This window comes from Salmo trutta, chromosome 22 (assembly GCF_901001165.1).
Source record: "Salmo trutta chromosome 22, fSalTru1.1, whole genome shotgun sequence".
Classification (NCBI taxonomy): Eukaryota; Metazoa; Chordata; class Actinopteri; order Salmoniformes; family Salmonidae; genus Salmo; species Salmo trutta.
In genome coordinates this window covers 37,277,865-37,344,759 of record NC_042978.1, presented here as the reverse complement: position 1 = coordinate 37,344,759, position 66,895 = coordinate 37,277,865, and the positions used below count along the sequence as shown (strand labels likewise).

The window sequence follows — 66,895 nt, the reverse complement described above, 5'->3', positions numbered from 1 at the left end:
AAGCACAGCCCCCACACCACTGGAGGGATATCTCCAACCACCAACCTACCATCCCGAGACAAGGCCGAGTCTAGCCCACAAAGATCTCCGCCATGGCACAACCCAAGGGGGGGCGCCAACCCAGACAGGAAGACCACGTCAGTGACTCAACCCACTCAAGTGACGCACCCCTCCCAGGGACGGTATCATTTTTGAGGCTGTCACATAGCTGAAAAGAGAGAACAGTAACTTATTCGTTCAGGTTCATGTTTTGTCTACTGTTACTACATTCTCATCTACTGCTCATATACATATAAAATACTGGATTAAATAATGATGTAGTAATAACTGCTTACTGTACTTTTCTTCACGGATCTCCACAGTGACCTGCTCAAAGGGTTCCAGGACTCTGCACACCTCCTCCACCACCTCCCATTCCTCTTGGGTCAGAGCATCAACAGGTACATTGACAATGGCCAGGGTAGAGATGATGGCATCCTTTGACTCAAGAAACCACTTCAACATGTAAAATGTTGAATTCCACATTGTAGTGCAGTCTTGTTTAGGCCTCAGCTCAGGCATCCCCATCTGGCGTTGTGTAGACTTACACCTACTGTGCTCCTGTGGAAGTATTCCACAGCTGCTTTCACTTTGTCCACAGTGGGCTTCATCACCTTCAGAGCATCTCTTACAATCAGGTTGATTGTGTGGTCAAGACATGGATGATGGGTCCATTTTAACATTTTCATGGCTTTGGTTATGTTAGCTGCATTGTCGCTAACACAACAGACCACTGTTCCATCTAATTGCCATTCTCTGGCCACTCTCAACAGTTCCTCTGCCAAGTTCTCTGAGGTGTGTCTGTCGCTGAACTCAAAGCAGTCCAGAAGACAGCTAGCCTCTTACATCTAGGGGGCAGTAATTTCACGGCTGGATAAAAAACGTACCCGATTTAATCTGATTATTAGTCCTGCCCAGAAACTGGAATATGCATATAATTATTAGCTTTGGAGAGAAAACACTCCAAAGTTTCTGAAACTGTTTGAATGGTGTCTGTGAGTATAACAGAACTCCTATGGCAGGCAAAAACCTGAGATGCTTCTGTTCAGGAAGTACCCTGTCTGAACATTTCTTGCCCTTCTTGATTCTCTCTATCGTTTACAAAGGATCTCTGCTCTTACGTGACACTTCTCACGTCAACAATGGAGTCTCACAGCCCGGGAAAAACAGGAATGATGTCATTCAAAGCCCTGGCTGAAGCACACGAGAGCAAATGCTGAGTGGTCAGTCAATGGACTAAGCCTTAGGCGCGTGACACGCCCCGCCCCCGGCTTTCGGTTTTTTCCTCAGTTTACAGACAGGCAGATTCCCGGTCGGAATATTATCGCTTCTCTACGAGATAAATTGCATAAATATTGGTTTTAAACAGCGGTTGACATGCTTCGAAGTACGGTAATGGAATATTTCGAAATTTTTTGTCATATTTTGCGTCATGCTCGTGGCCGAGATTTAGCGTTGGGATAGTGTCTAGAACGCACGAACAAAACGTCGCTGTTTGGATATAACGATGGATTATTTGGGACCAAACCTACATTTGTTATTGAAGTAGAAGTCCTGGCAGTGTATTCTGATGAAGAACAAGCAAGGTAAGAACATTTTTCTTATAGGAAATGTGATTTTGGTGAAGGCTACACTGGGTGGGTGTCTAAATAGCTAGCCCTGTAACGCCGGGCTATGTACTTACATTATTGCAAAATGTGCTTCATCCGAAAAGCTATTTTAAAATCGGACATATCGAGTGCATAGAGGAGTTCTGTATCTATAATTCTTAAAATAATTGTTATGCTTTTTGTGAACGTTTATCGTGAGTAATTTAGTAAAATCACCGGAAGTGTTCGGTGGGAATGCTAGTTCTGAACGTCACATGCTAATGTAAAAAGCTGGTTTTTGATATAAATATGAACTTGATTGAACAGACATGCATGTATTGTATAACACAATGTCCTAGGTGTGTCATCTGATGAAGATCATCAAAGGTTAGTGCTGCATTTAGATATGGTTTGGGTTTATGTGACATGATATGCTAGCTTGAAAAATGGCTGTGTGATTATTCCTGGCTGGGTACTCTGCTGACATAATCTAATGTTTTGCTTTCGCTGTAAAGCCTTTTTGAAATCGGACAGTTTGGTTAGATAAAGGAGAGTCTTGTCTTTAAATAGCTGTAACATAGTCATATGTTTGAAAAGTGTAAGTTTTCGGATTTAGAGGAGTTTGAATTTCGCGCCCCGCCCATCATTGGATATTGGAGCAGACGTTCCGCTAGCGGAACGTGTAGATGTAAGAGGCTAGACATTGAAAAATCTTCAACAAAGTGACGTAACAGACATGTAAAAAGTGGTTACCCTTTATGTCCAGCAGTGGGTTTTCCTGCTTGGAATTGTGTACATTGGATTTAGACTATTGCTATAATTTATAAAAACCTCTGTCCTCCACGATCGAAAATGGCTGGAAATCGGTGGCAATCATTTTAGCCAATGCAATTTCAATTTGGCCTTGTTTTGCTACAGACATAGACTTTGGCATAAACTGGTTCATAGAAGACTGCGTTGCTGTGGGTACAGAGTAGGCGAGGCGCTGGAAGATGGCGGCGAGTGTAGACGAGATTTCAGCTTGCTCCGAGTAACCTTAACTTTTATCCCTCTTAAACTTACTTAAATGTAACGGAACTTGGCTTATAGTAAACATAATAGAGAACAACACTTAGTTGACCGATAATTTGATTCATAACTTTGAGAAATGGAAGGAAAAAATGTGCGAAAGAGCAAAGGGAGGAGAAGGCAGTTGCTAGCTGAGCACTCATACGTTGGAGAAAAACCGCCACCTGACTCCTCAGGAGAAGAAATGGAGGATTCTGGACATTCGGTTGATTCTGAAAATGCAGTCAATAGTCCTGCACCCAAAAAGACACAGAAAGAATTGTCTTTGCGCGAACTACAGATCAACATAATCGATGCTGTAAACGAAAGAGCCGACGGTCTGGAGAAAATGATACGTGAAAACACATCAAAAATAGTTGACCTCGAGACCTCTCTGAATCATGCATACAAGAGTATCGAAGAGCTTAAACTTGCAAACACTGCTACGTCTGAGAAATGCACTGCTCAGGAGAAGACCATCGCAGAAATGCAAGAGCGCTTATCGGAAGCAGAGCGATACCGGAGAAGGTGGGGGCTACGGCTTTACGGTGTCCCCGAGGACCAGGATGAGAATGTGAAGCGCTTAGTAAGAGACATCTGTAACCGTGTGGCACCGGACTTTCCCGATGGATATATGGATATGGCTGTGGATGTCGCTCATCGTATTGGGAAGAAACAAGATGCCATCTTCAGCCGATCGATCATCATCCAGTTTGCTTTTCGCACAGCGAGAGATGCAGTTTGGAAGAAAGCAAAGGAAAGCGCCTTTCTGATAGAAAGAAAACTTAGATTCGGTGAGGACTTGACTGCAGCAGACAAGGCAGCAAAGGCAAAATTGTGGCCTCTCGTACAACAGGCCCGAAATCAAGGAAACGGTGGATACTACAGGGGAATCAGAGCTTTTTTCGCCAACGGTAAAGAAATACGACCGGGGTGATTTGATTTGTTCTGTCGGTAGGTTTACAAGGTAGTTCCTTCCCCACTGCAAACTGAACGTTCTACTTTTGAAACATGGTGTTACTATTTTACAAGTTAAGAATTCTGTTAATACATATATGAAGCAACTTTTTATAGAGAGGGTAAAGTTGAGATTGCATAGGATTTTTCTTTCTATTCTATAGATATGGACTTGAAGTTTATGTCAATCAATGCCAGGGGGATACGTAACCTGTTGAAGAGAAAAGCTTTTTTTTGGTTTTGTAAGGACTGCAACGCAGATCTTGTATTCGTTCAAGAAACACATTCATGCAAAGAGGACTATAATTATTGGAAAAATCAGTGGGGCAGTGACATTTTTTTGGCCCACGGGACAAATTATTCAGCTGGGGTTGCAATTTTAGCACACAATTTCAAAGGGAAATGTTTGTTTACTCAAATGGACTCCAATGGACATTGGCTAGTAGCGGTCATCAACCACATGGACAGATTATTTGTGTTGTGTAATTTATATGGATACTGTTCTAGTCCTCCAAATAACTTACTTCTAGAGGAAATTGAAGAAATTCTTAAAAATCTTCTGAGAAAATATCCATCCAGTCAGATAATAGTTGGTGGAGATTTTAATATGTTTTATTCTAATGAGACTGATAGATTGCCTCATAGGCCTAACATTGGTGTGAACAAGTTGGTGAATTTCTGCCAAAGCCTGGACTTAATTGACATATGGAGAGTAAAAAACCCTGGAGAGATACAATACACATGGAGTAATAGAGATCGTTCCTTACAATCAAGAATTGATTTGTGGGTGATAACCTCTAGTCTTGTGCCCAACACTGTAGAGGTAAAAATACTGCCTGCAGTCCTGACGGATCATAAAGTCATATGGTTGACTGTAAGAATATGCAGTAATGATGGTAAGAAATACTCTGGTGGTTACTGGAAACTAAATAACTCATTGTTATTGCATGATGATTTAAAAAATGTGATTAAGAATCTAATTTCTGTTTACTGGAGTTTAGCTACATCTAATGCAGAATATGGGAAATATTGGGAACTGCTGAAATTTAAAATCCGCTCAGCCTGTATTACTTATGGAAAACGGCTTGCTTTAAGAAGGAGATGTGAGGTAGCTGAACTCTCTAAGACAATTGCCGATATCACAGAGATTGAGCATCTTGATCTTAATGAGAAAGCTAAATTGAATGATTTACAGAATCAACTAGATACATTGTATGAGGAAAAGGCTAGAGGAGCTTTCATAAGATCTAGAAAACAATGGCTTGAAAAAGGTGAAAAGAACAGTAGATACTTTTTTAATTTGGAGAAGAGGAGAGGGGAACTCAACACACTTCGGAAACTTAAAATTAATGGGGTTACCACTGAGGATAGAGAGTTGTTATCAGAATTTACCACTAAATTTTATGAGAATCTTTACTCCTTAGATAACAATTTGAGTGACTCCAAGGATCTCCTTGATTCTATAGAGAATGTTAATTCGATTAGTGAAGAACTCAATCAGTCTTGTTGCCAAGATTTATCCATTATAGACATCCAGTACGGGGTGGCTCAGTTAAAAAAGAACAAATCTCCAGGTTGTGATGGATTAACCTCTGAATTTTACAAAACCTTCTTTGAAGAAATAGCACCTTTTTTACTTGAAACCTTTAAGGAGGCTATAAAGAAGGGAGAACTACCTGCCTCTCTGAAGCAAGGGGTTATTACTCTTATACCTAAACCACACAAGGATCTCCTAAGTATTGACAATTGGCATCCAATCACACTCCTAAATAACGACTACAAAATTATAGCCTTAATCTTTGCAAAAAGGTTAAAGTCTTGCTTAAATGATCTGATTGATGAATGTCAATCAGGGTTTATGAAAGGGTGTCATATATCTAATAATCTGAGGCTGATATTAGACTTGGTTGAGTATCGTGATCTATTAGATGACTTCCCTGTTATCCTATTTCTGGATTTTCAGAAAGCATTTGATACAGTAAGTCACAATTTTATCTTTGATTGTCTTAAGCATTTGAAATTTGGTCGTTTCTTTGTTGATGCTATTAGAACTCTGTATAATGGTGGCAATAGCTGTATCAAACTCTGTCATGGAACATCCTCAAGATTTAAAATTTACAAAGGAATACGACAAGGTTGTCCAATTTCACCTTTTTTATTTTTGTTAGTTTCTCAAATGTTATGCTCATTAGTTCATAAAAGTCCATTTGAAGGCATTACATTCCAGTCCAGAGAGATCAAGATATCCCAACTGGCGGATGACACCTCACTTTTTTTGAAAAATGTATCTCAAGCTAGATTAGCATTGGATATCGTGAAGCAGTTCTCCAAAATCTCAGGCTTGACTTTAAATCTTTCCAAATGTGAGTTGTTTGTTGTGAAAGGAGCTGTCAACCCAGCAGATTGTAACATCTCTGAAAAAGATACTGTAACCTACCTCGGTGTAAAGATCACCAAAAATCTTAGCTATGAATGATCTTAATTTGAACCCTGTAACTGAATCTGTCAAAAAAAAATTCTCCTCATGGTTAGGGAGGGATTTAAGTCTTCAAGGAAGGGTGCTTTTATCCAAAGCTGAGGGGCTATCTCGTGCATCCTATCTTTTTTCATCTATTGACATTCCCAAATCCACTTGCTGTACCTTAGATAGACTTTTGTACAACTTCATATGGAAAAACAAGCCACATAAGATAAAAAGAGATGTTATCACCAACAGGATTTGTGATGGCGGTCTAAATGTCTTAGATTTCACTCTCTTCAATCAGATATCAAAGGTCAACTGGATTAAAAGGTACATAAAAAATCCTCATAGCTTCTGGAATATTATACCTCATGTTGTTTTTCAGAAGTTCGGCGGGCTTAATTTTTTACTACAATGTCCATATATTGTGGGTAAAATTCCTGTGAAACTGGCGGTTTTTCACAAGCAGGCTTTAATGTGCTGGGCTTTGTTGTATAAACACAACTTTTCACCTCATAAATGTTTTATTTGGAACAATGGGTCAATATTACATAGAAATAAGATGTTATTTAACCATAAATGGTTCTCGAAAAACATTGTTCTTGTCAGCCAATTGGTTAATAACAGTGGGAATCTATTTACACGGAGAGAATTTATGGAAATATACAACTTTGAGGTTTCAAGCAAGGAATATGACACTGTTATTAAAGCTATACCTAGTGGGATAAAAACTTTACTTCAGAATAATGCATATTTTGGAATATCTCCGATTGTAAGCGATATTCAGTTGAATGGCATTGGTCTACTAGATACGAAATTCAACAATCGTTTAATAAGGGATATTCTCTACAGGAAGTCTATTCCCTCTGCGATATTTTGTTGGGCTTCATCGTTTGATGTAAACTGGCGCCGTGCTTGGCTCACTCCACACAGATTTATGGTGACCAATAAAGTAAAGGAGATCTCCTTTAAGATAATCCATAGATGCTATCCGTGTAATAGCTTAATTTCTAAATATATATTTGACGTTACCAGTGAATGCAGTTTTTGTGAACTAGAAACTGAATCTATTGAACACTTATTCTGTAAATGTTTATATAGTGAAGTGTTTTGGACTGATGTAAAACTATATCTTAGCCGCAAATTGCATACAACCATTGATATTACTAAGTTTGACATGTTATTTTACTACACTGATTCCACAATTGAACGTGAATATGTCATAAATCTCTTTATTTTATTAGGAAAATCTTTCATCCACAAATCAAAATTTATGAAGAAAAAGCCCCTTTTCTTAATTTTTTTATCTGATTTGGAACAGTACGTAGAATCTTTAAAACGTATACAAAACAATATGTCAAAAAAATGTATTCGATATATGTCTGTGTTTGATTTGATATAATAGTTTTTTTTTCTTTTTTTCTCTAATTTCTTTGGATTCCCTCTGGCTGTTATGTTATGTTATGTTATGTTTATGTTTTGCATGTTACTGTTATTTACAACAAGTTAAATAAAGATTTGTGCAAACTTAAAAAAAAAAAAAAAAAAGGGTACAGAGTAGGCCTACTTGACTGAGTGGATACATCTCCACGTGTGGAGGTGCTGGCTCCACCACTATCACTAGCAGGCCCGCTAGTTTCTCGAAGCTCCGCTACAGCTAGCTTCCCAGTTGGGTGCACAGTTCGCATATGCCGGTGCAGGTTGTGCGTAGAACCGGCTTTATATGAGATTTTGTTTTGGCAAATTCTACACTGTGCTCTAACATTGTCTACATTATTAAAATGCATCCAAATGCTACTGTGCTTCCGACTAATTTTCCAGCTGTTGTTTTCACAGCTGTCCTTCCTCTCTCCTCGGCTGCTAAGTGTGTGATTATGAGTGAGTTGGCTCGGCCCTCCCTCACGCATCTTTGGTTCATTGGTTGACACTGCGTGTCTGATTGACAGGAACAACAGGTGATGCTGTTAGTCTGAGCAGACAGTCCGAATGAATGTGTGTGCTTGAGCATTTAGGCCTATATTATTTTATTTCTTTTTTCGTTCTTTGAATTAGTTAATTCTATTCATTTAAATCTTTGATTATTCATATCTTGATTTTTGTATATTTTTATAAATAGATTTGGCTTTTCTGATATACGAGCCGGCTCCCAACGTTCATTTACAAGAGCCGGCTCTTACAGCCGACTCGTAGCGGACGAACCATCACTTCCGGGTATTGAAACAAAAAAAATATTCCATTGAGGGAGGGGACGACGATCGGACGTCATATAAATTAAAAATACAAATATCGCACTGCTTCAGTCCCAGTTCTAATCACATCCCTAAACAGGCTCAGGTACCTGGGGGAACGGAGCATTCATCGACAGTATTCCTTGTAATGCTGTAAAATATCTCAGTCCCAAAAACCGCTTTTTTTCTGCAAACCCTCCAATTTTCTCAGATTTTCTCTTTGTTTAAGCTGTGCAGTTGCTACCCAATGCAATACACGCAACAACAAAAAATCCACCTTCCTAACATACAACATATCAGGATCCCTCTGTTGACAAGGAATATTATCTGGTGTCTCTACTCCTACTACCAATATTTCGTCAACTTCACTCCTTTCTTCCACTCTTCTCACCGCCTCCGGGGAGGCATGCTGCGTTCACTGAACTTTTTTTCCCGACTCATTGATTTGCCCTGTCAGCGATAAATCAGCGATAAATCAGGTATTATGTTTATTATTAATGTGCTCAACAAAACGTTTTATGTGCAAAATTAACACAGACCTATATTTGTATTAATTGTTCCACAAAGACACAATTCTCTCTGATTGACATTTAAAGTAACAGTTACATTTAAATGGACAACAGGCCAGTGCTTCACTCAATGACTGTATGCCTATATATGAAGGCTGCACTTAAAGGAGCTGGATGGTCAATCTGATGTCTGCATTGGCCGTGCAGCATTTACAGTGAAGGAAGTTGTCAAGGAAATTAGTTTGTGTTTATGCAGGACCTCCCACCCCCCACAGGACCATACTATCTGGGCCTCTGCTCTCCCTAAATTGTGGCATTGAATGGTTCAGCAGACTTTTAGCCCTCCATAACTGGCTAGGAGATTATTGCAGTTCTGTGGGTGTAACATTTATTGACCATTTTGATACCGTCTGGAAACAAAGGTTGTATTATAAGGAGGATGGGTTCCTGGATCATTTCACAGCATTATAAGGCTGTATTGAGACAAGGATTTATCAATGACCCAAGTCCAGCTCATTGAATCCCTACCATTGTGTCAGTGAGTTCTCATAATGCTTCAGCAAATGTACATTATCCTAGGGGCGTTGGACGACACAATGTAAGTAACCTAATTTATGTCCCTCTTACAGCCCTGAATGCCTCTGCTGATCCTACAGCTATTGTATGCAGTAATCATATGCCTATGAACCAGAGTAATACTGTTAGCACTGAGGTGGTGTGCCCGAGTAAGTAGTCCACTGTGTGCAGCTCACCCGCACTAATAAAAATAACCTGAGCATGTCTACCTCTGCTAAGCTTCCCAGTAAAGCAAGAAAAACAATCAAGCATCCCAGAAAAGTGTTAAAAATAGCCCACGTCAGCATATGTGGCTTAAGAAACAAGGTCCATGAAATCAATTATTTGCTAGTAACAGATGATATTCATATTCTGACAATCTCTGAAACTCACTTAGATAATACCTTTGATGATACAGTGGTAGCAATACATGGTTATAAGATCTAAAGAAAATACAGAAATGCCAAAGGTGGAGGTGTGGCTGTTTATATTCAGAACCACATTCCTGTAAAGCTTAGAGAGGATCTCATGTTAAATACTGTTGAAGTAATATGGCTACAGGTTAATCTGCCTCACCTACAGCCCATTCTTGTGGGAAGCTGTTATCCTCTCTAGGGTATGTGGGACGAAATCGTCCCACCTACGTAAAAGCCAGTGGAATCCTGTGGCGCGTTATTCAAATACCTTAGAAATGCTATTACTTCAATTTCTCAAACATTTGACTATTTTACAGCATTTTAAAGACAAGACTCTCGTTAATCTAACCACACTGTCCGATTTCAAAAAGGCTTTACAACGAAAGCAAAACATTAGATTATGTCAGCAGAGTACCCAGCCAGAAATAATCAGACACCCATTTTTCAAGCTAGCATATAATGTCACAAAAAACAAAACCCCAGCTAAATGCAGCACTAACCTTTGATGATCTTCATCAGATGACACCCCTAGGACATTATATTATACAATACATGCATGTTTTGTTCAATCAAGTTCATATTTATATCAAAAACCAGCTTTTTACATTAGCATGTGACGTTCAGAACTAGCATACCCCCCGCAAACTTCCGGTGAATTTACTAAATTACTCACGATAAACGTTCACAAAAAACATAACAATTATTTTAAGAATTATAGATACAGAACTCCTCTATGCACTCGCTATGTCCGATTTTTAAAATAGCTTTTCGGTGAAAGCACATTTTGCAATATTCTAAGTAGATAGCCCGGCATTACAGGGCTAGCTATTTAGACACCCACCAAGTTTAGCCCTCACCAAAGTCAGATTTACTATAAGAAAAATGTTATTACCTTTGCTGTTCTTCGTCAGAATGCACTCCCAGGACTTCTACTTCAATAACACATGTTGGTTTGGTTCAAAATAATCCATAGTTATGTTCAAATATCCTCTGTTTTGTTCGTGCGTTCAAGATACTATCCGAAGGGTAAATAAGGGTTACGCGCCCGACGCGTTTCGTGACAAAAAAATTCTAAATATTCCATTACCGTACTTCGAAGCATGTCAACCGCTGTTTAAAATCACATTTTATGCCATTTTTCTCGTAAAAAAGCGATAATATTCCGACCGGGAATCTGTGTTTTAGTACAAAGAGAGAGAAAATAAAAACATGGTGTCGCCTCGTGCACGCGCCTCAGTCTGATTGTCCTCTGATAGACCACTTACCAAAGGCGCTAATGTTTTTCAGCCAGGGGCTGGAATTACATCATTCAGCTTTTTCCGGGTTCTGAGAGCCTATGGGAGCCGTAGGAAGTGTCACGTTACAGCAAAGATCCTACGTTTTCAATAAACAGAGCCAAGAAGCCCAAGGAATGGTCAGAGAGGGCACTTCCTGTACAGAATCTTCTCAGGTTTTTGCCTGCCATATGAGTTCTGTTATACTCACAGACACCATTCAAACAGTTTTAGAAACTTTAGGGTGTTTTCTATCCAAAGCCAATAATTATATAATTATATGCATATTCTAGTTTCTGGGCAGTAGTAATAACCAGATTAAATCGGGTACGTTTTTTATCCGGCCGTGTAAATACTGCCCTCATATGGCAGGCCAAAACCTGAGAAGATTCCATGCAGGAAGTGCCCTGTCTGACAATTTGTTGTCCTTCTGTTGCATCTCTATCGAAATTACAGCATCTGTGCTGTACGTGACACTTTCTAAGGCTTCCATTGGCTTTCTAAAGCCGCCAGAAAGTGGAATGGGGTGTCTGCTGTCTCTGGGCAAAGTATAGGAGCAGAGTTTGTAAGTGGTCAGCCTGGGGACAGTGAGACTGGAGATGCGCAGTCACGAGAACTCACCATTTTTTTCTTTCTCTCTTTGAATGAATACAACGTTGCCCGGTTGGAATATTATTTTACGAGAAAAATAGCATAGAAATTGATTTTAAACAGCGTTTGACATGCTTCTAAGTACGGTAATGGAATATTTAGACATTTTTTGTCACGAAATGCGCTCGCGCGTTACCCTTCGGATAGTGACCTGAACGCACGAACAAAACAGAGGTATTTGGATATAACTATGGATTATTTGGAACCAAAACAACACGGTGGGAACCACAAATGCAGAGATCATCCGTTCAGCTACTCTGCGTCTCACAACGACACAGCGGTTGGAACCAAAAATCTCAAATTTGGACTCATCAGACCAAAGGACAGACTTTCACCGGTCTAACGTCCATTGCTCATGTTTCTTGGCCCAAGCAAGTCTCTTCTTCTTATTGGTGTCCTTTAGTAGTGGTCTTTACAGCAATTCAACCATGAAGGCCTGATTCACGCAGTCTCCTTTGAACAGTTGATGTTGAGATGTGTCTGTTACTGCATTTATTTGTGCTGCAATTTCTGAGGCTGGTAACTCCAATAAACGTATCCTCTGTAGCAGAGGTAACTCTGGGTCTTCCTTTCCTGTGGCGGTCTTCATGAGAGCCAGTTTCATCATAGCGCTTGATGGATTTTGCGACTGCACTTGAAGAAACTTTAAAAGTTCTTGACATTTTCCGGATTGACTGACCTTCATGACTTAAAGTAATGATGGACTGTCGTTTCTCTTTGCTTATTTGAACTGTTCTTGCCATAATATGGACTTGGTCTTTTACCAAATATGGCTATCTTCTGTATACCACCCCTACCTTGTCACAACACAACTAATTGGCTCAAACGCATTTAAGAAGGAAAGAAATTCCAAAGAGTTGCAGTTAGTTTCAGAATGGGTGGCAAGGAACAAGTTAGTCTTAAATATTTTTTAAAAAGCATTGTATTTGGAACAAATCTTTCACTAAACCCTAAACCTCAACTAAATATTGTAATGAATTATGTGGAAATTTAGCAAGTTGAGGTGACTAAACTGCTTGGAGTAAACCTCGATTGTAAATTGTCATGGTCAAGACATATTGATTGAACAGTAGGTAGAATGGGGAGAAGTCTGTCTATAATAAAGCGCTGCTCTGCATTCTTAACAACACTATCAACAAGGCAGGTCCTACAGGCCCTAGTTTTGTCACACCTGGACTACTTTTCAGTCGTGTGGTCAGGTGCCACAAAGAGTGACTTATGAAAATTGCAATTGGCTCAGAACAGGGCAGCACGGCTTGCCTTTCGATGGAAAGATAGAACTAACAATAATAATATGCATGTCAATCTCTCCTGAATCAAAGTGGAGGAGAGATTGACTTCATCACTAATTGTATTTGTGAGAGGTATTGAATGTTGAATGCATCGAGTTGTCTGTTTGAACTACTGGCACACAGATCAGACACCCCAGCTTCCAATTGGTTGGAGCAAGATGGAACTGGGCCAACATTCTGCTGATTTTCTGATCGAAGAAAAGCCTCATCTCAATACAGTTCCCAAAACTAAAATCTGTTACGAACAGAGTGCACAACATTTTGTAGATATGGCCTTTTGCCAAAGTGTTATTTACAAGTTCTAGAGCGAATTGAGTTATTGCACACGTGCACTTCACAGAGAAGTCATCCCCTAACAGAAATATGCAACATGCTAGAACACAACAACAGGATCTGCCCACCTCCTTGCTTGTTCTGCCCACTATGCTTCATTTGCTCCCATTGAAAATGACACAGATGCGCTATCTTGGGTTAGTTATAAATAAAACGGTCATAAATAATGCACTGTGCCATATTGTGATGTAAATGGTCATACAATCTACTGGTGCTTGAAAATAAATAAAAACAAGTTGCTGATATTATGTTTAAGTTTTGTAATTCAGTCATTTTTGTTGTTGTCCCACTTTACCAACCATAGCCAGCTAAAGATAGCATGGAGTACCTAAAGTGGGACAGATCCCGTTTATAGGGACCCCTTGTACTGTAGGGACCCCCCATACTGTAATAATTTTGACACTATGGCCTATTTATTGCCTCACCCCCCTTATCCTACCTCATTTGCACACACTGTATATAGACTTTCTCTATTGTATTATTAACTGTATGTTGGTTTGTTTATTCAATGTGTAACTCTGTGTTGTTGTTTGTGTCGCACTGCTTTGCTTTATCTTGGCCAGGTCGCAGTTGTAAATGAGAACTTGTTCTCAACTAGCTTACCTGGTTAAATAAAGGTGAAATAAAAATAAAATTAAAATAAACTATTAGGACTATGATAATTGTGTCCCAGTTGATCTAACCTGCTGTCCCAGTTTACCAAATGTGAACAGAAAATATGAGTTTGGTTGTGAACACAAATGTGTGTGTCATGCATCCTGCGAATATCATATCAACATGTGTTCATTTTTTGTGTGATTAGGAAACATCTTGAGCATTTCAGAAATGTATCAGGTGTTGCACTAATATAATATATAATGGAATTCACCCTGCTTTTGTATTTTTGGGCTTTGGCTATTTTCTATCAATAAGACTTTCATGAATACAACCCACTTTAAATGGACCCCATCCCTCCAAATCCCTCAAAATATTTTTTGTATTTTTTGGCAATTTTCTATGAATTTTAATTTACTTTACATTAAAAATACTTCCTTAAAATTCAAATGGCTTTCATCCCATAATACTTTCATGAATACAACCAGAGAGTAAGGGGCAGATAGATATGGATATTCATGGCATGTGGCTGGCAGCATACCATCTATCTCCGTGGATTACTGGCGGTTGACGACAACCCTCATCGAATATTCAAAATACATTAAAATAATTAGATGTATGCACCAATCCAAAGAAAGATAGGCGGGAGGAAGACAGCCCGCGGTGCCGACTCCCATTGTTAGGGCGGAGGGACAAGTTTCTTGTCAGTATATACATATTCTTTGATACACCTACATTCAATAAAGGTACCCACAATGCCCTATGCAAGAATTAACATGGCGTCCATGGTGCTGTTTTGATCATACCGCAATGGTTTTGATCCGTGAATGAAAACAACAAAATACTGAGCAGGAAGATTAACAGAAATTAGACGTATTTTAGAGCTAAAATCTGCATATTACAGTAAGGCATTGTATATTATTTTTCATGTTCTGGCGCTTTTGTCGTGTGTCAGTTTTATAGGGTCGGGTGGCTAGTCAAACACTTGTCTATAGAAAGGCTTACCAGCCGCTGGCCAGCTAGCGGATAGATGGTTAACTTGCTAGCTAGCAAGCTAGCCATTTATCAGGTACTTCGATTTACGAGGTGGCTAGTTAGCTACCGTTAGCAAATACAAACATTTGTCAGGTAGCTAGCAAGTCTGCTCGAGCTGCACGGTATTTATTTGTCTAGGTGTTATTTTAAATGTCACTTTCCCCGTTTGTTTGCATCTGCAGGGTGTCTCGCTATGCGAGAAGGCCCTTGCAGGATATTGTGGGTTGGTTTCGTTTCATAACAAACACAAGTGCTTCAGCCTAGGTTTTTCTCAGCTAGCCAACTAGCCACTCTCTTCGTTATATCGTAATAATGTATATTTGCAGTAAAATTAGCAAGTTATATTACTACCCTTTATGCATTGGTCTAACTACTGTAACCCATATATGTTCCTAACTAGGATGTAGTTGTTTTGATCAGGCCTTTGGGGCTTCATTGCAAGCTAAATGTTTTGCCACTGGCTACTTTCTCAGTTCTTCCTAGCAGATGCAGAATTAGTTCAATATGCTATGTTTTGATAGTATTAAGTGTCTATGAATAGTTTAGGCTATTGTTCTTTTAAGATCAATGTAGGTAATGCCAAAAATGTATGACTTTCATCTCTTCCGATTTTCATTGGACTAGCTGCCTCCCCATCCTCAATACAGAGTAGTAGTTAGTTTTCTTCAGCCCGGGTGAGGGAGAGGACTGGATCGAGGCATGGAGGAATCAAAAAGCCCCCTAAAATCAATCAAGCACTCTCGCAATGAGGCCAGGGGAGCCACAGCTCCATCCTCCACCAGCTCCAGGTCCCTGAAAGAGGCTCCAGCGACACAGAGGGAGGGGCCTGGCCCCAAGCCTGCCACTGCCTGCCGGAGCAAGGAGAACATCACCACAGCCAGGGAGGACCATAAGGACCAAGGCAGTAACCGTGGGACAGGCAGAGCCTCCACGGCCAGCCCTCAGGACCCAGGGAAGCCTCGCAGGCTGACTGGGAGGACCAGCTCTGGGGAGAGGAGGAAGGGGATGGTGGGACTGGGAGGCCAGCAGCAGGGGGGTGACGCTAGGGCCATGGTGGCTACAGGCGGGAGCCCGGCTGGTGGAGTGAGAGACACAGGGGCAGGTACGGTGGCCACCTCATCTGACGATGTCCTTACTGCACAGACCAAGACCCCCAAGATGGGGCCGTTGAAGGAGAAGTCACCTGGTGCGTTATTCTATACTTTAGCTACATAGCTGTTTAATGTTTGAGCCATTTGCCGCTACAATATGTCTGTGTTAGACCTGTTGCTGTTTTATTTTTATTTTTTTGTCATATAAACACTTCCTGGTCATAACATTTATCTACATGCTGACTATAAGTGAAGAGTTGGTTTGTCTGTGTTTGCAGGCGTGAAGGCCGGTGCTGTGTTGGAGACAGGGCAATCTGCTGTGGAGGGGTCAGGGGTCAATGAGGAGGGTCATGGAAGGAACATGACCTCTGAGCAGAAGCTGGGTCTCAGACAGGCTGAGGATCGCCTCTACAGAGACTACATACACAGACTGGTCAAGGTGAGGCGAGAAAATAAGTTACTTCAGTTTGTTTATCAGTTGTCTGTATTTACAGTGCCTTCAGAAAGTATTCACACCCCTTAACTTTTTCCACATTTTGTTACAAATTGGGATTAAAATTGATTTAATTTTCTTTTTTTGTCAATGATGTACACAAAATACTCATGTCAAAGTGGAAGAAAAAATCTGAAAATTTCTTAAAGATAAATAAATGCTAATAATCTGTGATTAGGTAAGTATTGAACCCCCTGAGTCAATACATGTTGGAATCACCTTTGACAGCGATTACAGCTGTGTGTCTTTCTGGGTAAGTCTCTAAGAGCTTCACACACCTGGATTGTTTAAACACTTCAAGCTCTGTCGAGTTGGTTGTTGATCATTGCTAGAAAGCCATTTTAGCCTTGCCATAGATTTTCAAGCAGATGTAATTCAAAACTGTAACTAGGCCACTCAGGAACATTCACTGTCATCTTTTTGTAAGCTTAGCAACTCCAATATATTTGGCCTTGAGTTTTCTGTTATTATCCTGCTGAAAGGTGAATTTGTCTGCTAGTGTCTGTTGGAAAGCTGACTGACCCATGTTTTCCTCTAGGATTTTGCCTGTGCTTAGCTCTTCTATTTATTTGTATCCTAAAAGAAACACCCTAGTCCTTGCAGGTGGCAAGCATATCCATAATGTGATGTAGCCACCACCATGCTTGAAAATATGAAGAGTGGTACTCGGTGATATGTTGGATTTTCCCCAAACATAATGCTTTGTATTCAGGACAAGAAGTTTGCAGTGTAACTTTAGTGCCATATTGCAAACAGGATGCATGTTTTGGAATATTTTTCTCATTCTTTTCATACTTATTGAGTCAAGACATTTCAGCTTTGAGTTTTTTATTAATTTGTAAACAATTCTTTGAAAAAATCCACTTTGATTATTGTGGGATATTGTGTGTAGATCAGTGGCACAAAATCTCAATTTAATCCATTTTAAATTCTGATTATAATGCAACAAAATGTGGAAAAAGTCAAGGTGGCAATACTTCCTGAAGCCACTGTATTGTCTGTAACAGTTGACTGGAATTTGTGGACACAATTTTACATTTTAAGGCAACTTCTTAGGTCAGATGTCTTATCAACTTGTTGTTCTTTGCTGAGAACCCTCCACCAGGAAAAACAATAACAATGTTAATAGTCAACAGTTCAACACATCGCTGAGGGGTTTAAAAAATGTGCATGTGTGTACAGTGAGGGGCACTATCAGTAGCTGGTCTCTCACATATATAATTGGTTTCACTGCTTCCTGTCTCTACAGCCGTCTCCAGAGTACCCTAACTTCCAGTACCTATGCAAGCTATGTTCAATACACATAGAGAACGTACAGGGGGCACACAAACACATCAAGGAAAAGAGACACAAGAAGAACATCATGGTGAGAGAAAAAGTTAGCAACTTTTATTTATTTTGTCATAATTGTCCTGTTCTCCAACAACTGATGGATACTGTGACTTGAAAGAAAATCCTAGGCTGTTATTTCCATCTTTGTTATTTCAGAAGTGGAAATGGTTAATTGAGGTGGAGCTTATTGGTGTATCTGTATGCATTCTTACTATTTTGCTGCTTCCTTAGCCTACGTCGGCCATTTTGTATCTCCCCCAAACTCCAAATTCTGTCCACATTCTCTCCAATCGATTAGACAGTGCCATTAGAGGGGATTTGGATTCATCCTTCCTTTGTCCCTCTCCCCTGTGTTGTGTTTAGGAGAAGCAGGAGGAGAATGAGCTGCGTGCTCTGCCTGCCCCCTCCCCAGCCCAGCTCAGAGCCGTGGACGCTGCCGTCCTTCAGGTCACCCAACAACATGGCATCTCTGACCAGGACTTCCTGATGCGAAAGGAAGTGGTCACCAGGATGGAGATCATCATCCAGCAGCACCTCTCAGGTAACCCAAGTATTTCTATCCTCCTGTCTCCTTCCTGTCATCTAGACTGTTCATCTGCCATGTCTAGATGGTTGAAAGTAGCTTATTGTAAGTATAGGCTTACAGGAGTGGCAAAGGTTCCCAGGGTGGCAATAAACAAATATAATGCAATAGTAGGGAAATGGTATGAATGAAATCCTGTTGAATGTATGGCATGAATAGAATACTGTTTGATGTATGGTATGAATAGATCCCTGGTTAATGTATGGTATCAATAGATCCCTGGATAATTAATGGCTTTTGTTGGTGTTTTTTTTCTTCAGTTTGCGCCCTCCGCCTCTACGGCTCCTGTCTCACCCGATTTGCCTTCAAGACAAGTGACATCAACATTGACGTCACCTACCCCTCCACTGTAAGTCTTGTCTGTTTCTTAACAACTCACTAATGCAAATTATAATTACGCAGTTGCCAGTTTATTTGCTACACCACCCTGTTCACGAAAATGGTTCGCTCCTACAGACAGTGAGTCACGTGGCCTTGGCTTGCTATATAAAGCAGGCAGACAGGCATCCAGTTACTGTTCGATTGAACATTAGTGGGCAAAACAAGTGACCTTTGAGTGTGGTATGATCATCTGTGCCAGGCGTGCCGGTTCCAGTGTCTCAAATGTCTTCCTGTGCTTTTCACGCATGACAGTGTCTAGAGTTTACCGAGAATGGTGCGGCAAACAAAAAACATCCCGTCAGTAGCAGTCTTGTGGGTGAAAACAGCTTGTTGATGAGAGGTCAAAGGAGAATCATGCAAGGTAACAGTCGGGCCACAAATGGCGCAGAACGGCATCTCGGAATGCACAACTCGTCGGTCCTGGTCAGGGATGGGCTATTGCAGCAGACGACCACACCGGGTTCCACTCCTATCAGCTAAAAACAAGAAGAAGCGGCTCCAGAGGGCACGCAATCACCAACACTGGACAATTGAGGACTGTAGAAACAGTCCCTTGTCTGACGAATCCTGGTTCCTGAGTCAGGATTTGGCAAAATCAACATGAGACCATGACCCCATCCTGCCTGGTGTTAATGGTACAGGCTGGTGGTGGTGCTGTAATGGTGTGGGGAATGTTATTTTTTTCCCCTGACACACGTTAGGTCCCTTGATACCAATTGAGCAACGATTCAATGGCCTGAAGAATTCAGGCTGTTCTGGAAGCAAAAGTGTGTCTGACCTAGACCTAGATGGATGTACCTAATAAATTGGCCGCTGAGTGTAAATGCGAAGTGTGCAGGTGTTAAATGCAATGTGGGTGCAAGTCAAATGATTGTAAGATCAGTGGTAATCAACGTAGGAAACAGGAAGGAGGTTATTCAAGACTATTGGGACACAGCCTTGATTTGCATTATCGCCTTATTGTCAGTCTGTATCAGATGATCTTTGATCGCTTTCACCTTGATTGTCTTGGATAGGATTTTTATCAGTTGGAGGGATCCAAGAACCTGTGAATGATTGGACTCCTAGACAGGACACTAAAACAGGACTCAAATTAACAACTCCTGTTAGGTCTTTGGGTTCTAGGTTGTGGGTCACAGTAAAAGCACTTTGACTACTGCTGATGTATAAACTGCTTTATGAAGACATTTGATTGAATTTAATATGACATGTTGATGCCTTGACTCTTAATAATAAATGTAATGTTTTTGTCTCTCCAGATGACTCAACCAGATGTGCTGATACAAGTACTGGAAATCGTGAAGAACAGTGGTGTGTTAAACAGCCCTACACACACACACACACACACACACACAGTGTTGAGACTGTAAATTCAGCATAAGAAGTTATTTGTTAGCTTGGAGAGCTCATATTAACCACCTCGAATGAAGGTTATGAGAAAATAAAATGAATAGAACTCTGAACTAATGCACAGTAGTTTTAATACAACCCCCTTTCGTAAATTAGATTTGTTTAATCTCTTTCAGGCGGTAAACTATGTAAATTGGTTAGCCAGCCAGGAGATAGTTGTGTTGGGTTTGGGAGCAGTCAAAGAATGTTGGCCTTTCTTTTTCCAGCTCAATATTCTGAGGTTGAGTCTGACTTTCACGCCAAAGTTCCGGTAGTGTTTTGCAGAGATGTCAACAGGTCAGTGGAAGGTCAATTCTGTTTTCTATGAGCTCTACTGTTATCCATTTACAACCTACTTTTTTGAAATATCCTCTGAGTTAGTGGTTCCTGGGTGTGTTTTTAATTCCTGGGCACAGCGTAGCAAAACATTTTGCAACAAAATAAAAATGAGAGTTCGTTATTGGACAAGTTCAGGTAACCCATCTCTGCTTCAGTCCGTTTTCTTCCGTTTGGTGCCTAATGAATACAACCCTGATCAGTGTGTTGTATCTCCACAGTGGGTTGATGTGCAAGGTGAGTGCAGGTAATGATGTGGCCTGCCTCACCACCAACCACCTGGCTGCCCTAGCTAGACTGGAACCCAGACTGGTGCCTTTGGTCTTGGCCTTCCGCCTCTGGGCTAAGGTAAGGCTGGTCTGGGGAAAATAGTATTTTATGGATACCAGCATATGCTGTAAATAGCATCTGTCTAGTTGACGCTAGTGCTTTTAGTGGAAATAGCAAATGTAACAATGTTTTGGCCTTTGATGACTAAACCATACCAATGTTTTCTTCAGCATTTATGAGTAGAGTGTATTTCATTGTAAATTATATGGTTGCTTTACCTAGCTTAGCATATTGTCGCTTTAGTGGTTTTGATGACGACAGCCCCTGACCAGAAAGAATGTGTTCTTAATGACTTACCTCATTTAAATAAAGACTATATTGTTTGTGCTTGTTTGTCCCTGTAGTTGTGCCATATTGACTGCCAGGCAGAAGGGGGAATCCCGTCCTACTCCTTCTCCCTCATGGTCATCTTCTTCCTCCAACAACGCAGAGAGCCCATCCTTCCTGTCTACTTCGGCTACTGGGTAGGTGACACCACACAAAGGTTGATATTTTATTAAAATAGTCACCACTATTGCTGCACATATTTGAACTGATTCATTTTCTTTCAGGTCATAATATTTTTTTTTGCTTTTGTTTAAGATGTTTTTACTGTGCTTGTTGCTGTTTTTGTTAATGCTGTTTATAACTTATGTGGTTGAATTCAGATCGAAGGCTTTGATGTGAAGGCTGTGGATGAGTACCATCTGACGGGGATAGAGATGGATATATTTGTGGGATGGGAGCACCGGCCCCCCAGTACAGAGGGACGGGGGGATGGCAGGGGGGAAGGAGGGAAGGCCAAGCCTGAGCAGAAGAAACCTGCTGTGAAGAACCAGCATACAGAGGGAATGGTGAGTACTCTAGACAAGGCTTTCATTTTCTTTTTCAAAATGTTTTTTAATTCAAGAAATGATATGACTGCACATTGTAATATGTTTATATTCTGCAGTGGTAAAAGCAGAGTTCTTCAAAGGATTGAGTGTATCCCCTTTTCTCAGAAGTGCTACAAAGCATTGTATTGGTGTGTTAGCTAGACTGATTACTCACCATATTTCTTACCAGTCCATTTCCTTTTTTATCCATGCCACCTATGGCATTCAGAGTGCCTCTGTTCTTCTTTGTGGCTACTGTCCATGTATTCTTAGGCTTAGTTCATATGTCCCATCTCACTCTGTGTTCTCGCTCTGCTCCCTCTCAGACGCGCCTGGCCCTGGACCTGGACCTGGGTAAAGGGGTGTCCCTGGGCCAGCTGTGGCTGGAGCTGCTTCGGTTCTACACTCTGGAGTTCGCCCTGGAGGAACGCATCATCAGCATCCGCCTCAAAGAGCTCCTCTCCAGAGAGATGAAGAACTGGCCCCGACGACGGCTGGCCATCGAGGGTAAGACTGCGGGAGAGAGAACACTAAACAGACAGGTTGGCCATCGAGGGTAAGACTGAGGGAGAGAGACCACTAAACAGACAGGTTGGCCATCGAGGGTAAGACTGAGGGGAGAGAGACCGCTAAACAGACAGGTTGGCCATCGAGGGTAAGACTGCGGGAGAGAGACCACTAAACAGACAGGTTGGCCATCGAGGGTAAGACTGAGGGAGAGAGACCGCTAAACAGACAGGTTGGCCATCGAGGGTAAGACTGAGGGTAGAGAGACCACTAAACAGACAGGTTGGCCATCGAGGGTAAGACTGAGGGGAGAGAGACCGCTAAACAGACAGGTTGGCCATCGAGGGTAAGACTGAGGGGAGAGAGACCACTAAACAGACAGGTTGGCCATCGAGGGTAAGACTGAGGGGAGAGAGACCACTAAAACAGACAGGTTTGCCATCGAGGGAGAGACTACTGAACAGACAGGCTGGGGAGGGAGACGGACCACTGAACAGGGTATTCAGAGTTGAAACGTTCAGAATGTTGCAGATAAAAATGTAATGAATAGAGCTGACATGATCCCCCATAGAAATAAGAATTAATAGAAGGGTCGTCCCCATTCAAGTCAATTATGGCATAATGGGTGGACCGGCGACCATTGTGAGTGTACCCATAGGAGCAAAGCAGGAAAGTGTACCTATCAATTTGTACTGGGATTTGTTGATTCAACTCAAATGTCATTACAAAAAATACATACCATTGCATGAACCACATCAGTTAACATCATTTGAATGAACATTCTACTTTACAATGGAAATGATTACCTCACAATACCAGACAGCCATTGTGAGTGTACCCATGAGTTGACCAGTTAAATTGCCAGGGATAGAGGTTCCAAGCCCTTTCTGTTCATTCTTATTTCTATGTGACCCCCCCACACACAATTCTAAATAGCAGTCAGTTTTGTTTTCTATGTGACTAGCTCCCTTCGATTGTTACCGCTTTCTGTCCTTTCTACTTGTTTCCCTCAATGAGAGTGCTGACTTACTAGGTGTGAATACCTTAAAGTAATGTGGTGGAAAGGTCAGAAGGGACTTTTTTTCTGTCAGTTTCTACACACCACTGCTCTATCACCTTTAAAGTTATCCTCCTCCATTTCTTCTCAGATCCGTTTGCCCTGAAGAGGAATGTTGCCCGCAGCCTGAACAGCCAGATGGTCTTTGAGTATGTCCAGGAGCGCTTTCGTACTGCCTACAAATACTTTGCCTGCCCGCAGAGCAAGGACAGGGACACAGGAGGGCGCCAGAGAGGCAAGAAGACATGCAAACATGGCGACATGAAACCAGAGGAAGGAGATGGAAAGGGAGGAGAAGAGGTGGCTGAGAAGAGTGGAGGTGGAGAGCGCAATGGGAAGGAAGGGAACAGTCTGAGCTCTGAGACAGGACAGAAGGAGGAGGGTGAAAGTGATGAAGAGGATGGAGCAGAGCGGGCATTAAACGCTGGCCTTATGGACTTGGTCCTCAGTGAGGGGGACAGTTCTACAGATGGGACTGGAGCTGAGCCTGGCACTACCCTGGAGCATTCCTCCGCCTCCCCCTCGCCCCAGAACGGCCTGCTGGACAGTGAGGAAGAGGAAGCTAAGCATGTGTCTGAGAAGCAGGGACATATTGCACCAGAGGACCTGCATTATATATTTGACAGGATGATCTTCACAGGAGGAAAGGTACCTGTACAAAATGCTTTTTTGATTGTTTTGAATTGGATAATGAAAATTCTAAACTTGCTTTGACAGACGTTTAGTGTAAGTTCCAGAATTAAGTTCACAGGATTTGCTTAATTATCTTTATTTTTCTCCCCTGCAGCCTCCTACAGTCGTGTGCAGCATCTGTAAGAGAGATGGGCATCTGAAGGACGATTGTCCTGAGGACTTCAAGAAGATCGAGCTCAAACCGCTGCCTCCCATGACCGACCGCTTCAGAGACATCCTGGATGGCCTTTGTAGACTCTGCTACCGTAAGTCATTTGCTGCTTAACATCATTCTGCTGTCTTGAGTGATTATGTCCAGATTTTGTCCAAGCAGATCTTCTATATTATGGAGCTAAGACATGTGTTGAACACTACACTGGTAAAACCTGTATATATAGACTTCACATGCACAAATAGGAATACTCAAACATGCTAAATATACTTTTTCTGATTGTTTGTAGATGAGCTGTCCCCCTCTCCTGGAGAGCAGCAGAAGAGAGAGCAGGTCATGGGTAGTCTGGAGAGGTTTATACGAAAGGAATACAATGGTACGTACAGAACTGAATTGCATATGTAACAGCAGTTCACAAGAATATGGAACTTACTATTCTGTGTAGTACAACCTCGGTATTATAAAACATCTATGATATCATCCCACAGACAAGGCCCAGCTGTGTTTGTTTGGCTCCTCCAAGAATGGCTTTGGTTTCCGTGACAGTGACCTGGACATCTGCATGACCTTGGAGGGCCACGACACCGGAGAGGTACGTGGGGTGTCCATTTTGAATGCGAAACTCTTTCCCGCAGGTCTTTGTCTCCCCAGTCATTCTGAGATGTATATCTGTCTACCCCTCTACTCAACAGAAGTTGAACTGCAAAGAGATCATCGAAGACCTAGCCAAGGTGCTAAAGAAACACGCAGGTAAGAGGTTCTTTCACAGCACATTACATTGACCCCTTTCAGGATGCGTGGTTTGACTACTTGTTATGAATGCAGTCTGTCATATTTTGTGACTTGGTGATTGATGACCTGTGTTTTCCTCTATCAGGTCTGAGGAACATCCTGCCTATTACAACAGCCAAAGTGCCTATTGTGAAGTTTGAACACAGACCGAGCGGACTGGAGGCAGACATCAGCCTCTACAATACGCTGGTGAGTAAACGGAGGTCATTACTTAACGTTACAGATAGCCATAACAAGGACTGGTAAGGGACAGAGTACTATCATTGGGTAAAATGTCCTTTGTAAGTCAAGCTAAGTTGCTGTGTAATCAGTGATTGTGTACTATACATCTGTATGGATTCATTTGCGTCGGTCCTCTTTCAGGCTCAACACAACACCAGAATGCTGGCTACCTACGCGGCTCTAGACCCTCGCGTGCAGTTCCTGGGATACACCATGAAGGTGTTTGCAAAGCGGTGTGACATAGGTGACGCGTCCAGAGGAAGTCTGTCGTCCTATGCATACATCCTCATGGTGCTCTACTTCCTGCAGCAGAGACAGCCCCCTGTCATCCCTGTTCTCCAAGAGGTACTGTTCACTTACCCTCTGCTAACCCTTGTAACAAGTTCATCCTGTTATAGCCAGTCAGTGTGGATGTAGCTGACACCAACAGAACCCACTCAAAGTCTTTGTAAAAGCTTTAGGAAATAACCCAAAGTCGACCTGTTCCTTAGATCTTTGACGGACATACTGTACCACAGAGGATGGTGGATGGTTGGAATGCCTTCTTCTGTGATGACCTCGAGGAACTGGTGAGTTCAGTCATCAACGCAACTGAATGTACCAAATCCTACACACACCTGCCTCTCCTAAATGATGACCTTGAATACGCTTGTTGTTTTGCTTACTTGTCGTTGTAGTCTAAAGAGTTCTGATAAAGCTCACTGTCCCTTGTCCTCCCTCATAGCGTCGTCATCTGCCAGAGCTGCAGCAAAACCGTGAGTCTGTGGGGGAGCTGTGGCTGGGCCTGCTCAGGTTCTACACCGAGGAGTTTGACTTTAAGGAGCATGTCATTAGCATCCGCCAGAGGAAACGACTCACCACCTTCGAGAAGCAGTGGACCTCCAAGTGCATCGCTATTGAAGGTAGTGAAACTATCCTTCTCACTCACATGGTTGTGATGATGAAAGGACCGATTGATTACTTTTTGTTTGTTCCTTAGATCCCTTTGACTTGAATCACAATCTTGGTGCTGGAGTTTCTCGCAAAAGTAAGTGAACTATGTCTCCTAAGTAGGGTTGCAACATTTCAGGTACTTTCAACAAATCCCTAGTTTTCCCGAAATCCCAGTTGGAGGTTTCCCCAGAGTCAGGAGATGATGAGCAGGAAATCTGGAATACTCCATCCAGGATTTCTGGAAAATCACAGAATTTATTGAAAGTTACGAGAGTTTTGCAACCCTACTCCTAAGTTATCCTTATCAGGCCAAGTATGTGTCGTCTACCACAGTACTTCAGTGATTATGGTCTGTACTCTCTGTAGTAGTTCAGTGATCATGGTCCCCAACACACCCCTTTCTCTGTCTCTCCTTAGTGACTAACTTCATCATGAAGGCCTTCATCAACGGCAGGAAGCTGTTTGGTACCCCCTTCTACCCCCAGCCTGGCTTGGAGGCGGTACGGCACACACTAGAAACAGGGCTTTATTCAGAGTGCTGATATAGGATCATTTTTGCCTTTTTAAATGATAATGAACAAGAGGGGGACCTGATCCAAGATCTGCACTCTGAGACCTGTTGTAATTATGGGCATTGTTGCCTGGGCTGTACACTGTTGATGTCAAATTATTCCATTTGTCTATAGAAGACCTGTTCTCATGTCTAACATTGTTTCTTCTGTGGTGCAGTACTACTTCTTTGACTCCAAGGTGCTAACGGACGGGGAGCTGGCACCTAATGACAGGTGCTGTCGGGTCTGTGGCAAGATCGGCCATTACATGAAGGACTGCCCCAAGAGACGCAGGTACACTGGGAGAGAACATCAGTGAGTTTCTTTCGGAACTAGTGTGTGAGCGTGTGTGTGACAGACCTGGGTTCAAATACTATTTGAAATAATTAGAGGTGGAAGGGCTTTGCACTTTTGAGACTTTTTTTGCATTGGTTCTTTTGAAGACGAGCTCAATCAAGCACAGATACAGTATTTGAACTTATTTATAATAGTATTTGAACCTATGTCAAGTGGTGGCTGCATGTTTCAGTGAGCTAATCCTCTGCTTCTGTGTGCGTGTCTGTCTGAACAGGGGGATGAGGAAGAATGAGAAAGAGGAGGATGTGAAGGAGGGAGACGAACATGAGCCACGGGAGCGTCGCTGTTTCCAGTGTGGTGACATGGGTCACGTACGGAGGGACTGCCAAGAGTACCGTCATCTTAGACAGAGAGCCGCAGGGGGACTAGGTACACACACACACACACCTGATAGGGGGTGTATCCGCTTGGAAGAAAACAGAAATGAAACGGAGGGACCTATCTGAATTTGTCGACTAGAAACTCCTGTTTTCGTTGCCAACACTTTTTCTGTTTGGAGTAAACTGTTTCCGTTGCAAAGGGTTTTGCAACTGTTTGCTACCGTCTTGGTCTAATTACTCCTCTGGGGTGAATTCATTACGTAAACAGTTTACCTTTTGAGAAGCAAACAGAGCAAAACAAGAGTTTCATTTGGACAAATTCAGGTAGGAATGTAACGATTCACCGATACGCATCGGTCCCCAATTCAAATGTTTAAGATACAAGTGTATCGGTCTGCGGACCCTAAACCGATCCAAATGTAGCATGCATCTTTCAGATGTAATTTAGGTTGTCATCTGTGCACTGATTTACTGGAATAAAAGTAAGCTATCGGAGAGGCAACTGGCTGTAGGCCTACCTGCTGATTGGGGGTTGCAATAGAGTTTATTTTGATTGTTCAGGTTCACCATCAGCAGTAGGTTTGCTTTGAACAATCAGTGTATATGGTAATTTTTGGATATATAGGGTAAAGTTCATTACTTTATAACGAGGACAGCAATCACTTTTAAAAATGTATTTTTTTTTACCCCGTTTGCTCCCCAATTTCGTGGTATCTAATTGGTAGTTAGTCTTGTCTCATCGCTGCAACTCCCATACGGACTCAGGAGAGGCGAAGGTCGAGAGCCGTGCGTCCTCCGAAACACAACCCAACCAAGCCGCACTGCTTCTTGACACATTGACCACCTAACCCGGAAGACAAGGACATCCCTGCCGGCCAAACCCTCCCCTATCCTGGACGACGCTGGGCCAATTGTGCGCCGTCCCATGGGTCTCCCGGTCGCGGCCGGCTGCGACAGCCTGGACTCGAACCCAGAATCTCTAGTGGCACAGCTAGTACTGCGATGCAGTGTCTTAGACAACTGCTCCACTCGGGAAGCCAGCAATCACTTTTGCGAGTCGCACTGCATGGCCAAAACTAGAGACGACGAGAAGATCAATCTGTAAAAACAGTCAAAACCATTTGATTTTGAGATGGGAGTGAAATCCAAAGTTGTGCTATATATTCATTGGCTATGTCATAGCTAATTTGTAAATGATAAATATTAAAAGCTCAAACATGAATCTGTAAAAAATAACAAGCTCAGACAGATCCAGCTCCAAGAGTCCCAGCTGATGAGCTCCATCAGCAGCACATTTTAATTTAGAATGGAAAATGAATGTGTTTGTGCATCGAATCGTATTGCATTGAACCGAATCGCATCGATTCGTTGTGTAGTCAAACCGAATGGCACCGATGGTATCATTTCAAACTAAAACGTATCGTATAGGAGCCCATGTACAGTATCTAATTGTTGATTTTAAAGCCCTGAGTTTTGTCATGACTACTACCTCCCAGCAGAGGGCAGCAGTGGCTCATTGACTGAGTGATGTAATGGTTGGCTTCCGTTTCCTCCAGTTCCCCACATGGTGCAAGCCATGGTGAGCTCCCAGTCCATTCCCATCCCCCAGCCTCCACAGGACCGCCCCGGACGCACCAGACAACCCTCCGAATGTGTGAGTACAACTGGGCGTTGTCTGTCTCTCCCTTAGCCACCCTAACCATGTTCAAACACACTGCGTTGAGACTGCTGCAGCTAGCTTCTTTATCTATCAGTACAGACCTCTATGTATGGTGATGCCTTTTAATTGATTTCTCTTTCCCTTCCTGTATTTTTCCCTTTCTGTCTTTTCCACTGCATCCTTACCCTGCTGTCTCTTCCCCCCCCTCAGTCTGATTCCCACCAGACTCCGCCCTACTCCCCCCAGCCCAACCTGTTCTCCCAGGGTTCCAGCCAATCCTCCAGCTCCCCCCAATCCTCCTCCTCCTCCAAGACCTCCGCTGGAGTGGGACCCCCCAAGCAGTCCCAACAACCCCAGGTTCCCCTCTCTCTCTTTGGCTTCCCTCCCTCCCACCCGGGCCAGTACCACCACTCTGCAGCCCTCACTGCTCTGGGACTGCTGCCGTCCCACCACAACCAGCACCAGTCACATCAGTCCCAGGGGCACCAGGTTCATCACCAACACCATCACCCCTCCAACTCCTGGCCCATCCACGGCCCCATCCTCCAGACTTCCAGCGGCCCTGGAGGGCCCTCCCCGCCCGGCCTTAAATTCCCTCTGCGCCAGGCTCCTGGGCCAGGGAACGGGAACACAGGGCTAGGGGGATCTTTGGGGGGTGGCAGCCCTAGCCCTATAAACCTAAACGACCCTAGCATCATCTTCGCCCAGCCGGCGGGGAGGCCCATGGGCCTGGGAGGAGGGCAGGGACGGGACAGGCACTGGCACAACCACCTGGCACAACAGGGGGCAATGGTGGCTAACGGCACTGTGGGCAAGTCAGGTACACACTGGGTGGCTCCGTCTCTGTCTGGGCTCTTTCTGTCTCTGCTAGTTGTCGGAACAGTCAGTCTTTGTTGGTTTGTCTGACTAACTGGTCAGATTTTGTCCTTGTCTTTAGCAGTAACTGTCTGTTTCCTTGTTAACGGTGCTGATTGTGTGGTCAGGTAAGAGACACCAGTGGTTTTGGGCTACACACTTAATTCACTGTGCGCTTAAACTGGTGCTGGGACAGAAGGATGATATCAAATTATTGTGGTTGGCTGAGTAGTTTTCTTGTTTCAATTTTCCAATTATGTTTTGTGGACCAAATTTAAAGACCTCCCTTTCCCTGTAGACCCAGGCTACAAGACCCAGTTTGGGGGGGTGAGCCAGCAGGGTTCTAGGACCTGGGAGCACAGCAACGCGGCCCACTACTCCCTGTCCCCGTCCTGGCCTTACCGCATGCCACAGAACTTCATCCAGCAGGGCAACGGGGGCTACCCACAACCCGGCAAGCCCTTCATGTCCCAAGGTAAGAGGCTCTGCGATAGAGAGATGCGAATTAGAGGTCTTCACGGTTTTAACAGACCCGAGGTCCGACCTGGGACCCAATCGGGTCCTGGCCCTAAAATCTGACTTTTGTCTCGGATCTGGGTCGGGTCTGACACAATTGCCACGGGTACCAGGTATGTGCAATTAAAATGTATTACCGATTGGTCCCGATTTGGACCTGTCTTCTGTTAATTAGCCTTGGCTACTGTTGATCATGAAGATTGAGTCCTTTTTCATTGAAGTATAACGAAAGTTAGAGGAGGAAGAGTATAGTGAAAAGAAGTCGACAAGGGGAATGTCCTCAGGGACAAGTTGTGACATTGTAGTTGACAAAGATGAGAAGAATGTTGGCACAGCCAAATGGACTGTGTGCAATTCAGGTTTGATGTAATTTTCTACCTTATTTATTTTCGTATTATCAATTGTCTAGTTCATTATTGTTTATTTATTACTATTGTAGGTCTATTTTAATTATCAAAACCAGTTCTTTAAATAGCTAATGCAAAAAGTATTTCATTTTGTTGACATTTTTTTGTCAATGAAAACGTATCAATAATTTTGTGCAATGTATTTAGTTAAAGGCTAAAAGTTGGCCTGTTGTAAAAGAAATAGCATTAACCTATTACTGTCATTTGTTGGGTAGGCCTGCGGTAGGCAATCGCCTGTTAGTATTGAAATTATTGCCGCAATATAATAACCTGTTCGTAATTTCCCGGTGAACAGTGACTTACTTTTGATATTACCCTAATAAAGTTAAGCAACTTTTGTGATGGTTTGGTGTGGTATGCCTATTTGGCATAGGTACTGCAGACCTATGAAGGCAGTGCACACCGACAGTTGAACTTGAGGTGAGGAAGAATGTTTTATGCCTACCTGAGTTGCACCTTTAACCTGTCTGGGCAACGTGGGACGTTTGCGTCCCACCCTAGTCAACAGCCAGTGGAATCGCGTCGCGCGAAATACAAATACCTCATAAATGCTAGAACTTCAATTTCTCAAACATATGACTATTTTACACCATTTTATAGATACCTCTCCTGAATCGAACCACGTTGTCCGATTTCAAAAAGGCTTTACAGCAAAAGCAAAACATTAGATTATGTTAGGAGAGTACCCTGCCAAAAATAATCACACTGCCATTTTCAAAGCAACTAGCATGCATCACATATACCCAAAACACAGCTAAATGCAGCACTAACCTTTGTCAATCTTCATCAGATGACACTCCTAGGACATCATGTTACACAATTCATGCATTTTGTGCTCGATAAAGTTCATATTTATATATAAAAACAGCATTTTACATCGGCGCGTGACATTCAGAAAATATTTCCCTCAAATGCTTCCGGTGAATCAGCGCTACAATTTACAAAATTACTATTCGAAAACATTGGTAAAATATAATATTGTCATTCAAAGAATTATAGATTAACATCTCGTGAATGCAACCGCATTGCCAGATTGAAAAATAACTTTACTGGGAAATCACACTCTGCAATAAACGAGGTGCTATGCTCACAAAAATAGGCTAGGCGATACAGGTTAGTGCCATCTTGGACTCATCTAAAATCAAATATACTATTGTAAATATTCACTTACCTTTGATTATCTTCATCAGAAGGCACTTCCAGGAATCCCAGGTCCACAACAAATGTAGTTTTGTTCGAAAAAGTTAATTATTTATGTCCCAATAGCTCCTTCTTGTTAGCGCGTTCCGAAAGCTACTCAAAATGTACGATATGAGCGGGACTTGTCGTCACGAATGTGCAAATAAAATGTATTTACGTTTGTTCAAACATGTCAAACGTTGTATAACAAATCTTTAGGGCCTTTTTCAATCAGAACTTCAATAATATTCAAGGCGGACGATTGCATTGTCTTACAAAACGTTTCGGAACGAAAGAGTACCCACGGGCACGCGCATCATAGTAGTAATGGCCCTCCCTCTATGACAAACTTTCCAGGCCTCTCGTTCGGTCAGTTTTTACCGGAGAAGACTCAAACCACTTTGTAAAGACTGTTGACATCTAGTGGAAGCCTTAGGAAGTGCTAAATGAATCCTGTGTTTCATAGGCAAAGGCTTGAAAGGGATTCCACAAATCAGATTTCCACTTCCTGTTAGGATTTGTCTCAGGGTTTTGACTGCCATATGAGTTCTGTTATACTCACAGACACCATTCAAACAGTTTTAGAAACTTCAGAGTGTTTTCTATCCAAATCTACTAATTATATGCATATTCTCGTTTCTGGGTAAGAGTAGTAACCAGTTTAAATCGGGTACGTTTTTTATCCGGCCGTGAAAATACTGCCCCCTATCCCAAACAGGTTTTAATCTAACAATATAATGCTTATCTTTATAAAACAATATTTGGATCAAAAATGTACGAATTAAGCTACTGCGTCTGCTATACAGATATATAGGCTATCTGACAAGGATTTAAAAAACGATGTCGGGAACATGGCGCCGGTGTTGTGCCATATCTCCCCCCTTTGCGTTCCTCATTGCTGCGACTTGCTTGCTAGTTGATTTCTGCTCTTCACTCCTTTGTCAGTTTAGCCTACATTCACTGATCTTAGTAGCAGAAAGCATTTTTGTCTGCAGTTTTCGGTTTGGCTATTTGTTACAAGTGTATGTGGCAGTTCTAGCTTGTATAGCGCCTTGGGCGACCCCCCCCCCCCCCCCCCCCCCCCCCCTCAGCGCACACACCGTGCTGCCGTTGTCGCCCATACCTAAATCCGCTACTGATTTTTGTATTGGTCTAACTAAATCTCTTTGCCAAAATTCGTCATCTCTCCCATGTCTTATTCGACTAGTATTTTTGAAAGTCTATGGATAATAATTCAGCCGTAGTTGTTCTGAAATGTTTATTGCCTGCCAAGATTTTACTCTCTCTGTTTAATAAAACACATATGCATGAATTATTAATTTTGGTTGCCTATTTTGACGTGAAGTTCTATAGAAAGTATTTGACTGATGCGTGTCACAAAGTATTTGACTAGCCACAAAATTAAAGAAATTAGAAAGGGGGGGGGGTTCTGGCAGGGGGGGAGATTTTCGGCACAACACCGGCATACCTATCTTTTTCTGTCGGGCTAGGCCTAAGCTTGTCTCTTTTTAAAAAAAAAAATATATTTTTTAAATACGAATATCATGAAGTGAACGCCTAGGCCTATAGTCATGCAATGCCCTGATGCATTTATCGCTCAAATTGCTGACAGCTGAACCGTGAGGTAAACAACTTTTGTATTAGCAAAGTATAGTTCATACGCTACACGTCGAAATACAACTAATAGTTTTTTTTGTTTGTTATAGGCAGTTATGGATACGTAACTGTAGTTCATTTGGCCAACATCGCTTGTTTATTGATGGCGTTGGCAGCGCCCAGTTGGATATTTTAAATTGTTTTCTTTAGAATCCGAACGGGTCTCTCAGAACCTGAACCAGCATGGGTCTGTTTGGGTCAGTTTACCACTGTCCTTTTCGGAACGGGTCGGACTGTCTTCGAGTCCATTCAGAACGGGTGTCCGTTTAAAAAATACAATTAATTATTGCATATCTGGTGGGGTGGGAAAGCCACGGATCCACCTCTCATTTAGTATAATTTGTAATACTTCATTGATTTGTGTACTCTAAATAATTCTCCCCTTCGATCTTACAAAAATGCCCCTACTGTAGTTAACTTTACTTCTTTCTTTGTCTTGGCCCCGCCCCAGGTTCTGTGGTGCACCCCAATCAGCATTTCCCGCTCCTCCCCCACGGACGACATCACGTCAACCTCAACTACATCCAGCAGAAGAAATGAATTGTGAACTCTACTCCCATAGCATCTTCTTTCATTTAGGCGTTATGGTCCTTCACCCTGACAAAACAAAAACTATATAATCTTAACTTTGCATCATCTGGTCAAAATACTTTTTTAAATGAATTTTATCATTTTTGTACAGTTTTTACGTGTTTTGTCTCATTACATTGATTTGTGATACAAATGTCAAATATTTTAATACCCCCATTTCTGAAGGGGTCCAAAAAGCGTTTTTATTTTGTGTAAAGTAAGGAGGTAAAAATGATCCTTTATTTTTATTAGCTGTGTTCATACTTTGCTTGCTTAAGGATAAAAGCTTTGAATAGACTTTTGTTCAAACAAAAAACAACATTTTAACATGCCCACTCCTATCAGATAATTATGTAGTGCCAAAAAGACCTATAGTAAGGGGAAAAAAATAAGAGAAAAAAACAAAGCCATAAAAAATAAATAAAGTTAAAGCAAACATTTTGTTTTTGGTGACATTATTTGTTGACGGCAGGCAAATTCGGTCAGTTTCCTAGGCATCTTAAGTCTATTCCTGTTCTAAATGTATTTCTAATAGAGATTCTTAATAAAAAACAATTAATTGCATGCCCTGATATAGCCTGGTCAGGACCGCAAACCATGGTCGCTCTACATACAATTCAGTATAGTATCAATACACATAATTTATGATCGGTGAGTTTTATGATTTTACTCATGATATGAGTACAGATGTTTACAATCCAGCATTAGTAATAATGGCCAGAACTGCAGTTGCTCTACTACTAGAGAATGAGTTTAATCAGCAGGACATGGACTCTATCGACTTTTATAGCAAAGTCACTTCTATTATTATTCATATTGTTCGTTGATAGGAAACTTTACTTTGGTTCACGGATTTCTGTTATTACATAATGGGTAGTGGTTGTGTCACCAAAGTGAACCTTTTCCTAGAAAAGCCCCTGCGGTGTATTTACTCAGAACCAAACTGGCCTTAATGCCAGAGGGATCAGCGGAACTTTTCCAGTAAGGAACTCTTGTTTTCTTTGCAAACGTTTTGCAACAGTTTCCTATGGTGTGCACTAATGAATACACCCCTGGCATGTGTTTTTCTCAATGTTCAATAGCAGGAGCTGTCACACCAGTCTAGCAGTATAAACAAGCTCTTGTAGTATATTGTCCTGCACTGATGGAAACCCTCTGAACTGAGCTTGGGCTCTCCCTCCTTTGCCCAGCCCAGAGCTCTTGTATTGAAAGGAAGGAAGTAGAAGTAGTCTGTGCAGTCAGCTAGGATTTCTCCTATTAGCCTCAGGAAATAATAACCACCTACATTTAACTGCCAATTTAGTGTTCGTTCCCTTCCATACGTTTGTAGGGTTCCATTGTTTGATTTAGCGTTCCATTGTTTGATTTAGCCTACCTTTGTTTGATTTAGCCTACCTTTGTTTGATTTAGCCTACCTTTATTTATTTCCTCTGTAAACACACGTCCTTGTGGGAGGGTCAAGTAATAGTGGATACAAATACAAATTGTAATAAAAATGAATTGGGACATGTAGGCTTATTTAATCATTATAGAGCTTAAACCATTACTTTGAACTTGCATGGCACAAGACTTGGAACTTGAAATCACACAGTTGTATGATCAGTGTGGGCAATTAGGGTATTTCTATTGTAACACGTGTAATTTAGGCAGCAGCACCAAACATCACCATACTGCCTAAATTAAACTTGCTATAGTGCTTATGTACTGCAATGCATAATTTGACTACATGCAGAAGACCCAATGTCAGTTTGAATGCACTATGGGATATGCAAAACACGACTTTTCAATTTACGCTAGTGTAATACTTTATTTATTTTTATTTCACCTTTTATTTAACCAGGTAGGACAGTTGAGAACAAGTTCTCATTTACAACTGCGACCTGGCCAAGATAAAGCAATGCAGTGCGACATAAACAACACAGAATTGCACATAAACAAACGTACAGTCAACAACACAATATAAAAATCTATGTACAGTGTGTGCAAATGTAGAAGATTAGGGAGGTAAGGCAATAAATAGGCCATAGAGGCGAAATAATTAAAATGTAGCGTTAACACTGGAGTGATGTGCAAGTAGAGCTACTGGGGTGCAAAAGAGCAAGAGGATAAATAACAATATGGGGATGAGGTAGTTGGGTGTGCTATTTACAGATTGGCTGTGTACAGGTACAGTGATCGGTAAGCTGCTCTGACAGCTGATGCTAAAAGTTAGAGGGATATATAAGACTCCACCTTTTAGTGATTTTTGCAATTGGTTGCAGTCATTGGCAGCAGAGAATTGGAATGAAAGGCGGCCAGAGGAAGTGTTGGCCGCATGAGTGAAGGAGGCTTTGTTGTAAAATAGAAAGCCAATTCTAGATTTAATTTTGGATTGGAGAAACTTAATGTGAGTCTGGAAGGAGAGTTTAGTCTAACCAGACACCTAGATATTTGTAGTTGGCCACATATTCTAAGTCAGAACCGTCCACAGTAGTGATGCTAGTCAGGCGGGCGGGTGCGATATAGAAAAGAGTCAGCCTGAGAATTGAACCCTGTGGTACCCCCATAGACTGCCAGAGGTCCGGACAACAGGCTCTCCGATTTGACACACTGAACTCTCTGAGAAATAGTTGGTGAACAAGGCGAGGCAGTCATTTGAGAAACCAAGGCTTTTGAGTCTGCTGATAAGAATGCGGTGATTGACAGTCAAGCCTTGGCCAGGTCGATGAAGATGGCTGCACAGTACTGTCTTTTATCAATGGTGTTTATGATATCGTTTAGGACCTTGAGCGTGGCTGAGGTGCACCCATGACCAGCTCTGAAACCAGATTGCATAGTGGAGAAGGTACGGTGGGATTCAAAATGGTTGTGATCTGTTTGTTAACTTGGCTTTTGAAGATTTTAGAAAGGCAGGGCAGGATGGATATAGGTCTATAACAGTTTGGGTCTAAAGTGTCTCCCCCTTTGAAGAGGGGGATGACCGTGGCAGCTTTCCAATCTTTGGGGATCTCAGACAATACGAGAGGTTGAACAGGCTAGTAATAGGGGTTGCATCAATTTTGCATCAACTGTCTAGTCCAGTTGATTTGTAGGGATCCAGATTTTGCAGCTCTTTCAGAACATCGGCTGTCTGGATTTGGGTGAAGGAGACACGGGGGGGCTTGTGCAAGTTGCTGCAGGGGGTGCTGAGCTGTTGGTAGGGGTAGCCAGGTGGAAAGCATGGCCAGCCGTAGAAAAATGCTTATTGAAATTCTCAATTATAGTGGATTTATCGGTGGTGACAGTGTTTCCTAGCCTCAGTGCAGTGGGCAGCTGAAAGGAGGTGCTCTTATTCCCCATCGACTTTAGTGTCCCAGAACATTTTGGAGTTTGTGCAACAGGATGCAAATTTCTGCTTGAAAAAGCTAGTCTTTGCTTTCCTAACTGCCTGGGTGTATTAGTTCCAAACTTCCCTGAAAAGTTGCATATCGCGGGGGCTATTCGAGGCTAGTGCAGTACGCCACAGGATGTTTTTGTTCTGGTCAAGGACAGTCAGGTCTGGACTGAACCAAGGGCTATATCTGTTCCTGGTTCTATATATTTTTTTGAATGGAGCATGCTTATTTAAGATGGTGAGGAAAGCACTTTTTAAAGAATAACCAGGCATTCTCTACTGACTGGAATGAGGTCAATATCTTTCCAGGATACCCGGGTCAGGTCGATTAGAAAGGCCTCCTCGCTGAAGTGTTTTAGGGAGCGCTTGACAGTGATGAGGGGTGGTCGTTTGACCGCAGACCCATTTCGGACGCAGGCAATGAGGCAGTGATTGCTGAGATCCTGGTTGAAGACAGCAGAGGTGTATTTGGAGGGCAGGTTGGTTAGGATGATATCTATGAGGGTGCCCGTGTTTACAGATTTGGGGTTGTACCTGGTAGGTTCCTTGATAATTTGTGTGAGATTGAGGGCATCAAGCATAGATTGTAGGATTGCCGGGGTGTTAAGCATGTCCCAGTTTAGGTCACCTACCAGCACAAGTTCTGAAGATAGATGGGGGGCAATCAATTCACATATGGTGTCCAGGGCACAGCTGGGGGCAGAAGGTGGTCTATAGCAAGCGGCAACAGTGAGAGACTTGTTTCCGGAAAGGTGCATTTTTAAAAGTAGAAGCTCATTGTTTGGGCACAGACCTGGATAGTAAGACAGAACTCTGCAGGCTATCTCTGCAGTAGATTGCAACTCCGCCCCCTTTGGCAGTTCTATCTTGTCGGAAACTTTTATAGTTAGGATGGAAATTTCAGGGTTTTTGGTGGCCTTCCTAAGCCAGGATTCAGACACGGCTAGGACATCTGGGTTTGCAGAGTGTGCTAAAGCAGTGAATAAAACAAACTGAGGGAGGAGGCTTCTAATGTGAACATGCATGAAACCAAGGCTTTTACGGTTACAGAGGTCAACAAATGAAGTTACAGATCGGCGGGCCTGTTGTCCGGCCCTCTGGCAGTCTCTATGGGGGTGCCACACGGTTCAATTCTCGGGCCGACTCTTTTCTCTGTATACATCAATGATGTCGCTCTTGCTGCTGGTGATTCTCTGATCCACCTCTACGCAGACGACACCATTCTGTATACATCTGGCCCTTCTTTGGACACTGTTAACTAACCTCCAGACAAGCTTCAATGCCATACAACTCTCCTTCCGTGGCCTCCAACTGCTCTTAAATGCAAGTAAAACTAAATGCATGCTCTTCAACCGATCGCTGCCCGCCCGCCCATTATCACTACTCTGGACGGTTCTGACTTAGAATATGTGGACAACTACAAATACCTTGGTGTCTGGTTAGACTGTAAACTCTCTTTCCAGACTCTCATTAAGCATCTTCAATCCAAAATTAAATCTAGAATCGGCTTCCTATTTCGCAACAAAGCATCCTTCACTCATGCTGCCAAACCTACCCTCATAAAACTGACTATCCTGCCGATCCTTGACTTAAGCAATGTCGTTTACAAAATAGCCTCCAACACTGAGCAAATTGGATGCAGTCTATCACAGTGCCATCCGTTTTGTCACCAAAGCCCCATTACTACCCACCATTGTGACCTTTATGCTGTTGTTGGCTGGCCCTTGATTTATATTTGTCGCCAAACCCACTGGCTCCAGGTCATCTATAAGTCTTTGAAGATAGATGTGTAGGAAAGGTAATGCCCCGCCTTATCTCAGCTCACTGGTCACCATAGCAGCATCCACCTGTAGCACGCGCTCCAGCAGGTATATTTCACTGGTCACCCCCAAAGCCAATTCCTCGTTTTGGCCGCCTTTCCTTCCAGTTCTCTGCTGCCACTGACTGGAACGAACTGCAAAAATCCCTGAAGCTGGAGACTCATATCTCCCTCACTAGCTTTAAGCACCAGCTGTCAGAGCAGCTCACAGATCACTGCACCTGTACATAGCCCATCTGTAAATAGCCCATCCCTCTACCTCATCCCCATCCCCTCTTCTGCACATCTCACTCCAGTGTTGGCCATTGCTAAATTGTAATTATTTCGCCACTATGGCCTATTTATTGCCTTACCTCATTTGCACACACTGTACATAGACTTTTTCTATTGTGTTATGTTTGTTTATTCCATGTGTAACTGTTGTTTGTGTCGCTTTGCTTTATCTTGGCCAGGTCGCAGTTGTAAATGAGAACTTGTCAACTAGCCTACCTGGTTAAATAAAGGTGAAATAATTTTAAAAAATGGTGAGGAAAGCACTTTTAAAGAGCAACCAGGCATCCTCTACTGACGGGATGACGTCAATATCCTTCCAGGATACCCGGGCCCGGTCGATTAGAAGGGTCCGCTCGCAGTGTTTTAGGGAGTGTTTGACAGTGATGAGGGGTGGTCGTTTACACACTTATTACACCCTTGTACATGTGTGACATAGGACACGCATATAAGCCCCCACCACACTGGCATGGCCCACGGAGGCCGGGCCTCCCCAGATAGCATATGAACACGTCATAAGCCATGAACAAATGTTTAGAATTAAATGATATTTGCTTTAAAATTGCAACATTTTCTCTCAGCCTTATGGCAAAATGTGTAGGAAATTTGTCCAGAGATTTTTGAAAGCCGGACTATCATTGTCCGGCAGGGAAACTATTTATATAGTGTTGAGAATGTTTACATTTAGGGTGATTTTATAAGGGAAAATATTTGTTTTTGGTATTTTCTAAATACTTTAAATGTTATTAATTTCTATGCCTGGAAATGCCCTTTTCCGGATCCAAAAAAGTGTTTAAAATTCTACAAACTGGCAATCATTTTTCAGTTAATAGCCATTATCTTATGTAGTTTCTTGCAATAGCCCTCTGACTTTAAATAATATTTCTCTCAAAACTATGATTCCTAAAAGATGTGTATGGAGATTTGGTCTGTCAGATTTGTCAAAAATCCTAAATTAGGAATAAGCAGGGGCAGCTATTTACCATTAGGACTCCTTATTCATTTCTTCATTACATGTAGTGCAACAAGACCACTTGTAGTCTGAAGTTCTCTACTTTCGATAGATTTTAACAATATTACAATCACCGCGGTCACAACCATAAACTGTCAGCTCCATCTGCCTGATAGATTAAAATATATATTTGATCCAAAATTCATATTCTGGAACATTTTAATTAGGTTTTAGTCTTAAAGCAACTGAGGAAAAGCAAATTTGCTAAAAATAATTTTCCATATTTTAAAAATGTTTAAGTTTCTTTAGAGGCAAACATGTCTGTTTTGAGTATTTGGTATTTTATTAGGATCCCCATTAGCTGTTGCAAAAGCAGCAGCTACTCTTCCTGGGCTCCACACAAAACATGAAACAATACAGAATGACATAATACAGAACATCAATTGACAAGAACAGCTCAAGGACAGAACTAGATACATATATCAATGCATACACACAATCTAGGTCAAATAGCTGTTGTCAACTCTACTGATGGACTCAATATTGTTTTGTCAATATTCTGAATAAGTGTTGTAATCACTGTTCTGCAACATATGCTTAAAACATTGAAGTATTTTCTGTGCTAGACTTTTAGGGATATTTGCTTTATAAATGTTTTATGTTCTAAATCTAGAAAAACAACAAAATGCTAAATAAATTATCCCTGGAGCATTTAATAAGGCTATTAATCCAAAACAAGTTCGGAGATTTGTATTACATATCTGAATAGTATGTTAGAATTAACCAATCAAGGCCTTTAAACACTTGTTGGACAATCATTGTAAAAATGAAAAGGCTTTTATGGTGTCTCGTGGAGTTGACATAAATCCAGTTAGTAAAATAATTATTTGTTATATATTTGAAATGTTAATTTTTAGATAAATATTTGTGGGGAAAAAGTTGGACCGTGCGGGGGCCGCGAATCTGCGCTATGCCACTGACCCACCAAATTATCCATTTATTATTCATTAAAAGGGTTTAAGTCAAGTCAGTTTGACTTTCTGCAGTTTCGCAACTAATATAGACGAAGGTCCTGTTTCTCAGACAAGATTAAGCCTAGTCCTGGACTAAAAGACAAATGTAATGGATAATCTCCATTGAAAAGGATCTTTAGTCCAGGACTATGCTTCATTTGTTTGTGGGTAAAACCGGCCCGAAAGAGTTTAATTATTATTAAAGGGAAAATTCACTCAAACTCAAACTATATTTTGGAATTGATTTTCATTAGTCCACTTAATACAGTCCCAAAATGTTTCTGTATGTTAAGTCACATTTTCAAGATTTAGGATTTTCACATTTTCAAAGTATCACTTACCACATCATGATGATGCAATTGACATTTTTGCTTCTAGAAAAATCCTATACCTTGAAAATGCGAGTGCACACTTTAGGGAGGAAGGAGAGAATACGGTCATAGCCCAGGCTTCCTCATGAAGTGTGGTAACCTGAGGCTGTGGTCCAAACATTTAAAAGTTTGCAACGTAAGCCTCTCAGCCCTCGTTTTTAGTCAGCTTTGCGAATGTACAATTTATGTTCACTCCGGGGCCTGAAACTCCCCATTATTCAATTTGCGACAATTGTACAGTCGCTAAGAAAAGTCTGCGAAAACTTAAAAACAACATCAATGGAGAAGTCAACCAACAAGTGTAAGTAAAAATGAATGCAAATAAGTTAGAAATTATGCTACTAATGCATATGATGGCACAAACACGTAAATATGTTTTTGTTTGGTTATCTTTTGGAAATTGTAGAATTAAAACTTGTTCCTTCAGAAGTTCCAGCTAGGCAGGCTAATGTTAGTTAGCTAATTAATTTGCTAGCTATCATATAGACATGCAGTCATAATTGACTGTAGCGCATATAAAGCAGCCACAAGCTACCGGTGGCTGAAAACACAATCATTGCGGGATGAACGAGTGACAAATTTCCGGCCAAGGGTGGTCCATTTAAGTGTATACTCGTCAGACGTCATGATACGTCATCAGAAGTGTCCACTTAATTTAAGGGCTGAGGGGATAGGGTGTGTCTTTTAAGTGTTTGGACCGCAACCTGAGACTGCATTTCATGAGGCTGGAATTCAACCAAACATGCACTGAAGAGACCGTATACCCCACTTTTGCTGTGCTAAAAGAAAGCATATTTGAGATACTATTAGAATTATTTCTGCAATATTTGCCACCAGGTGTAACTAAAAAGCACACATTTTCCTTTTCATTAATCAAAGATTGTTGCAGTGCAGGAACAGCTGGTTTTGATTGGGTCTCTAGCACTCAAGTGCTGGGATGGATGTAAAGCATTGACAAGTCAGTCTGTATCACAAGTGCACTACTTTTGACCATAGCCCAGTCGACCCTGGTCAAAAGTTGTGCACTACATAGTGAATAGGGTGCCAGCTGGACAGACCCTATATGATTTATTTTGCCACTCAGGGATTTTAATGTCTACAGGGGAAAGTTGGCGTCAACAGGAAGTTCGCCTTTCTCACTCTTAAGGCCTTCAGTCTGGGCAAGAAATCTCTGGATCAGCAGGTCACAGAGGCCCACTACCTTATACAGGTGCTACTAATTAGTTTGTTTGGCAGAACTGCCCCGAAAAGTCATCCTGATTGTGCCACATAGACATTTTCTATTGGCTTATTGGAATCTTGTCAGTGGAATAGTATATCTACTGTTGTGTGATGAAGGAAGCTGACCAACTGTGTAAAGTTTTCGCTGTGATCTGTGGTGGTTGTTTATCATGAAGAGAATCCATTCGACCCACAACACGTGATCGTGAAGGCCGTGTCCAACATCATCTGCTCAGTGGTGTTCGGAGACTGCTATGAGCACAAGGACACCGTTTCCACAGCCTCCTGGACATCCGCAATTAAAATCTCTTCCTGACTGGATCTGCTCTCGGCCAGGTACGAGTACGGAGTACCCATAGAATTAAATAAAACATTTGAATGGTTGCAATTTGACTTGTTTGGAATTGATCTTTGACCAAAATGTCTGCCCTTCTAGAGTTATGAAGGTTTATGACATGGGCCACTCTAGTAATGTAGCACTATGGGAGTACCTCATGCCTACTCTAAAATTGTGTAGAGGCAATAGGTGAAAAATTACCATATTATTAGTAACAGGAACTTTTTAACAGCTAATGAGATTCAAAATAAGATTATAGCATCCGGTATACCGTATTTAACTGATGTTTTTTCAGGTAGTTTCTTTCAAAATATTTGGCTTGATACATTTCTTCAGATCTTTAATCTGTTCACGTTTATGAAACATTTCCCGGGGCCTCACCAGAGGATCCAGAGGAATGTGTCAGAACTGAAAGGCTTCATATCGGAGGTGGCCAGGCAGCACTGGAAGACCCTGGACAGGGACAACCTCTTGAGACTTCATAGACTCCTACCTGATTGGAGAGAGTAAGTAACCCATTGAAGATGAAGAGTAGCTAAGTGACGAATAGGTCTCTCCAAACACCATCCTTTATATAATGCTTGTTTTTTCCTATAAGTGGTAAATCTGTGAATAGAAGGCTCTCTGGAGGTCATCCTTAAAGCTACAGTCTGGAATGAAAATTAAAAAAACAGAGGAAAAGGTATTTTTGTAAATTTTGAATCCTGGCTGATTTAGCTGTTATCAAACATGGAAACCATAGTGACTATACATTTTTGTTCAAGTCTCAAATGTCTGTCGTCATAAATTTGATGTCATATCAGTCACTATTCCTTGATCTCTGTGGAGCAGCCGGACTCGAGTCCGGACTCAGCGTACTTTGAGGAGAACATGGTGTTGTCGCTGGCTGATCTCTTCCTGGCTGGGACTGACACCACCTTCACCACCATCAGATGTGGACTCCTCAACATGATGGAGCACCCATACATTCAAGGTATGTGTGTGTGTGTGAGAGAATAAAAGTGCTGATATTAATGTAGGGAATAGGCAGCCATTTCAGACTCAGTCCTGCTGTCCTTCTATTGCCTATCTGTGTTTATTATGAAATCCCAGAGCGATGTCATTAGATTTTTCATGTGTTGGGGTTCGACTGCACCCCCTCAATGGACAACAGGGCATCCCTCCCCTACGTCTATGCCATGGTCCATGAGGTCTAGAGGGGGGGGGGTAACGGCGTTCCACTAGGGGTGGTCCATGCCGCCAGCTCAGTGGCTTCCACCTGCCTAAGGTGAAGTTTTGATTTATTTGTAAAAAGAAATGTGGATCCCCATAAGCTGATGCCTTACATTACAAATATTGATTGATGTTTACTGTCCTACAAGATTATTATTTTAACTGCTCATAAATACGCGCACCACATAGAAACACAGCCGGACACAAACCACAGTAAACAATAGTATTATTGTAGGGTTGGCTTTTACTTACTTGCAATAGTTAGGGCTGAATTCAGGCTACTTGATACCTGTGTCCTACTACTTTACTGTGAAAAGTACCAACTTCGTCAACATGACTGCGATCCTGACGGAAAAAGACCACCGGAAGTACCCGGATACCTTTTAATCCTGCTAACTTTCTGGATGATAAGGGCCAGTTCTGCAAACAAGATTCCTTCCTGGCCTTTTCTCTGGGTGAGTCTCTCTTCTCATTGGCCCAAATTATCTTTGTTGTTTGGAGAAAACAATATGGCCATATAGAGAATATTGTTGTACAGTTGAAGTCGGAAGTGTACATACGCTTAGGTTTTTCAACCACTCCACAGATTTCTTGTTAACAACCTATAGTTTTGGCAAGTCGTTTAGGACATCTACTTTGTGCATGACACAAGTCATTTTTCCAACAATTGTTTACTGACAGATTATTTCACTTATCATTCTCAATTCCAGTGGGTCAGAAGTTTACATACTCTAAGTTGACTGTGCCTTTTCAAACGGCTTGGAAAATTCCAGAAAATGATATCATGGCTTTAGAAGCTTCTGATAGGCTAATTAACATCATTTGAGTCAATTGAAGGTTGGATGTATTTCAAGGCCTACATTCAAACGCAGTGCCTCTTTGCTTGACATCATGGGAAAATTAAAAGAAATCATCCAAGACCTCAGGGGAAAAAAATGGTAGACCTCCACAAGTCTGGTTCATCCTTGGATGCAATTTCCAAACACCTGAAGGTATCACGTTCATCTGTACAAACAATAGTATGCAAGTATAAACACCATGGGACCACGCAGCCGTCATGCCGCTCAAGGAGGAGACTCACTCTGTCTCCTAGAAATGAACGTACTTTGGTGTGAAAAGTGCAAATCAACCCCAGAACAACAGCAAAGGACCTTGTGAAGATGCCGGGGGAAACCGGTACAAAAGTATCTATATCCACAGTAAAACGAGTCCTATATCGACATAACCTGAAAGGCCGCTCAGCAAGGAAGAAGCCACTGCTCCAAAACTGCCATAAAAAAGCCAGACTACGGTTTGCAACTGCACATGGGTGCAAAGATCAAACTTTTTGGAGAAATGTCCTCTGGTCTGATGAAATAAAAATAGAACTGTTTCGCCATAATGACCATCGTTATGTTTGGAGGAAAAAGGGGGAGGCTTGCAAGCCGAAGAACACCATCCCAACCGTGAAGCACGAGGATGGCAGCATCATGTTGTGGGGGTGCTTTGCTGCAAGAGGGACTGGTGCAATTCACAAAATAGATGCCATCATTAGGAAGAAAAATTAAGTGGATATATTGAAGCAACATCTCAAGACATCAGTCAGGAAGTTAAAGCTTGGTCGCAAATGGGTCTTCCAAATGGACAATGACCCCAAGCATCCTTCCAAAGTTGTGGCAAAATGGCTTAAGGACAACAAAGTCAAGGTATTGGAGTGGCCATCACAAAGCCCTGATCTCAATCCTATAGAAAATTTGTGGGCAGAACTGAAAAGGCGTGTACGAGCAAGGAGGCCTACAAACCTGACTCAGTTACACCAGCTCTGTAAGGAGGAATGGGCCAAAATTCACCCAACTTATTGTGGGAAGCTTGTGGAAGGCTACCTGAAAAGTTTGACCCAAGTTAAACAATTTAAAGGCAATGCTACCAAATACTAAGTAAGTGTATGTAAACTTCTGACCCACTGGGAATGTGATGAAATAAATAAAAGCTGAAATAAATCATTCACTCTACTATTATTGACATTTCACTTCTTAAAATAAAGTGGTGATCCTAACTGACCTAAGACAGGGAATCTTTACTAGGATTAAATGTCAGGAATTGTGAAAAACTGAGTTTAAATGTATTTGGCTAAGGTGTATGTTAACTTGCGACTTCAACTGTATGTACAGTGCATTCGGAAAGTATTCAGACCCCTTGACTTTTTCCACATTTTGTTACATTACAGCCTTATTTTCAAGAATGATCAATGGAAACCAGGATGCATCTGAGCTCAATTTCTAGTCTTATAGCAAAGGGTTTAAATACTTATTTAAATAAGTTATTTCTGTTTCTTACTTTTAATAAATTAGCAAAAATGTCTAGACCTGTTTTTGCTTTGTCATTATGGGGTATTGTGTAGATTTCTGAGGATTTATTTATTTAATCCATTTTAGAGTAAGGCTGTAATGTAACAATGTGGAAAAGGGGTCTGAATACATTCTGAATGCACTACAAATAGTGACTTTGGGAATTATTCAGACCGCTTGACCTTTCACATTTTGTTATGTTACAGCCTTATTCTAAAATGGATTACATAGTTTTCTTCACCCTCAATCTACACACAATACCCCATAATGACAATGCGAAAACACGTATTTAGAAATGTTTGCAAATTTCTTAAAAATCCTACAAATACATAATTTACGTAAGTATTCAGACCCTTTGCGATGAGACTAGAAATTGAGCTCAGGTGCATCCTGTTTACATTGATCATCATTGAGATCTTTCTACAACTTGATTGGAGTCCACCTGTGGTAAATTCAATTGATTGGACATGATTTGGAAAGGCACACACCTATCTATATAAGGTCCCACAGTTGACAGTGCATGTCAGAGCAAAAATCCAGCCATGAGGTCGATGGATTTGTCTGTAGAGCTCCAAGACAGAATTGTGTCGAGGCACAGATCTGGGGAAGGGTACACAAAAATGTCTACAGCATTGAAGGTCCCCAAGAACACCGTGGCCTCCATCATTCTTAAATGGAAGAAGTTTGGATCCACCAAGACACTTCCTAGAGCTGGCCTCCCAGCTAAATTGAGCAATCGAGGGAGAAGGGCCTTGGTCAGGGAGGTGACCAAGAACCTGATGGTCACTCTGACAGAGCTCAAGAGTTCCTCTCTGGAGATGGGAGAACCTTCCAGAATGACAACCATCTTTGCAGAACTCCACTGATCAGGCCTTTATGGTAGAGGGGCCAGACGGAAGCCACTCCTCAGTAAAAAGGCACAACAGCCCGCTTGGCTGATTTTCTTGTCTGAGGAAACCAAGATTAAACTGTAATCACTACCAAAGGTGCTTCAACAAAGTACTGAGTAAGGGTCTGAATACTTATGTAAATGTAATATTTCAGTTTTCTTCGCAGAATTTTCTAACAACCTGTTTTTGCCAATATTATTTATCAATATTAGAACAAGACTGTAACGTAACAAAGTGGGAAAAAGTCAAGGGGTCTGAATACTTTCCGAATGCACTGTATGTGTTTGCATCAAGGTATGTGCTTGTGTGATAACTGTTTTGTGTCTCTGTGATCTTTGAGTGTTTTTTGTGGTTAGTTCCTCCTCGGAACACACATCCTAGTTCCACCTGAGGAAGACTTCTGTGAAGTCGGAACGTTGTTTGTAATCATATTGCAGGAATGAAAAGCACTAGGGAGCAGCAATATTCTGTGTTGGCATCTTATTTCTTTACCTAATTCCCCATCTCTACAGCATTTTGCCTTGCTCCCTCCAGGGTTGGGGATATTTCAAAAAGTAAACTGAAGTTCAATTTTTGGAATTTCAGTTTACTTCCTAAATTGACCGAATTGAAAAGGAATTGACCCCAACCCTAATTTGACTGGCTCCCTCTCCTCTGCAGGCCTGTGGGTGTGTCTGGGGGAGTAGCTGGCCAGTTGGATCTGTTTTGTGTTCTTCACATCCCTGTTGCAGCACCTGTGTTTATCCTGGCCCCCCAACACTTCTCCCCAGGACACGGAGGGCATTCTTCAACCTGATCCACAAACCCAAACCCTTCACCATGCTCTGTCACAGCCGAGGCACCAAACACTGAGACCAGGGCCCGTATGTATCAAGCATCTGTATCAAAACCCAACCTGAGTTTAGTAAGCACAGGCCAAGATTGTATAACAATGAGTGAATAATATGATGAAACTAAGACTCATCTTTAGTCTTAACACCAAATGCTAGCTAATGAAAATGCTAGGGCAGTAGGGTGAATAATGGAATTAAACTTTGCTCATCTCAACATGCTGTGTGAACGACTTTAATTATCAAGGGATTTTTATAACTAATGGGATGTTTGAAGTGAAGAGGAAATTCAGCAACTCTTGAAGGACAGTGTCTATGAAGGACAGTGTCTATGAGCTGAAATGTGTTGTTTTGAACAATAAAGACACATTTCTATCAACTTCCACTCTCTTCCAAGACTTGCAGAATGGTATCTTCAGTTCAGTTTGCTCCTTAATTAATGCCCCTTGGTTGGAGAGCGAGGTAGTGACGGTGTTCCTTGCCCTTTGACAAATGATGTTGACAGAGTTAGATACCCATCTTGGGTAACTGCTACAGCTTGCCCTGTGGTGGGGTAATCATGTTAAAACAGAGTAGACTAGAGGGAGAGGAGCTAAAGGTGAATCGGTATGGAGACAGCCATATAGCACCGTTTATTTTATTGAATATTAAACATACAATCTACCTGCAGTACAGCCGCTCAACAAAAATCCATTGTCATCTAACAGACTCCCATCCAGAGGGACCCACAGAAGCAACCAGGGTCAACGTCCTGCCCAAGGGCATGTCGACAGATCTCCCACATGGTCAAAAACAGGGACCCGACCCAGGAACCTATCAGCCACCGGCCCAAGTTCTCAACCGCCAGGCCACCAGCCCTCCAAGATTCCCCCCCCCCCCCCCCCCCCCCCCAAAGTTCCCAAGAGCTGCCCCTCAATCATCCGAGACCCGCCCCCCCACTCCCCCTGAATTTTTTTTTTTAAATAAAATTATTCCATTCCCCGTCCCCCAATGTAGCAACAATGAACAAAAGTGAAAAACAAAGGAAAACATAAAACAAGAAATCAAGGACAACTGAATACGTTTGAGTGCATGTATGGCACTAGTTACGTGTGAATGAGTGTGTGTTTGCATGTGTACCAACACCTGCACAGCATCAGCCTCTTCAAACGGGCATTAAATGTAACAACGTTGCCCCTCAGTGTTATTCAATGTTTTTGGTTTATTTTGACTTTAATGTACTGTATGTTAAAGGTTGTGTGGGAAAGTAAGATGACTAGAGTGTTGGAGAGGTAGTGGGTGTGTTATTGTACAGTGCTGTTGAATGGATGTGACCTTGTGCACACTAAGCTTTTACCAAGAACTTAACATGACAGAATAGACCTTGCCTGTTCAGTTTGAGTCGAAAAAAGCACATTCCATGTTTTTCTGAATGTTTTATTCAAATGTTTAGAAAACTGTATTATATGGTAAAGTATGTAGCTTATCATTCTATCAAAATAAAGCAATTACCTAAAATAAATATAATCCAATTGACGCTGTACAACAATGATTGGTTTATGTATTGTTCTAGGTTTACTTGTCTAAAATCTGTCAAACATGAATAAAATTGGGTACAAAGTATCTATGTTCAAACATGTACACTTTAAAGTGAAATCTTGTTTGCCATGCTGTATCATATATATATAAAATCATTGAATGAATTGTATTGCCACAGTCTAAAAATGTAAAAAATCATCAATCTGTAATTCACAGGCGTGTACTTTCATGGTAAGAATGTGTTGATTGTGTGTATCCCGTCTTGTAGGATGTGCCATTGTCTTGTATGTAGACTTCCCTAATGCTTTTCCCTGATATCGTTATGGGCCGTGTACATTTGAGGTTCTTCCATTGGCTTGGCTTTGATTGGAATCTTGAAATCAGTCTCTTTGCGGACGGCCTGGTCCCTGCTTGGCATAGGTCAAGAAGGCTAGTGACAACCAACACGACCAGCATCCGTCCCACCTCCACAATGGTCTAGTGCTGGGAGCACCAGTGTCTGTACCCCGATCCCCTGAAGCCTCACCACATCGGGGAGGGAGGCCAAGAGGTACCTGGTGGAGGGGTAGGGCTTAAGTACCTCCGGGTGCAGGAGGAGAGAGCAGGCCTGACTCATACGGGAAAGGGGTACTCCCTCTGGGTGCTGGTTCATCAGGTCATGCAGGCTGCTCCTCAGTCTAGTCAGGTAACTATTCTGGGCAGTAGTAGAGGCTGCTGGTCTAGCAGAAGTCCTTACTTTTTAAGAAAAAGAAAAGAATCATTTTGAGGTTGCACTCGGGTGCTATCCTCTCATTGTTGAAATATAACCAAGTTAGGGATAGTTAAAAATGTACTGGGGGGGGGGGGTCTGATCCAATCATGACTCCCCTTGTACTGTAAATCACTTGCAGAATCTCTCCCCTCAGAATTAAGGCAATAATGTTTACAACCACAAACGAGTAATGACCCTGTGTTTATAAACGTGGATATTGAATTCTCCACTTCAGCATGCTTTTGTTGCACAGTCGATGCCACATAGGGCTAACATGCTGACTAGACCGGGCGCGCGTGTGTTCATGTGGGCCATAGCGCGCATGTTGATTTTGTCCACCCACAACAGACACGATCAGGACATGCAGGTTGAAATATCAAAATGAACTCTGAACTAACTATTAATTGGGGGACAAGTTTAAAAGCAAACATGACAATTTAGCTTGCTTTTGCTAGCTTGCTGTTGCTAGCTAAAGTCCTGGGATATAAACATTGGGCTGTTATTTTATCTGAATTGCACAAGGTCCTCAGACAATTAATCCACAGATAAAAGGGTAAACCAAGTTTGTTTCTAGTAATCTCTCCTTCAGGCTTCTTCTTTAGAATTTATATGGTGGTTGGTAACCAACTTTAAGGTGCATTACCACCACCAACTGGACTGGAGTGTGCACCTCAGTTCATCTTTCAATCACCCACGTGGGTATATGCTCCAATGAGGAGATGGGAGAGGCGAGACTTGCAGTGCATCAAGCGTCACAAATAGAACCAAGTTCTATTTTAGCACCTGGTTACGCAGACATGCGCTAGCAGTGTGGATGCAATGATTGAATAACATGTATGTGTACATTTATTTTGCAAAGCTCGCACACGTAACGTGAGCGGTGTGGTCAGCATGTAACGGCAAGAATGTTGAGGTTTCGCCCAGCACCATGGACGAGCTCGCTCTCCCTGTCTGTCTCATTACACTACAAGAGCCAGCTGTAGACACTTACCAGGTTTCCATACAAATAATTCATGAGGATTAATTACCTGACGCATGACATTTTTTTAACTGGGCTGATGAAACAGCAAATGCCAGTACAATTTTAGAAATGCCGACAGACAATTTGTTTGGTTGACATGGTGGAATATTTTTGTGTGTAGAATGAATTATGTGAGAAATGGCAGTGGAAACGCCTTTATGCACAAATATTGATATAATGACCATGTCGAAGTAAACTTGGGAGTCATGCTGATATGTTGATGATATGTTAAGTGGTCCTCCCACTACGACTCGTGAAAGCATGCAGGTGATTAGCAGATTAAAGAAATTATGAACTTCCCAGGGTGGTGAGTATCCAAGGTGGTGTGTCCAATCAATAGTGAGGGTCTTATTCTGGTGACATGATGATCGATGCTTGGCTGCCGTTAATAATGTGCACATTTGCTATATAACGCAACAGTTTTTGTGAAAAAACCATCAGTAATGTTGATAATGCCATGGAACCCATTTAACTATTTTTCATTCGGTACATAGGAATTTAACTGCAGAAGTTATTTTTATGTGCACCAGGTCATCACGCACAGCCTTTTATCCACAATAAGTCAGTTGGAAACACATCTCCGGTAGGAAAATGCGTATTTTGTTTTATGCAGATTTTAGAATATTCACATAAAAATCTGTAAATTGGAAAATAAATTATAGGTAGGATAATTGCAAAAGCGGTGCTTAGGTAAAATCACCAGGGAAGGCAAACCAGAGGGAAAAAAGCCATATTACAACCTATGTGTTGTGATAATTGAGTTGTTTGCTCAATAACCTGTTAGTTTATATGCCTTGCCCCCATGATATATACAGTGCATTTGGAAAGTATTCAGACCCCTTGACTTTTTCCAGGTTTTGTTACGTTACAGCCTTATTCTAAAATGGATTAAAAAAATAAAAATCCTCATCAATCTACACAAATACCTCACAATGACAAAGCAAAAACAGGTTTTTAGAAATTGTAGCTAATTTATTACAAATAAAAAACATATGACATTTACATAAGTATTCAGACCCTTTACTTAATACTTTGTTGAAGCATCTTTGGTAGCGATTACAGTATTGAGTCTTCTTGGGTATGATGCTACAAGCTTGGCACACCTGTATTTAGGGAGTTTCTCCCATTCTTCTCTGCAGATCCTCTCAAGCTCTGTCAGGTTGGATGGGGAGCGTCGCTGCACAGCTATTTTCAGGTATCTCCTGAGATGTTTGATCGGGTTCAAGTCCGGGCTCTAGCTGTGCCACTCAAGGACATTCAGAGACTTTTCCCGAAGCCACTCCTGCGTTGTCTTGGCTGTGTGCTTAGGGTCATTGTCCTGTTGGAAGGTGAACCTTTGCCCCAGTCTGAGGTCCTGAGCACTCTGGAGCAGGTTTTCATCAAGGATCTCTCTGTACTTTGCTCCGTTCATCTTTCCCTCGATCCTGACTGGTCTCCCAGTCCCTGCCGCTGGAAAACATCCTCACAGCATGATGCTGCTACCACCATGCTTCACCGTAGGGATGGTGCCATGTTTCCTCCAGACGTGACACTTGGCATTCAGGCCAAAGAGTCCAATCTTGGTTTCATCAGACCAGATAATCTTGTTACTCATGGTCTGAGAGACTTTAGGTGCCTTTTGGCAAACTCCAAGAGGGCTGTCATGTGCCTTTTACTGAGCAGTGGCTTCCATCTGGCCACTCTACCATTAAGGCTTGATTGGTGGAGTTCTGCAGAGATGGTTGTCCTTCTCAAAGATTCTCCCATTTCCACAGTGGAACTCTGGAGCTCTGTCAGTGACCATAAGGTTCTTGGTCACTTCCCTGACCAAGGACCTTCTCCCTTGATTGCTCAGTTTAGCCAGGCGGCCAGCTCTAGGAAGTGTCTTGGTGCTTCCAAACCTCTTCCATTTAAGAATGACGGTGACCACTGTGTTCTTGGGGACCTTCAATGCTGCTGACATTCTTTGGTACCCTTACCCAGATCTGTGACTCGACACAATCCAGTCTCGGAGCTCTACAGACAAATCCATCGACCTCATGGCTTGGTTTTTGCTCTGACATGCACTGTCAACTGTGGGACCTTAGATAGACAGGCGTGTGCCTTTCCAAATCATGTCCAATCAATTGAATTTACCACAGATGGACTCCAGTCAAGTTGTAGAAACATCTCAAGGATGATCAATGCAAACAGGATGCACCTGAGCTCAATTTTGAGTCTTATAGCAAAGGGTCTGAATAGTTATGTAAATAAGGTATTTCTGTTTTGTAATGTGCAAACATTTCTAAAAACCTGTTTTTGCTTTGTCATTATGGGGTACTGTGTGTAGATTGATGAGGAAAAAAAATATTTAATCAATTTTAGAATAAGGCTGTAACGTAACAAAATGTGGAAAAGGGGAAGGGGTCTGAATACTTTCCAAATGCACTGTAGGCCTAAGGCTCGAGACAATAAGTGGTGGAGTCCACAAAGCATATTGCATGTAACATACATTTATTTACATGGCCAATCAGGTTAATATTTCTGACTTTTTCGGACTACTAAACAACTATTGATTTAGAACACAGAAGAGTTACAACAAGTCGCAAAGAAAACAGGAGCTGCCTCCACTATTCCAGAACCATTTGAACTTCAACATTTCAACATCATCAAATCACCTATGCTTAGTCTAATACAGTGAAAACAAAGATACCAAAAACAATTTAGTCCAATCAACGTCAGCAAACTATCATGCGGCTGTCCACGGTACTAATTTATGTGTGTGTGTAAGTAGAAAAAGAGAAACGCCAATGTCATCCTCCTCTCCTTCATGTTACTCAAACGGTCTATGACTCTACATGCTTTTCATTTTTGTTGTCCTAGGCTACCAGCTAGTTGACAGCTAGCTACATTTAGCTACATGTTGAACTTCCATCCTCTCAGGCCAGGGGCACAATGTATGAATTTATGGTTGAATCAGAATCGCTGTTATAATCATTGGCCAGTACGGAGAATTAAGTATAACCACAAGTCCAAATCCCTATCTCCATCTATGCCTAATTTAAGAAAGGGACGATTTTAGCAAGCTTGGCACTTTTTTTTTGCGACAGGACCATTCACAGTTGAGCTCACTTAGTTTAGCTTTTTTTTTTATCAAGGGAGGCCAAATGTCCGCTGGCTTCCATTGCATTCAATGCAACGGGCGGAAACAATGTCATATTAATTTTGACCAGACAGCATCAGATAGATGTGCTTCACATAATAAGACAGAGAGGTGCTTTTTCTTTCGCTTGGATGCTTTCTCCAGTGAAATACATTCAGCCTCTTGCGAATTGAAGGAAATGTATGAAACATAGAGAGATGAAAGATTAAAAAAAAGGTATATATATTTTGTTCTTGGTAAATGTTTTGGGGAAGCCTGGCTTGCCTTGGCATCCAAGTATACACGCCACTGGATAATTGTATTGTCCCTAAACAAGATCATTAGGGGACCCTTTTGAGCTGCTTGTCTCATTTCTTCACTGTTCTTTCATGCGCAATGATGCACTTAGCCTCCACTGCCTATTAGCTATTCCTATTTGTTCAAGTGGATTCATATTGAACATTTATGCAGCTTGCTTTTATGTGTTGCATGACTGCTAGTAGCTAGCCTTCTGCAGATCTGGAGAAACGATCAACCTTACCACTATTGTCACGATGAATGGTGGATAAAGGACAGGATAAACGGTTAGACTGGTAGACTATATTGACCTGTGGTATAGTTAAGCAATAAGCCACGGGGGGGTGTGGTATATGGCCAATATACCACGGCTAAGGGCTGTTCTTATGCACGAAGTATCGCGGATAACAACATTGGCCATATATTGGCCATATACCACAAACCCCTGAGGTGCCTTATTGCTATTATAAACGAGTTACCAACGTAATTTAAGCAGTAAAAATAAATGTTTTGTCAGTCTGATATACCACCGCTGTCAGGCAATCAGCATTCAGGGCTCGAACCACCCAGTTTATAATAAAAGTTAGAGAGCAGGAAAACCATAGCGCATATGGGAAATACCAAAACACCTTGATATAGTGGAGGCGCGTGCAAGCAGACAAGGAAAGTTGGCTAGAATGGAAGACATTATATAGTAAAATCTGAAAAAGAGTGAATGTAAACCAGGGAAAAACGCACTTCCCTTCCCTGTGCCCAATAAAAAACTCACAACCCTCCCCAATGCAAAAAGGTTGGGTTGTCATATACTGGCCTTACAAAATACAGTACCCTAACTCATTTAAAAAAGAAAGCTCACCTGTGTTAGATTGCGTTTGAAGGGCGTCTCTATAGCTCATGGTTAATGGTCTATGTTGGTTCTCTTTCCCCATCATCTGTCTTTGCTGCTGGATACTTCAACAATGAATATCTGTTGTAGTACAACACCGTAGTTATGTTCAATGATGTTCGAACCTCTGGCATTTACGGCTACTGTAGTACAATAATGAGGTTATGTTCAATTAAGTTCAAAACTCGTTTACTGAGCTACCTGTCGTCACTAGGCAGACAACTTTACAGGCATAGGCTCTCGAGCACTGGCTCATTCTTCGTTTGCTATTTATTAAAGTTATAACTAAATATTTAAAAGCTGCAACATATAAAACAAGAAACAACAGGTACGAATACTTAACGTAATTGTAGAATAAAGCTTACCAAACAGTTTTTCAGTTGCTCTCCTCAAGTCGATATTTTACTTTCGGTTTCACAGAAATGAAACAATCAAATACATCCTTGTTGTCCATCGCTTCATGGGAGTGGTTTATTGACATTCTTAACAGCAATACACCTTCCCCGAAAGGTAGTATGATTTCAAGCAGTCGGCTAGCCTAGGTTTTAAATGTCTTTGCGTTAATCCATACAAATTGTACAGCTTTCATAATTGTTATTTTCCCATCTCATAACTGGAAGTGCCGCTGACCAATGCTAGATAGTACTGAAATCGAAGGTACCGCCAAAAACCCGTGTTGGCGCTTGAACACATTGAAGTAGAATGAACCAGCCACCCCATGTTCTAAATCACCTCTGAATTCTAGAGCACAATGTTTGGAAAATCACAACAACATAAACATCAGGCACAGTTTTATGCCAAGATTGCAAGGTGAGTGGACAAAAGATAAGACACTATTCATAACACCTTTATTTTCTGCTTCATTTTCTCTGTTTTCACTCCAAATTATACTGACATTGATGCACAGAGAATTCCACATAGAATCAGAATAATTCAATAGGATCATTGTATTGATGCCACTTTATTGACCACCCTTAGGACCTATTCTATCCAGATACAATGCTTCGGTGGGCCCAGTGGTGTGTGCTGAATCTGGTGAGACTGATGCTGTGGCTGTTAGCCCTGGCTATACTGACTGTCCTGGTAGCCCCTGACCTGCTGTGGAGCCTGACTGGGGGAGAGCCATAGGAGGTGTTGACGAAAAGCCTCTTCTGTTCTTACAGTATGTCCCAAATGACCTCTTCTGTCTGTAAAATCCAGATGATGGCTACATGCTGAAACAAATTGTTTTTTCAAAACAAATATTTATTTTAAAATCAGCTTTGTCCTCCACGAGTGGCTGAAATAGCCTTTTCTATTTAGGTGTGGACAGGGTTGCAGGAGGGTCTGTCTCTGCTCACTCTGATCATATCATAATGAATCATAATGAAAAAAAGCATCTAATCAACAATGGAATTATTTTCAATTAACTCTGCAACTCTTCCAACTATTAACTTTTTTCACAACTGCCACCAGTTTGACATCAAAACATATTAACATTGTAAAAAGAAAACATAAAATACATTTCATGCTGAAACCCTCATATTATTAAACACCAATGGTGTTAACTAAGTTAATGGTTTAAATTTAAGATAATGTTTTACAGCATTATCATTACATTTTTATTTGTAAAATATTTTACATGTGATAAGCCTTATCTGCCCAAATGTTGCTTTCTAAACAAGACTCACATTACATAGTAGCTACTACAAAGATAATGCCAATATTTACTTACATACATAAAACAGTCCTCACCAAACACCTTCATCACAGTTCCTTTAGGTACTGTAGGGCTGTGTCCAGGTGGACATTGCCCTGTCTTCTCCCTCCATGACCATGGGTGACCTCACTGATCCCCAGGGGACTCAGGTTCAGGTTGAACATGTGGTTGTAGTTCTGAATCAGACGTCTGGCTTTGTCCTGGTCTATGTAACCTGAAATAGCAGACAGATGTCCAATTCTGTCATATACTGGTAGTGTAGTTCATTAGTGCTGATGTCTCTTTGAAATTAATGTTTACTGTACATCAAATAATATCCCCAATTCATTTAGTAAGAAAATCTATATTTATCATCAGAATTATATCAGTGATTTAAAAAAAAAAGTTTTGCATTTAGTACATGTTATGTCATGATAGTTCCCCATATTTCAGGTAAAACAGCCCCTTGTGATTTATTTTGACCAATCAACTTTTAAAACCGTACCAGTGTTCTGGCTGTTACATATGTGCATGGCTCTCTCCATTCTCTGGAACCTTTGGAGCCATCTTTCTGTTTCCATGGGATCCACAGAAGCTGGCGGGGGCTCAGTGGAACCCCTGGGGACTCCTGATGTGTGTGACACGTGCCCAAACTCTGCCTGTCAAAATATCAACGAGGACTTTCAGCAAGATTTAAAGAAGAGAACTATAGAGATGCAAGGGCTGAGAAAGACAGCTAGATGTATTTTTATAGAAAAGAAGAGAATGGAAGAGAATAGAGAACCTTAATGTCATCTTGCAGCTATTTGGGTAACACAATACCACTGAGGAATTGTAGAAGGTCTTTGTAAAGTCTCAGGCTCTCATACAGTTGCACTGATGTGAATGAAATATCAACTATAAACTATAAAATGTTGTAACAGTCAACTTATTTTACTGTAGGCCTTCTGCTTGCCAGAGTGATCTGTGATTGGCTGATGGTCCCTTTGAGGGCAGGTTCAATTGCAACAACTTCCTCCTGAATGGTCCTCAGGGGTGAAGAAGCCTGCCAGTCAGCCAGCTGCTCACTGATGGCCAATGAGAGACAGTCTTCCTGTTCTTCCTCTGGTAGATATCTCTGTGAGGATGTGGGGAAAGGGGGATACTTAGTCAGTTATACAATTGAATGCATTCAATTGAAATGTGTCTTCCACATTTAACCCAACCCTTCTGAATCAGAGAGGTGCAGGGGGCTGCCATAATCGACATCCACGTCTTTGGTGCCCGGGGAACAGTGGGTTAACTGCCTTGCTCGGGGGAGAATGAAAGATTTTTACCTTGTCAGCTCGGGGATTCGATCCAGCAAGCTTTTGGTTACTGGCCCAACGCTCTAACCACTAGTGGGCTACATAGAAATATATTTATATAGAATGATTATATTTCTATGGTGGGGAATCAGAATAAGCCTTTGTTGAGCTCCACACCAGTAGGACGTGATAATCAGTAGAAAGAAACAATGCCATACAACTTCATGAAGCGTGGGCATCATCTGTTTTATGTATGAAAGTGGTGATAACTGTGCAGACCACGGTTTTGTTTGAGTAAAATAAAAATTCAATCAAGTGATCACAGTTAGGCCGTAGTTTGAATTAACCTTCTCCTCCTCAGATGCCCTTGCTACTGTTCCTACTCTGAGTTCAGTTCTATGACAGCTGGGTTCTTCTGATGGATGTAGGACAGGGAACGGTCACCAGAGGGAGCTGTCACACACAGTCTGTTTGGGGCCTGTCAAGTGAACCCAACACTCAGTGTTTTGAGCTCTCCACTAGAAAGATACAGCTCACTGGGAACAATGTACCGTATACATCAATGAAATCCCGTAACCATAGGGTTTATGTCACCTTTGTCTATCTATCTTGAAATATACTACTCATGCAATGTCATCTTTTCACTATGTATTATTGTTATATTTTCTTTTTTTATTCAACATATAAAAGAGGGTAGATACCATTTTTTAAATAATGTACAATTATATATTTTTCTAAGCTACATGATAATAAATAATAATAATAACATAACTTAATAACATAAGTATAACCACTATATTACGGTTCAGGGTTTACCTTGTGGAGCGTAGCCTGAAAAGCTGACCCCAAACCCCCCTCAGCCTCAGCTTGTCTGTGTGATCTGGCCACTATAGAGTCCTGTTTGTCTGGTGGTTCCTTCATCACATTATCCACAACGGCCAGAGGAATAGCGGCTCCATTCACCCTTGTGCAAAGTTAAAGAGATATGCATCGAGATCCAGTTAAGTCACAGTAATAAGCAAGTGTAAGATGTAGTGTTTTGAAGCAGAATTACCATTGAGACTTTACTGCTACTTTACTTGAATGAAAAGTAAAGTACTCATTCTATTGTATAGTATTCTATGTTTTTCTATTCCATTCAATTGTATGTTATTCTATTCCATTCTATTCTATTTTATGCCATTCCATTATTTTCTATTCTTAGAACACAGCTTGATCTTTGATCGACCTGATTCAACTCACTTGTCTGTCTCTTCTGTGATGAAATACTTGACCTGTTTGCTGCCTATGATCTTGACAACTAGTCTGGGGACTGCTTTAGTTCCAGAGGTATTTCTCAGGGCTATGATACAGGTAATGAGATATGTAGCGATCCCCTAGAGAGAGATGGAGGGAGAGGAAAACAGCACAGATTCAGTTGGTCAGAATAGAATACAGAGCAGAATAAGGCAGTCAAGGTTTCACAAGAATTCTTCCCTGAAAATTATAAATTAAATAATTTTACTGTTTGTCCTTTGTTCTGAGTAGTATGATTATTTAACCACCTCTCTTCTACACAGCATTGTGAAAGATATTTGGCTATGTTCCATATTGGATGCCTCAGAGCTACTACATATCACAGAGTAAAGAATATTACTCACATGAGCAATTAGTCCTTACACGTCCACAGCTTGTATGCTATAGGTTAACCTTTGAAAATCACCATGTAGATTATTTTACCATGAGCTATGTCCATCATCTCAATCAATCATCAGGTGCTAATGTACTGTACTGTGAAGCCCTCTGTGTGAAGGGTGAAGCTAGGTAGACCGACTCATAAAACTTCTGGCTTCTGTGCTGTGTATGTTCTTTCTGTACCTTGGTTACCTGCCTCACCCCGCCTCTCCCCTGAGCTGCGAGCAGAGCAGCAACATAGGCCCAGTGCTCAGCAGGCTCATAATCATTATGGAAAATGAAAACGAGTGTTTCTTATTGGACAACTTTCTTGTTGGACAGACAGTTCCTAAGCGTTTCGGACCGTTCTTTTTTCTTGCTTGAGCCTAATGAATACGACCCAGATGACCTTGTGTGTGTCAGATGACTAGCTGGCCTGGCTGAGAGAGTTATTTAAGTGTACAGACTTTGGTGATTTATTGTAGTGTTTTTATTGACACGACCTGCATCAGGGCAAAATAATAAAGCATGGGGACGGGGAAACAGAGAGCAAGATGAACTTGGGGCTTAAAGTCAAATCAACAGGACTGAATGGAGAGAGAGAGAAATAACTTATTTTTAACCTGTTTAGGATAGGGGGCAGTATTTTCACGGCCGGATGAAAAAAACGTACCCGATTTAAACTGGTTACTACTCTTGCCCAGAAACGAGAATATGCATATTATTAGTAGATTTGGATAGAAAACACTCTAAAGTTTCTAAAACTGTTTGAATGGTGTCTGTGAGTATAACAGAAATCATATGGCAGGCAAAAACCTGAGAAAATTCCAAGCAGGAAGTGGAAAGTCTGAGAATTGTAGTTCTTCTTTTGATTCTCTATCGGAACTACAGTATCTGTGGGGTTACGTTGCACTTTCTAAGGCTTCCATTGGCTGTCTAAAGCCTTCAGAAAGCGGATTGAGCCTTCTCCTGTCTCTGGGCAGAGTATAGTAGCTCAGTTTCTGAGTGGTCTGCCTGAGGACAAAGGGATTGGATATGCGCGTTCCCGCGAGCATGCTATTTTTTCTTTTTCTCCTTGAATGAATACACTATTGTCCGGTTGGAATATTATTGCAATTTTACGATAAAAATAACATAAAAATTGATTTTAAACAGTGTTTGACATGCTTCTAAGTACGGTAATGGAACATTTTGACTTTTTGTGTCTCGAAATGCGCTCGCGCGTTACCCTTTGGATAGTGACCTGAACGCACAAACAAAACGGAGATATTTGGACATAAATATGGATTATTTGGGAAAAAAAACAACATTTCTTGTGGAAGTAGCAGTCCTGGGAGTGCATTCTGACGAAGATCAGCAAAGGTAATACAATATTTCTAATACTAATTCTGAGTTTATGTTGCCCCGAACTTGGCGGGTGTCTGAATAGCTCGCCGTGATGGCGAGCTATGTACTCAGAATATTGAAAAATGTGCTTTCGCCGAAAAGCTATTTTAAAATCTGACACAGCGATTGCATAAAGGAGTTCTGTATCTATAATTCTTCAAATAATTGTTATGTATTTTGTCAACGTTTATGATGAGTATTTTTGTAAATTGGTGGGAATGCAGGTTTTGGTGGGAATGCATTTTCTGAACACGCGCCAATGTCAAAAGCTGTTTTTGGATATAAATGTGAACTTGATTGAACAAAACACACATGTATTGTATAACATAATGTCCTAGGAGTGTCATCTGATGAAGATCATCAAAGGTTGGTGCTTCATTTAGCTGTGTTTTGGGTTTTATTGACATATATGCTTGCTTGGAAAATGGCTGTGTGGTTATTTTGGTCTATGTACTCTCCTAACATAATCTAATGTTTTGCTTTCGCTGTAAAGCCTTTTTGAAATCGGACAATGTGGTTAGATTAAAGAGAGTCTTATCTTTAAAATGGTGTAAAATAGTTGTTTGTTTGAGAAAATTGAATTGTGGTATTTTAGTTGTTTTTGTATTTCGCGCCATGCGATTCCATTGGCTTTTGGCTAGGGGTTCCGCTGGCGGAACGGCGTTCCGCTAGCAGAATGTCTGTCCACATTAAGATCCATTGCTAGTCAGTTCAAATTAATCATTACAATGAGGTGGTGGTGCATGGTTTTGAACCCCATGGAACTTCCATAGCCTTGAATACACCTGTTGAACATAATCTTTTGAGTTTTTGTTAATCAGATTTCTCTAAAATCGTATGTCATATCCTGTGATAAAAAAGGTTGTCTTTGTGTGTTTGTTTGTTTGGAAACAACTGAATGTGCTGTCCCCATTCTAAAGCCCATTCTAGCTTTACTGAAAAGGGAAATCTGTCCTACTACTTGAGCCAGACTAACTGTAAATTCATTAAATCATCATTAATTGGAATGGATTTCTAATTAAATGTGTGTCCATGATAAGGAAACAGGCCTAACTCTTGATAAGAGGCCTGGATATAGATAAAGAGGGAGCCTAATTGACATAATTACTTTATATTCCTTATGGAAATCAGTCTGAATCATTCAAGTTCTTATACCATTGTAATCTTTTGATTAAGTCATGGAATACAGCACAGACATTTTTTGTCATATCTGGCATTTGCCTAGATACAGTATAAATGCACAGTACCAGTCAAAAGTTTGGACACACCTGCTCATTCATGGGGTTTTCTTATTTTTTTTTACATTTTCTAAATTGTGGAATAATAGTGAAGACATCAAAATGATGAAATAACATATGGAATCATGTAGTAACCAAAAAAGTGTTGAACAAATGAAAATATATTTTATATTTGAGATTCTTCAAAGTAGTCACCCTTTGCCTTGATGACAGCTTTGGACACTCTTGGCATTCTCTCAACCAGCTTCACCTAGAATGCTTTTCCAACAGTCTGCTGAGCACTTCTTGGCTGCTTTTCCTTCACTCTGTGGTCCAAGGCAAGGTCATCTGATGCAGCACTCCATCACTCTCCTTCTTGGTCAAATAGCCCTTACACAGCCTGGAGGTATGTTGGGTCATTGTCCTGTTGAAAAACAAATGATAGTCCCACTAAGCGCAAACCAGATGGGATGGCGTATCGCTGCAGAATGCTGTGGTAGCAATGCTGGTTAAGTGTGCCTTGAATTCTAAACAAATCACTAACTGTGCCACCAGCAAAGCACCGCCACACCACCTCCTCCATGCTTCACGGTGGAAACCACACATGCGGAGATCATCCGTTCACCTACTCTGCGTCTCACAAAGACATGGCGGTTGGAACCAAAAATCTCAAATTTGGACTCATCAGACCAAAGGACAGATGTCCACCATTCTAATTTGTAATGTCCATTGCTCATGTTTCTTGGCCCAATCAAGTCTCTTCTTATTATTGGTGTCCTTTTAGTAGTTGTTTTTTTGCAGCAATTCGACCATGAAGGACTGATTCAAGCAGTCTCCTCTGAACAGTTGATGTTCAGATTTGTCTGTTACTTGAACTCTGTGAAGCATTTATTTGCTGCAATAGCCCAAATAGGGCTATCGTTTGTATACCAACCCTACCTTGTCACAACACAACTGGTTGAGAGAATGCCAAGAGTGTGCAAAGCACTTTTTTGGTTACTACATGTTTCCATATGTGTTATTTCATAGTTGTGATGTCTTCACTATTACTCCACAATGTGGAAAATAGTAAAAATAGAGAAAATCCCTAGAATGAGTAGGTGTGTCCAAACTTTTGATTGATACTGTATATGAAAAAGTATGTGGACACCTCTTCAAATTAGTGGATTCGTCTATTTCAGCCACACCCGTTGCTGACAGGTGTATAAAATCGAGCACACAGCCATTCAATCTCCATAGACAAACATTGGCAGTAGAATGGCCTTACTGAAGAGCTCAGTGACCTTAAACCTGGCACCGTCATAGGATGCTAACTTTCCAACAAGTCAGTTCGGCAAATGTCTGCTCTGCTAGAGCTTCCCCGGTCAACTGTAAGTGCTGTTATTGTGAAGGTGAAACGTCTAGGAGCAACAACGGCTCAGACGTGAGGCGGTAGGCCACACAAGCTCACAGAACGGGGCCGCCGAGTGCTGAAGCACTTAACGCGGAAAAATCGACACTCACTACTGAGTTGCAAACTGCCTCTGGAAGCAACGTCAAGCAACACAAATCAAATCAAAGTTTATTTGTCACATGCGCCGAATACAACAGGTGTAGACATTACAGTGAAATGCTTACTTACAGGCTCTAACCAATAGTGCGGAAAAAAAAGGTGTGTGTGTGTGTGTAGGTAGGTAAGTAAAGAAATAAAACAACTGTAAAAAGACATTTGAAAATAAGAGTAGCAAAGCTATATACAGACACCGGTTAGTCAGGCATATTGAGGTAGTATGTACATGTAGGTATGTGTCACCTGAAGTCGGTTCCTCTCCTTGTTCGGGCGGCGCTCGGCGGTCGGTGTCGCCGGTCTACTAGCCATTGCCGATCCACTTTTCATTTTCTATTTGTTTTGTCTTTGTTTCTACACACCTGTTTTTCATTCCCTTAATTATTGTTCATGTATTTAACCCTCTGTTTCCCCCATGGTGTTGTGCGGGATTGTTTTATGTCATGTTCGGTATGTTCGTGACTGGTTATTTCGACGGGTGCTGTTTTTTGCCTGTGCGTAGAAGTTGATGTTCGTGTGTTTGTGTTTGGGCAAGTGTAGTGTTTTACCTTGCACTATTCATTATTCTAAGTGAAGTTACGTTGCTCCCAGTTCTCTGCTCTCCTGCGCCTGACTGCATACACCAGCTACACCCACCATTATGACAGTATGGTTAAAGTGACTATGCATATATGATGAACAGAGAGTAGCAGTAGCGTAAAAATAGGGGTTGGTGGGTGGTGGGACACAATGCAGATAGTCCGGTTAGCCAATGTGTGGGAGCACTGGTTGGTCGGCCCAATTGAGGTAGTATGTACATGAACGTATAGTTAAAGTGACTATGCATATATGATAAACAGAGAGTAGCAGCAGTGTAAAAAGAGGGGTTAGGGGGGCACACAATGCAAATAGTCCGGGTAACCATTTGGTTACCTGTTCAGGAGTTCAGGAGTCTTATGGCTTGGTGGTAAAAACTGTTGAGATGCCCTTTTGTCCTAGACTTGGCACTCCGGTACCGCTTGCCATGAGGTAGTAGAGAGAACAATCTATGACTGGGGTGGCTGGGGTCTTTGACAAGAACTGGTCATCGCGAGCTTCATGAAATGTGTTTCATGGCTGAGCAGCCGCACACATGCCTAAGCTCACCATGTGCAATGCCAAGCTTCGGCTGGAGTGGTGTAAAGCTCGACAGCAACGGACTCTTGAGCAGTGGAAACGCGTTCTATGACGTGATGAATCACCCTTCACTATCTGGCACTCCGACGGACAAATCTGGGTTTGGCGGATGCCAGGAGAATGCTTCTTCCCCCAATGCATAGTGCCAACTGTAAAGTTTGGTGTAGGAGGAATAATGGTCGGGCTGTTTTTCATGGTTTGGGCTAGGCCGCTTAGTTCCAGTGAAGGGAAATCTTAATGCTGCAGCATACACTGACATTCTAGACAATTCTGTGCTTGACTGGCCTACATAGAGCCCTGACCTCAACCCCATCGAACACCTTTGGGATGAATTGGAACGCCGACTGCGAGCCAGGCCTAATCGCCCAACATTAGTGCCCAACCTCACTAATGCTCTTGTGGCTGAACGGAAGCAAGTCCCTGCAGCAATGTTCCAACATCTAGAAGAGTGGAGGCTTTTACGGCAGCAATGGGGGGACCAACTCCATATTAATGATTTTGGAATGAGATGTTTGACGAGCAGGTACTTTTGGTCATGTAGTGTATATAGCCAGTGGGACATTGCCTGCCTGCCTGCTTTTCCTGCCTTTTGTGCTGTTCCCTTGAAGGGTT

The 66,895-nt window shown here is 41.7% G+C and overlaps 1 protein-coding gene, 1 long non-coding RNA gene and 1 pseudogene across 5 annotated transcripts; 2 read left to right on the top strand and 1 right to left on the bottom strand.

Annotated features, from left to right (window-relative positions):
- Positions 1–14,665: 14,665 nt before the first annotated feature.
- LOC115158674 (terminal uridylyltransferase 4) lies at positions 14,666–34,633 on the top strand. Of its 4 annotated transcripts, none has more exons than XM_029707873.1 (29): positions 14,666–14,848; positions 15,605–16,166; positions 16,350–16,510; positions 17,814–17,930; positions 18,260–18,437; positions 18,740–18,828; positions 20,120–20,171; positions 20,477–20,546; positions 20,807–20,933; positions 21,260–21,379; positions 21,563–21,748; positions 22,096–22,276; positions 23,425–23,981; positions 24,121–24,271; positions 24,467–24,553; positions 24,666–24,769; positions 24,870–24,927; positions 25,055–25,158; positions 25,333–25,536; positions 25,683–25,760; positions 25,916–26,093; positions 26,171–26,218; positions 26,542–26,624; positions 26,854–26,969; positions 27,247–27,401; positions 28,909–29,006; positions 29,223–29,832; positions 30,166–30,342; positions 34,077–34,633. In XM_029707873.1, the coding sequence occupies exons 2-29, from the start codon at positions 15,680–15,682 to the stop codon at positions 34,163–34,165; spliced, it is 4,665 nt and encodes a 1,554-aa protein (XP_029563733.1). In that variant the 5' UTR covers positions 14,666–14,848; positions 15,605–15,679; the 3' UTR covers positions 34,166–34,633. The 4 variants fall into 4 exon arrangements, with proteins under 4 accessions (XP_029563733.1, XP_029563731.1, XP_029563732.1 ...); XM_029707871.1 differs by having other exon boundaries at positions 26,854–26,990; XM_029707872.1 differs by having other exon boundaries at positions 17,814–17,942.
- Positions 34,634–40,546: 5,913 nt separating this feature from the next.
- Positions 40,547–48,811, top strand: LOC115157898 (cytochrome P450 2J5-like; annotated as a pseudogene).
- A 1,378-nt stretch (positions 48,812–50,189) lies between these two features.
- LOC115158673 (uncharacterized) lies at positions 50,190–57,002 on the bottom strand. Its single transcript, XR_003868707.1, has 3 exons — positions 56,728–57,002; positions 56,333–56,443; positions 50,190–51,042 (listed from the first exon to the last, which is right to left on the bottom strand). It is a non-coding gene; the product is annotated as an uncharacterized LOC115158673 (long non-coding RNA).
- Positions 57,003–66,895: the final 9,893 nt, after the last annotated feature.

Coding starts and splice junctions, on each gene's coding strand:
- LOC115158674 (XM_029707870.1), top strand. CDS start 15,680: ATGGAGGAATCAAAAAGCCCCCTAAAATCAATCAAGCACTCTCGCAAT. Junction 20,547..20,806: donor TTTTGCAGAGATGTCAACAG/GTCAGTGGAAGG, acceptor GTATCTCCACAG/TGGGTTGATGTGCAAGGTGA. Junction 24,928..25,054: donor GGTGCTAAAGAAACACGCAG/GTAAGAGGTTCT, acceptor TTCCTCTATCAG/GTCTGAGGAACATCCTGCCT.